Source organism: Pollicipes pollicipes, unplaced genomic scaffold (assembly GCF_011947565.3).
Source record: "Pollicipes pollicipes isolate AB1234 unplaced genomic scaffold, Ppol_2.1 Scaffold_6138;HRSCAF=7277_pilon_pilon_pilon, whole genome shotgun sequence".
NCBI lineage: Eukaryota > Metazoa > Arthropoda > Thecostraca > Pollicipedomorpha > Pollicipedidae > Pollicipes > Pollicipes pollicipes.
This window is the reverse complement of record NW_023596818.1, coordinates 1,986,841-2,052,385: the sequence shown is the minus strand read 5'-3', so window position 1 is coordinate 2,052,385 and position 65,545 is coordinate 1,986,841. Positions and strand designations below refer to the sequence as shown.

Here is a 65,545-nt window from a genome sequence, read left to right as displayed (position 1 = left end):
ACATACCGGAATTGGTATGTCTGCTATGGAAGGGCTGACATACCGGAGTTTGCTGCGATGGAAGGTTGTTGACATACCGGAATTGTCTGCTATGGAAGGGCGCTGACATACCAGAATTGTCTGCGATGGGAGGGCGCTGACATACCGGAGTTGTCTGCGATGGGAGAGCGCTGACATACCGGAATTGTCTGCAATGGGAGGGCGCTGACATACCGGAATTGTCGGCGATGGGAGGGCGCTGACATACCGGAGTTGTCTGCGATGGGAGGGCGCTAACACGCGTTTGACAGAGGTAGGAAGGTATGGCACTAGGCACTCATTTTCAAGCTGTGACATACCGTGCTCGGTGTGCACTGGCTACTCTTCTGATCTTTCTTTAGATCTTAAGCTGGCTGCTCTTGTGAACCGTCTGGATATCAGCATCTATCTGTTCCACCTGCATTTGTCGACTTGCCCGCGATGAGACCGCTCGAGTTGGGGTTACTTAAGATGAAGATGCCTCCTGTAAGCGAACAGGAATATTATCCATGATCTGTCATCCGCACGTGCCAGCTTACGGCATCTAGCGCAAAAAAGTCGTTTCAAGTTGGGGGCGACGCTTGATGAGCGAGAAACGGGACCTATCTGTGTGGATCATATCGCGTCATTTAAGTTAGATATTCTGTTGTGCATTACAGCCCATTTTAAGCTTCTCCTAAATTGCGGTTTCAAGGCGGCTTTCAATGACGTCAGTTTCCTCCTCTACCAAGTGATTTTATACCGAGAAAATGCACATTTGTATCGAAGGCGCTGGTTAGAGTGATCAAAATCCAACGAAAATCAAGTTTTGGGATAGGTTTGGTACAGATCAGATGACCTTACCCGGTCTATTTTGGGTTGGGTAGGCTTTTGGCCGCCCCGTGGTGGTTGAGGCGTCGGTCTCGGCATTCAACGTGTGGCAAACGCAGTGGTTCGAATGCCACAGAAGGCGTTAGATATCTCTTCCAAGGGGAAGGCATCTGCTGACCATCGACGTCGAGGCACTGCATAGCGTTTGCTATCCTCAGCAGGTGATTGTATAGGCTTGACAGAGTATCGCATTGGTTTGTGACATTTTAATAGCGGAATCACAGGCTACGCAAAAACCTGTACGCTTGTCGAGTACTTTGATCTGATCGCTGCTCCAGAGACGACCGCTGACCATGACATGAAAATGGGTGGACAATTTTGAATGAAAATCCTGCTCGTAGCTCCTGTATTTTCAATTCAAAAGCTTATTAGTGGGATGGGTGACTTTGCGCTCATGTGCCATTTCTGGCATAGCCTGGAATGACGACGTAGTTTGACGTTCATTCATGAGCTCTGCTTATGAGCATATCATGACGTACATTACCTTATTGCTCCACGGCTCCCATGAAAAGCAAGGGAGAAAATATTTGGCTTGCGTTATCTTCCGTACTCCTCCCGTATTCCTAAAGCAATTCAGTTCCTCATCAGTAGAGACCCTGGACATTCGTATGTAGCGTAGCGCTTATGAACGGTTCTCTTGCCTCGCAGTCCCCAAATATCGCTCCTAATGAAAGCAGCTACGAGGTACTCCTGCCTCACTCGGAGCGGGGTCGAATTATGCATGGGGACCTCACGATGAGCCGAGATCATGAGCTCATTCGTCGACATTGATCCGACCCGAGCCATGAGCGGCGCTGCAGCAAGTCGAGCCCAATCACAACGGCGCCGCCGGGCCTGGTATTGACCTGCGAGTGGGGCAGGCCCTGCCACCGGGGCCCGTCGTGCCGCCGGCCGTCACGACCGGCGTTCACGGGTCACGACTCACGGATCCAGGTCACGGACGAGGCTCCGTCAGGGGACACCGCGGCCGGGCTCCGGACTGCCGATGGGATGTGGGGACCAGCTGGCTCGCGTCGGGTGGGCGCCAGAGCTGGGGCCTGCTGGCTGGCAGTACGCTACAGATGACCGCCAGCGCTGGCATGGGTGAAACGTGTGCCGTATGCACATTTTGTCAGCGGGCAGCGGCCCGAAATTGTATCAAAACGGATTATGTTCCGACATTTTGGCGTCAAGAGATGCTATTTTCACTAGCCTCACCATACGAAACCTTCTCCGCATGTCTCGACTTGGCTCTCATGGCACGGACTCTGGCTGGGAGTGGGGGAGGGGGGGGGGGGGGGTCACTGCTCTCTGGCACGTGACTGGTACGGACTCACCCGTCTACGGCTTAGTCGCCGCATTAAGGACGTAACGATCCCATGTTGGTCCATTACAGCCGCTGGAAACAGGAAATGTAAGGTCATTCGAAGCCACTGTTATCCTTCCTGAGTCAACGACACTTAAAGCGGTGCTCTCCTGCCACTCAGAGCTTTTGGGAGACTTGGTGAAGCTTTTGCCAGACCCTTCGGAGATTATAATTCTCCGCTTGCCTCGCCCACTCGTGGAAAGAGCCAGTAAAGGCTGCCTTACTCACTCCAAAACCAAATGCAAGAGGTCATCTTGTTCCGCATAGTGGCACGAGGCCTAGCTCTGGTGCCGAGTTAGCTTGACATTGGTAACAGCTTACTACCTTGCTTTTGTAATAAGGTAGTATAAGCAGAAGCGCAGGCTAAAACGAGGCTAGTAATGTTCGCACAAGGATAGCAGAACTTCTAGGCCTTAGTGGGAATGTCTCAGATATTCCTGCGATGCACAATTTGATTATATGAGCTGCAACCTCCATTTATAAACGTGGATATTTTGTGTTATGCAACTTACTCGATGACGTTTGAAACAAACTGAGATACGAAGCGTTCATGGTATTTGACTTTACCGTCATTTAACTGTCACCAGTTAGTTCCACAATATTAAATAATGATTGTACACCCCACCGACCGCCAGGGGCATTTTGAGACGGTCGCCTATGTAAGGTATCACGTGGGTTGCTAAAGTGACGCGGAAGGGACTCAGACACAAAATTGAAAGGTCCAGAGGCGAGCGCGCTAACTACTAATACCCTTTCTCCAACCTCCCCCCCCCCCCCCAAGTTCCAAAAACAGCAGCTCAACAGCCTACAATCATGCTCTGCAGTCTTGCCCCGAGTGCAGCCAACACGCGTAACTTCCGAGGCATTTCAAATGTGCCGTTTTCCGCCCCGGGTGACGACGGCAGCTGCGTTCACCCAAGTCTTGTTCTTACCACTGAAGCAGTCTATCCAAAAGAGCATGCCAGTACTCCTTACCCGAGGTGCAGCCACCCGACACATTTGAATGGACAGATGAGTTGGTTCATTACGTGTCTAGTAGAACCTCCCGCCCTGCTCCGAATCCGAGTGACTTATGTTACCCGTGATGCATACCGCAATGCCAAGTTTGCAATCCGTCCTCTGTCGCTGGCGGCTCGATATGAAATTACGTGACCCAGCTGCCAGCCAGCCAGCAGGCCCAATTATTCCAAGACTGGGCGAAGGGGTTTGTTTTCACGCCTTTTGCGAGTAGTCGGTGCGTGTCACTACTGAAACGCCTCATACCTCCCGCTAACACCCACACACCTCCCGCCATAGCTCATCATGATACCTGCCCTGCCCGGTGCCGGCAGGGTTCGTGGTGGTCGCCTCCTGCGTGATGACGTTCGAGGCACGCGACTCGGCCGCCAAGATCGTACCGGCCCGGTTCCGTCCGGTCCCGCCGGAGGGCCGGGTCGCCACGCCCTCGCACCAGAGCGCCGGCTCGCAGACGCAACCCTGGTACCTGCTGCCGCCGCGGCCGGCGGCGCTGCTGGCGCGCACCGCCTCGGCGCCGTGTGTGGCCCGCGCCCCTCCGGCGGCGTCGCGCCACTACCGCCCCCTGCCGGCCAGCCCGCGGCCCTCGCGGCGGCGCCCCAGCAGTCTGTGCTGGCTCCGCTCGCCCCGCGGGCCGCGCGGCCGCCGGCGCCGCTCCATCCTGGACGCCCTAAGGGCCAACAGTGACGTGTTGCGCTCGGTGGCGGCCGAGCTGCGGCTACCCGGCCTGTCATCTGGCGGCGAGGCGGCAAACTGCGGCCGCGCGCCGGAGACGGCAGACGGCGACACGGCAAACACGCCGTCGGAAGGGTGCGAGCGCAGTTGCGATGTCGTAGTGTGCATCGAGCAGCAGGCGGACTGCGCCCTGTCGCCCTGTGACGTCACCGACTCACCCAGTGACGTCAGCGAGCGAGAGGAGGCAGGCTGCCCGGACCCGGATTCGGGCGTCACCCGTGGTGGCGCCGCGCCGCCTGCGGACAGGGCGCAGAGCCGGGCCGGAGCGCCGAACGATGGCTCGGTCGGCCCTCTCACTGCCTGTGCCCGAGACGCGAGCCCATCTCCCGACTCTGCACCGACAGAGACTCTGGACAGGAGAGTGGAGCCAGCCGACACCCCCGACTGCATCGTGGTGATCTCCGGCCGGCCGGCTGCCTCCGAGCAGTCGCGCGCGGCGCCGGGCGGGACGCCGGCGCCTCCCGCAGCGGCGGCGGCGGCGGCGGCGGCGGTGGCGGCGGACGAGCTGGACCCGTGCGAGCTGTGCCAGGTGCGGGTGGTGGTGACGCCGGTGACGCCGGAGTGCACGGCTGACTGGCAAACGCCGCCCGCCGCTCGGGCCATCTTCAGCGGCGAGGAGCGCAGCAAGACGGCCGCCACGTGAGGCCAGGCCCGTTGCTGGAGCCGCGCGGCCAGCCGAGCTGCCATCATGCCGGTGCCGCCGCCGGACCCGGAACGCTCCGCCTGTGATAGCAGAGTGTTCGCGTGATATGCCAGTAGATGCTTGTTGCTCGCTGCGTGTTGGATGACCTCCGTAGTTGTCGGTGACATGATGGCAAACTGCATGTGCACTCCATGCCGTTTTTCATTTTTTGGAATTCTGTATTTATTCATGGTTATTCTATTTCATGCAAGGGTGAAGCTTTCTTATTTATTCATACGCCGTCATTCATAGCTATTCCTCTTTCATTCCTAGCTAGGTTGAAGTATTAGACTGATATCACAAACGGATGCAAGACAATCAGGGTTCAGCCGTTTCATAAGCGGATCATGCGGTCTTCTATGATCCATTCTGTTGTTTTATGATTAACGCGTTTCTCTGACTCGACGTTTGACAGTGGGACAATCAAGTTCATCGACGAAAAGTTGTCAGAGCTGGGCCAAAGACACATTGAACTTATCGTAACCTGGCAGTAGTTATACCCGTGACCATGGGCTCAGTCACTGGGAGCGTGAGTCCTTGACAAGCTTGCAGCGCTAAGCATTATGCCTATGGTCATGGCATGGAAAAACCGGTATTAGCCTGCGCCCATATCCTTGCCTCCAGCTTCACACCCGTGGTGAGAGCCGTACCACCATAGAGAGCCGTACCATAGAGAGCCATAGAGAGCCGTACCACCACCGCTGTCTGTCCAGTCACGACTCTTTCAACAATGTGGTGATACTGCCTACCTTGATATCTGATGTCCAAGGCACATCACACGAGCTTTGGTTCACTCACCAGCTCGATTCGGTGCCAGGAGCGAGCGTGATCCCCTAGTGCCCTGTACGACAGCTAATTTGAGAATCCAACGCGTGACTGTGGCACGTGTTGGCTTCACGCCTGTGCGCATGTACCCTTCTTGACATTGTTGTGCCCATGTGATGATAACGCGCACTTTTGCCTCGAAGCTTAGTTGATGTTTCAGGGCAAACCAAATCTCTGTTGGCTGACCGTCAGCATCAGGGCAATTTCTATCTTGTGGTTGATGATAAGCTACATAAGCTGTGACTAACGACGCTGACAACTATGTGTCGGAAAGTATTGTGCGTCATTACAGTCATTTGTAATTAAATGTTTGTATCCCAGGTTGAAGCAATACAGCTGCTTGCATCATTCGCGATACCATGATTGCGCACACTTGGCACGTCTTCTGGCATTTAATCGATTTCGTTGTGCACCGCGACCACGCGTCAAGCAGGATCAGACGGGACTTCTTTGTTAAGGTAGGATGAAAGTTCTTCACCGATTGGGACAGATTGTGACAGCTGGTTTTCCCTGGTTCGACTCGAATTAAGGTGGACTTAAAATTTTCTCGACGCGGCTTCATGTGTCATTTCATGACTGCTGCATTTGCTGCTTTCCTAACTGAGCTGAAATACGATGGATTGCTAAGAATTATTTTATCTGAAATGTTTTATACAGTACGAGGTGGTAAGGAATAGACTGAAGTCAGTGAAGTTAGCGATTCATTCAACTACTAAGTGACGAAATGTGATTTCCATGAAAACACCGTATGTGGTAAATCTTGGGAGAAATGCACGAACTTGATATCCTTATCTTAACACGCGCCCGGGTGGCTGGCTAGATGCCCTTCGCTCGGGTGGGGGGGGGGGGGCAATTTGACCCCCCCTCCCCTAAGATCTCGGGAACTTAGAAAGCTGGAGACACCAAATTTGCAGGGTGTGTTAAACTGTACGTGAAATCACTTGGGTCAAAGTTTGAGGCCACTAGGTCATGACCTTGGGGTCAAATGAGGTAAAAAATATCAAATTTCAGGTTGTTGTGCAATGTGCTCCCAGAACCTAGAAAACTGTTTATAAGCAAAAAGTTACAAGCTCATTTAAGGTCAGTGACCTTGCTTGACCATTTGAAGATCATGGTGACCAAAATCATACAAGACTGCCCTGAGTTTTGTATTTGAAAAGAGAACAAAGATAACGCCTGGCAGTATGTTCTTTAATAAAATGTCGACCTGGGTCATCTTAGATCATTGACCTATTATGACCTCTAATAAGTCAGCCGAAGATGCTTGATGCGGTTCCTGCTATCAATCAATTCAAAATGAGCACTGGAAAATACCCCATACAGCAAGCTCTAGAGCAATAAAACAGGTTAGTTTTGACCTTGGTCTGACATTCATACCTGACCTTAGGTCAACTTGATTTGTTCATTCAATGCTTGTGTTGCCTAATAAAGCATCTCAAAGAGGTGAAACTTCGTCAAACACTCCGTTGTTGCATCAGATTGAACGATTCCCTTGAAATTGACTTTGCTGAAACCATGGCCTGACTTTGACCTGCCATAGGCCAGTGACCTTACAAGGTACATCTAAATTTCTTGGCCAAACGATCCGCTATTCAATTTCAAACATCTATGCAAAATTGGGCGCGGCTATGACGCGCCGTTCAGAAACCATTCTGGAAAAACCTTCGGGGGGGGGGGCAATTTGGCCCCCGCCCCATCCGAGCGCGTGTTAATAATGAATGGCATTCAACGCCAAATTTAAGGTCGAATGACAACAAATTCTAGAACGGTAACTTTGCCGTCCATCGTTACCAAAACATTTACATGCGATTACCATCGTCAAGAACAGCCCGGTGGAAGAACGAGAACAACTTTCGGATTCCAGCCTGGTGGTGGTTAACTTTACGGTACAAGTCGAGGTGAAGGGAATAAGAGCTGTAATGTTCTTCTCATTTTGGAAAAGCAGATATCAAGCATTGACGGTGTTGCAATGTTTGCGATTCTCCTGGCAGCCTGGACCAACCTTACGCTATTCCCAGCACATGATTTGGTCCTTTTTAAAATGACCGGCGAAGTGCAGATATTTTCATTGCGTTTTTAAACAGCATTGCATAACTATTACTTGTGAGTTTAAGGTTACCCGTTGGTAAGGCTGCTACCCGTTTGAAACGACCGGGACATTCTACAGAAAAAAGTGAGTAGCGATTGAAACATGATTTGTTGTTGAGTGTTTATGCACCGAAAAACCTGTATAGGTGAAGCGGCGCGCGGAAAATGCTTTTTCCCGCTAATTGGTTACAGCCATGCACGCAAGTGTATGCACGCTGCACAGGTAGTTTATCTTACCAATAACATTCATTAGCTATCTGTTGGAACTGTTATGCAGCAATGATGCGCAAAAATGACGACCAGGCCAGGCTTTTCAACGTATGATGGGTCCTTTCGCAAGGTCCAAATGACTAAAAATCCTCGTGCTTTCACCTTGAGTTTAACCTTGAATGTCAACCGTTACGGGGCCAGAATCTGAGCTGGCATCTAAATCTCTTGACACTGGCTATTTGTTGTGTACTGTTTTTGTCAATGTTTGGAGGTTTAAAGTTGGGAAGTCCGGAATTCCCGCCGTTTTACCTGGAATTACACTCAACTGCATTGGGCCGTTTGGGGCCAGTTTTCGCGATCTTCGACGGCAAAGTTATCTGTTCTTGCGTCCGACGACATTTGTTGTGTGATTTCTGCGATTTGGTATTGTTACCCTGGCTTCAAGCGTACATTGTTCCAAGGGAGACAACGAGCGTCAAAAAAAAAGATCGTCCTGCATAGGCCATAAATGACCACATCGAACACTTTAAGCGTCTTTCTCTTGAGATCATCAAACCTGGGATGACGTGTTCGGATGTTTCAAAAACCGACCAAAGCCTCGTACAGCTTCTGTTACCAGCTCGGCCCCCAGAGCACAGACACCGAAACAAGTCCGGGTCTTTCGTTCCGCTCAGGATATCCGCAGAGTGCGTAGACACGCGCGCATGCACCACCGAGTATCTAAGGCTTGCAGGTAATCTAAGGAGGCGGAGGGGGGGGGGGGGGGGGAGGGGCGGTTGCCCCGATCTTGATAACAATGCTATTGAGCTCACAATCTTTTGCGGGGGCTGATTCTACCAATCATTTTGTATCACTTCCACGGGCCCCATGTTTCCCATATCGATTGGCTCCATCTGAAAAACTGCGCATTGCCGGTATCGAAGCATGTCTCGCACAAGGAGAAGTAATAGCGCATTTTTATCACCGTTGGGCTCACATGCAGGAGCCCGGTGCCCAAAGTAACCCTCCCATTCATGAATTCAACAACGGAAATTCTGGACGCTCGGCAGCGTTCGGCGGCCAAGGTCAGCGAAAAGCTGATACTGGCTGGGGTAGCGCAGCCGTCGAATGATGTGGATTATGACGTCACGGGGTCCGTACAATTTTTGGGCTCTTGTGTAGTGAGGAGTAATGATATGGGAAGAGCAGTAATAAAATGCGGCCACATACGGGTGTTTCCATCTAAATTTACTGTTTTAACGTTCAAACTAAAAATGCCGTGATATCCCACTGGGGCCCAAATCTGTACACGATCTAAGATGTCTAACAATAAGGATGCGTAAACGGAATCTTTGAATTTAACGGAATCAACACAGCGAGAGGACATCAACGTGAGGCTATTTTAAACCCTAGCAAAGCTAGATTGGTGGGTCTCGTTTTACCGCGACAGAGTATAAAAAGCAATTGAAGAAGCCTTTCACTAAAACCGCTAGCAAAAATATATAAATACATATACATATATATATATATATATATATATATATATATATATATATATATATATATATATATATATCACATACAGGTCCCCATGCCTCCTGTTTCTCCACCCCTATCCTAGAGGGAACCTGATGGTTAGTGATGTTATGGAACATACCTGGTTGTTGCCCGAAAACACCCAGCACCGGATCACTGTTTCGCGTTCTTGGGTCATCGCATGCTCTCGTGCGCACACCATTGCTATCATCAGGGGGATGACGGGACGCTCATTAAGATGCTGCATACCTACGTGTGATGTCTGTAGTCATCCAAATATGGTATCATTTTTCAGCGCGGTATGATAAATCCGTTAAACCCATCTATTGTCAAGAAATGGGAAGATATAATACCCATGTTATGTCAGGTATAATAAGGCAAAAATACAAGGGCCTTGTTCCGGTGACACCGAAGGCTTCAGTTCCTATGAAGAAACATGACGCGCTGATAAAAATGCATCTCTTTAACTCTCCGCTCCGCCCCCCCCCAAAAAAAAACAGCTCCATAGGTTGGGGTGCGGTGGTGGCGAGGACCATTACTGGTGGGAAAGGAGCCACTAGTCGCACAGCAACATAGCTTTTACTGTAGTCATCCGTTGTGGATGATCTGTAGACATCAGATTAATTTAAAGTTCCTTCACATTTGCTATGCATGCCAGCCAAAAAACGTTGCATTCGTGTTACTTATGGATTAGGACCAAGTACGCTATGTTGCGAATATAAGTGCATATCTCTTTGCACAGGCTTGAGCGTGCCGTGCCTTGGGCACTGTATTGACCGAACTAGACTGATGCACTGATACATGAACCCGCCCTGATGCGCTGGAGCATTCGATATGATGAACAACCGGCACTGATGCACTGATGCATCCGACATAATGAACAGCCGACACTGATGAAGGAAATTATGATCCAGTATAATATTCATCGCTCAGTGTAGCAGCATGTACAATATGCCTTTCATTACTTGATAATTAAGTCATTAATTGGTGTGCCGCGTATTAAGATGGAATGCTTTCAGCGCCCAGCGATGACGGTCTAGGACTAGTCAGCAACCTAGCTTACATGCAAGCAGCAATAAGCACCATGATGGTAATCTCATTTAGTGCATCTTGGATGGACACCAGCCCCCCTGCTTCTGAACTTATAGCTCAACCTCTGCCCCCCCCCCCCCCCCGCTCCCCAACTAGGCAGTCATTACCCCAAACACCGTGCTCAATAAAAACAAAGCAATTTTAGTAGGCAAGTATGTAAAATCACGGCAATTCTTACCCACTGCATATACAGGATACAAATGCTCGGCAAATGCACTAATTCAAGGGACCGATGTGTAATTCGTATGCTGTTCTTGAAGCTCCCCAGACGAAACTCCGAAACATCTCCCACATGAGTTCCGATAATCCGAGGGGTGTTCAGCCGTCTCCATCCAGGCAGTCGCCGAGCCTAATTGACGAGAAGCTCATCATCGAGGAGGAAGAAATCTATATCTTCATCGAGCTGATTAACGAGTGCGACCAACTCCTCTCGCGGGAAACGTTGCATTCGTTTTCGCTTAGAAACCTCATGAGAAGTGCGTCAACGCTGCCTGTCGAATCAGCATGGCCATGCCCAAATCTGACCGCGTTGTGGCTATACCTCAAGTTCCCGAAATTCCTCGGTAGTAAAAGGAACATGAGGGTGTTGGTGCTCCTCGCCATAAGGGTTGTTTAAGAACGGACGCACAGTCTTACACACGTAAACTGGCGGTAGTGAGTCTGCGGTGGCTTTAATTATAAACACGCATGTGTAGGTTATGTTGTAGCTGCCAGTCACTTTCGAAGGAGAAACCGGAGGGAAAAACATCTGATATCGTCGGCACAGGTTTGTACCTTCTGCAGAGTTCCAGTGTCTGAGCTATCTTTAACTAACACACCGAAGGATGGTATATGATTTCATTTGTCCACGCAATGGCTGTTCTCACTCGAGTGGTGGTGCGGAACTTTGACTATGTTGAGCTGGAGCGCGGACATTAAAAGTACAAATTTTCCTGGGTGCAAATGATCATTTGTGACATAGTCGTGCACACAGTGATGACAGTATATCAGCTGGTGCGTCGTCATCGGCGCTAGTGCCATTTGTGAGCCGTAGTTTGTCGTCAATGTATTTGCTTGCCGTCTGCTGTTAAAAAGTCGTAAACAACCTATTTGGAAACAAACCATTCCAGCCGGAAGCTTTCAAATGAGACTGCACCGTCTTACACTATCAATCTGATGGAACCAGACGAGAACCTCGCAGCAGAAGTTATTGCCGAATGGAAAGATAACGCATCAAGCTGGGTGTATCTTCCTTTTTGATCCACGTCCGGGGAGTGCGCGCAATGGGTTTACCTGGATGCTGGAAGTAAAATTCACTTCCGGCTTAAAGGCATGGAGGAAAATCTACCCTTACGCAGAGGGCATATCAAAGGGGCTACCCTCCCCGTGGTGGTTAACGCCAAGAGTGACTGCTGGCGCCAGTGTACATAGAATGAGGAATCCTCCATGACGGGTATAGCGTAGATAGGGTTAATACCTGAGAGAAGGGTACTGGGTTCCTGGTGCAAGGTTAACTGTACCCATGGCTTGAGGCAAAAAAAGGTCCGTGAATTACTCCTTCCAGACCGTACAGGTTGACGGGTTTATCCGCAAGCGTCGGGTTAAATCTGCTTTTAGTGCGGTGGACGAGTTTTTACAGAAGAAGTAATGCTGTGTATAAGTAAAGATTGCATAAGTGTTGCAATCGATGTCACATTGTGTGCAAGATTTTGAAGTGTAAATTTGGTCGTGTAGCACTCACGTCGTGACAAGCATTTGCAGTAGAGCTAATACCTCGCATAAGTAATGTCTATACGAATTTTTGCAGTAGAAGTAATGTCACGTGTAACTGATGTGGCATTGCTTTTGTTAGGAGTTTTTGCCGTAGCACTAACATCGTGACACCAGTACACTAGGTATGTGCTCAACTGCATGACTATAAATATTATCGTCATAATGTACTAGTTATTGGCATGATCACACCGGCCCAAGTGGAAAGTCATTCTTGAGCACAGAAACTATTTTGGAGCGGACAAATTTTTGTTTTAATTTGCTTTTGTCATTAGGAACCCAAATCGACGTGACCAAAATCCAAAACAAATCAGGATTCGGGAGCAGATTTTGTCAACTTAATTGGCCCCGCCCCCCCCCCCCCCCCCCCAAGGTTTCTCTAGAGTGATTTCGAACAGCGCGACGTTCAAGTAATTGAATAGGACCTTGGTACAAAAAATCAGATGCACCTTGTAAGGTCGCCCGTCTATAGCAGGTCAATGTCAGGCCTGTGGATGTCAGCAAAGGTCATTTCCTTCAATTTGATTTTTGTCGTCCGCGTAACTCGGAGCAAGGGTTTTTCATTTTTTTACGCAATACTCGACGGATTCTTCATCGACACAAAACGGCAAACACGATAGTCCGAAATCCCAACATGTACAAAAGCAACAAGCGCCGTGACTGACTCAATAATTTAGATCAAGTTCCTGCATGGTTTTTACAGTAACGAACTCGCACATGGCGTTGTGTAATGCATAATGTTTTGAATGCGTTTACAAATACTAATCAGCGATGTAACATGATCATTTCGTCGGAATAATGACGTCTTTGAAATATATTATTATATTTGTTTGGTTAGCTGCGCGAATAATCAACCTAACAAACGAAAGGTTCCTTGGGAGTAATACGTCTATTGGCAATTACAATATTTGCTTGCATTGATCATACCTGTTATTGTCAATGGCGGCTGTTGGCTAATTAGCCCACGTATTTATTCGCAGGTAATTATCGTGGGGGTAATCCCCTGCCAGAAGCTGACTGACTGGGAGGGACTGTAAGTGGTGGCGAAGACATCGGCCCACCGACAAATCATCACCTTTTACACAACACATGCATTCGTCCTAACATGGGCAGCAAACGTGCCTTTACCGCCGCAAGCATTCATACATTTACAACGTCTCATGCATGCCTGTCACTGGTCATATTAAACGGAGGCCTATAGTGTGGTCACTACGCACAGTCTGTGCAGGTTATGTGTAACGATCGGACCCCTTCAATTACGTGCAGAACCGTAGGTCGTACACCATGTGTACATCGGATTGTATCCACAGTTAAAAGTGGCCACCTGGTGTAAAGCTCACTGCGGTATAAGCACGTAGCCCCCATCCACGCGCTATTACTACTCTTGATTAGTGGCCAGCGGCGTGCAAAAATGTGTCCCACCTGATCTGTGAGCCGCGGAAAGATCGACCAACAACCAACTCCCTTATTTCAGTAGGGAGTGGGGTCATCGAACCCAAGGCTAGACAGCTGTCCACGTGCCGTGTAGGACGTTCTCCGTCTCTCCCCGCGGGGGTCAACGCAAAGCATCTGCCACGCATTCAGCCGTCGTGACCAAAATCATGCGATCGCGCCAGTGACAAATTCACAGTCGTCCCAGCCTGCACGCAATATATGGACTTTGCAAGATAGAGATAATAACGTCAAGAACTTGGACCTGACTACGACGCGACCCGCCTCATAACGCAATATTCAGACCGTATATTATTCAGTGATTTGCTGTTTTCCTAGACTGTTCATTGGAACGCATATGGTAACACCAGGCAGGGGTCAGCACTCCATTTAATAACACACATTAACGGCATATTTGTATATTAGGTCCATTCATATTTAGTATATTTATATTGTTATGTTTCAGGTAAAATATGTATATTAGGCATATCTGTATCTTAGGTATGCTGATTACTATATGACGCAAGCACGAAAGGAGTGTACGACGTATAACGCACCAGAAATGATGCGTGAGTACATTTCCTCAACAGTTCTGCAAAACGTTTTGTTTATGCGTGCATTGATACAAAACAAGGCTATTGAACATAGAAAAGGCCGGAGAACTCAGGGAACCTTCGAAGTGATGGCGACTCCTCCGCCGGGCTTACACTTTGTAGTGGCGAGGGCGCCAGGAGCCCGGTCGTTGGCGCGTCAGACTATGACTGCTGTCATGGCACGCACGCACGCACGCACGCACGCACGCACACACGCACGCACGCACACACGCACGCACGCACGCACGCACGCACGCACGCACGCACGCACGCACACACGCACGTACGCGCGCACACACGCACGCACGCACGCGCGCACACACACACTCACACACACACACACACACACACACACACACACACACACACACACACACACACACACACACACACACACACACACACACACACACACACACACACACACACACACACACACACACACACACACACACACACACACACACACGCGCGCGCGCGCGCGCGCGCGCGCAGGTACCAAAGACTTACATGTAATATAAGGAAGCGGAGAGGGGCGGGGAGCATTTGCCTCGATCTCGGTGGCAATGTAGTTGAGTATATTATCTTTTAAGGGGCGGATTCTACCAATCATTCTGAATCACTTCCACGGCCCCATGTTTCCCACGTCGACAGGTTCCACTTGAACACCCGCCCATTGCAGGTAGCGAAGCATGTCTCGCACGAGGAGGCATAATAGTGCACTTTCATAGCCGTTGGGCCTCCGGGTGTCGATTTGTATTCTTTTGGGTGGGTCACTGCCCTCCCCCCTCCCCACTGTCCGATTTGCCCCGGTGCCAGTGAGTTTACCCCCCCCCCCCCCCCCTAGCCTTCTCGAGCCAAAATATAAGCGGGGCGTTGCAAATAGAGACTCACAATTGTATCAATTCTAAAGAAGGCTTCTTCTGTTTCGTTAGCAAAAGGAACTAAGAAAATGAAATGTGCGATGTCATGTTGAGATCAGTGCAGCTTACTGAGGTAGCAACGCTGTAAAAGCTCCTTATTCGTGCCATGTTTACTAGAGTATTCCTGTTTTTTTCTTGTATGATGCATCCTTTTATCTACACGATTATTGTCTAGGTCGGCTCTCATATAATTTTATGCTATCATATGAGTATTTTGGTATTATTCAGTGATGTTCAAAGACCGACAGATGCAGCAAGCTGCGTATTTTGCCACGATACGATCCGATCCGATGTCTTGTCGGAAATTGAAAACAAACGGGTGTTGGCACTCAAAAATGTGAACAACTGTTTACCCGGCAATGCTCGAAAGAACCGTTGAAATATGTCAATTCAAATTCGACGTGAATATTCGATGTATCTGTTAGAAAAACTTGTTGATCGACACCAGCTGACTAAACCGATAGCGACAGTCATCTGACGATGACCACCAGCACGGCACTAGCCGTGTCAAATATGCCTAAGTTGTAAGTCAAGCATGAGTGCTGCGTTGTAGCCCACAGCCCGCCTTACGGCTACCAGGCTGGGGTTTTCGAGTCAGCCTTTAATAATCGCGCACGCCAACTTACTTTCTTCACTCCCAAAGCTGTTCACGTCCAACAACGTCTGGGGCCATATAACGTCGACCCTGCGTCGATTGCGGAAACATGATTTCGACGATCGATGCCAAGCAAAATTATAGTGATGCACAACGGGAACATCTTCTGCCGAAGTAGAGCGAGGCAACGTATTAGAGCAGTGCTGTAGGTCCCTATTCAATTGGGTAGAAATCCAACTCCACCGTGTTGAGTATATTGTGGATCAAATCCGGGAAGAAAATAATTTTTGCACATTTAGGGCTAGAGTGTCTGTTCAGCCCCGTAGCCTTTTTTGCGAAAATACACCCCTGTGGTAGAAGCGTAACGACCGTGACCTTTGACGAGCTTGCAAGCAGATTACTCGATCGTCAGGTCTGTAATTCAGGGCGCATTTCCCAAGCAGGGGCAAAGCCAGGGCCCGCGATTTACATCGCTCGGAGCCCCTGTACCGATCTGGAGACCACAGTGCATACCAAGGGTCATGTATGGCAGGGGATCCAGAATCGGCCTGGGGCAGTGCCCGAGGGGGACCGCAGAGATTTCGATTAAGTGCCTCATTGGAAGGTACAAGGAGCTGACTGTAGGTCACATTAAGGTCTCCTGTCTGCAGGGCCGGGCCCTGAAATGTCAGTCGGAGAGTCTCTCGCAACGTTTGGGGATAGACTAGGACGGCGTGAGTCTCTATTTCGGTCAGAGACCAATAACGACGGACAGTCTGCTCCATGTCGGTCTAAACCCTGGGCAACCCCGTTCTCAAGTAAGGAAAAGACTGGGACCCACGTGTTGCATTGGCCTGGAGCGGGACCCGGAAACAATGGGGCCTCTGTGTCAGCCAGGAGCCCCCAGGGTCTGACAGAGGGCCCTGAATCACTGACTGACTAACTTAACATTATGCTGACTGACATTAATATTGTCATTCCATTAGCTACGCGGCAATCAAGGCCAAGAAAAATGTCATTGTCGAGTTGTTCATATCTGGCGTTCGTGAGCACGATTTTCAGATATAGTGTCTGTCAGCTGGCTCAATCAGTGTTGTGCAAGGCACGATGACGTCATCAAACAATGACGTATTGAGGGGCCTATTCACTATGCGGAGAAATTGCGTTGTCTAGAGCAAATTTTTCACTGAAAAATATGCAAACAAGTACAAGTGAGCTTATTTCCTCATATCTCATGCTTGGTTCGATGCTCTAAAATTTTGAACATTCTAAGGGCGGGGATGTGAACTGCACCAAATGATTTTCAAAATGGCTATTTCAGTTCAAAGCCCTGTACAAATGTGGAACACTCCCTTGAAGCCCCTTCAATGCTCTGCTGAACCCATCGTCCCTAATGCAATTTTTTTGTTGCAAATATACTAAATTCCGTCACCGGTTCGCACTGCTGAGAACGCTAATCCGTTCCTACTAGAAATATTTAAATTGCACATATGAAACATGCTCCTGAATTACCATCTGAACATTGGAATTGATATTTCAAAGCGTTCAAAAGTACTTCAGTCAGAAACGTTGCTATTTTCATTCACTCACCGGCCACCGCCTAACATCGACAAGGGGGTCGACGAGGAGCGGCGTACGGAGACTGCAACGCCGGCCATCGGAGTTCCGCTCTAAGGCTTGAGAGGCCGCGGGGTCAAAGCTATGCTATGCAATTATTTTGCTTCTCAGTTATGAACAAAGGTTGAAGATTCCCAGACGAACGTGGTCACTGAGGAGCCAGCTCACTTAGCGACGCTTTTACATTCAACATGCGTTGCGCGTGACATTGACATTATGGTCGTTTCATTTGCCATACATTCGAGCTGAAGCGGGTTCGAGTCCTCAGCGGCACAACAGCTTCGAACAGTTTCTCCCTGAATGGAGAGCATGTGCCAAAACGTTTTGGGAAAAGGTTAAAAACTATTTTCTGAAATGACGCGCGGAGCAGTGCTGATGTTTTGTTCAACATTAACTGAAATACACATGGTTCATCAATGTTGAAAAGCTTCATGTAAACGGATGCAATGCCAGGCACAGGTATTATGGACAAAATTCTCTTGAATGCATAAATGCATACACCAAAAAATAAAAGACGTTGAGATTGGTGAACTGGACGCAAATTTCACTTCTACGTTCAGAAGAGAAAAGGTGTAACTGCACCCCTTCAGCTTCACAAAACAAGTGCGTTTACACGAAACTGATGCAAACTGCCAGGGCTCCATATGTGATTGCTGTGGCTACGAGCATGAGGCTTGGAAATGTGGCAAGAGTAGTTTTAAATGTATATATATATATATATATATATATATATATATTCATAATGGATAACCAGAAACCAAACACATGCGTGGATTACATTCGAGAGGTTTCCGTACCTATCCCCTTAGGACGACTTCTAAGACTCTGCCCCCCCCAATCATTTCGAAAAATGGACGCCCATGGTTGGGTCCACATCTAGGTGTCCTACGTCCGAAGTAACTTTCCCATTCATGAATTAAACAACGGAAATTCTGCACGCTCGGCTGCGTTCAGCGAACAAAATCAGAATCCAATATCGACCCCCAGTTAACCCTTTCAAAGAACATGACTTTGACGCCTGCTCGGGTGGAGGTCAACTTGACCGCCTCCCGCTCCAAGACTTTTCTAGAACGATTTCGAACAGCGCAACGTAGCCGCACAAAAACATTGTACAGCTGTAGGCAATTGAATAGCGGATCGTTGGCATCAAAATCGGATGCACCTGGTAAGGCCGCTGATCTACAGCAGGTCAATGTCAGGCCGTGGCTGTCAGTAAAGGCCATGTTCTTCAAATTGATTTTCGTCGTCCGCGTAACTTGAAACAACGGCTTCTCATTTTCACGCAATACTTGACGGATTCTCCACCCACACAAAACAGCAACCACGATGTACCGGAAGCCCAACATGTACATAAGCAACAAGCGCCGTGACTGACTCAATAGTTTAGATGAAGTTCTTGCTTGGTTTTTGAAGTAAGGTTGTTGTTGTTGTTGAGGTACTCGCACATGACGTGTAATGCATAATATTTTGAATGCGATTACAAATACTAATCAGCGATGCAACATGATCACTTCGTAAGAATACTGACGTCTTTGAACTATATTATCATAGTTGTTTATGTTAGCCGTGCGATGGTTAACCTAACCAAAAGAAAAGGTCTCTCGGGAGTATTACGCCTACCGGCCATTACCATATTTCCCTGGATTGATTACAAATGTTATTGTTAATGGCGGCTGTTGGCTAATTAGCCCGCCGTATCATTTCGCAGGTATTATCATGAGGGCAATTCCCTGTCAGAAGCCGACTGACTGGAAGCGACTGTAAGTGGTGGCGACAACATCGGCCAACCGACAATCTATCACCTTCTACAAAACATTTGCTTTCGTCCTAACATGGGCAGCAAACGTCACTTGACTGGGATTCCGCAACAAGCATTTTTACATTCACGTCTCTCTCTCTCTCTCTCTCTGCCTGTCATCGGTCATATTAAACGGAGGCCTATAGTGTGGTCACTACACACAGTCTGTGCAGGTTATGTGTAACGATCAGACCCCTTCAATTATGTGGAGAACCGCACAGCCATAAACCATGTGTATATCGGAATTTATCCCCAGTCGATATCGGCCGCCTGGTGTGAGGCTCACCGCAGCATCACCACGTAGCCCCCACCCTCTGTCGTCACTGAATAATGCCGGAATCCCTCATCGGCACGCTGGAATCCCTCAACGGCTCATAGTATTTGGCCGCCGGAATCCTTCATCGGCTCATCAGTGCGAAACTCGCCTCCTAGACTTGCTGGAATGATTCTAACAACGACACCCACAGAGACCGAATTCACTGCCGGTGCTAGGAGTCAGCAACTCATAGCCATCTTAGCAAACCCCGTTCTGTGGCCGCGTGCCAATTCACCAACGGAAAAAAATCAGCCAACTTTTCTGACACCCCAACGTCTCTCTCCGACTTCCGCCTTCTGGGAGACGTAAGAAGGCAGCTGAAAGGCAGCTCTCACGTTCTGCAAGTCGCGAATCCGTTAACGGTACCTTACACGTGCTACTGCCGCTCTCACTAGCGACCAGCGACGTGCAAAAACGCATCCCACCTCATCTGGGATTCCGTGTCCCAGATGTCCGTCCACCCGCGGTGGCTCAGTTGGTTGGAGCGGCTGCCCTCCGATCCAGCCGCCGCGGCGGGGTGGGTTCGGGTCGCTTTAGAGCGCTCGTTATTTGCCCTTGACGGTATGACCTGTGGCCGGTGGAGGCGATCGCTCTAAACGTCGGTTGACGTCAGAGGGCAGGACAGATCGTGCCGAGCATTGCGGCACGTTAAGCTTTAGCCGCTAAATTCTGCCGTTGCCTGGAATTGCGCGATCGGATGGTGGCGGTCAGGACTCACACAACAAGCACTGATCCCAGAAACCATCCATTCAAAGAGTTCGGATCAATTTTTTTTTTAAAGTCTATGAGTCTCGGAGAGATCGACCAACAGTCAACTCCCCAATTTCTGTAGGGAGTGGAACCTTTCAACTCATAGCTTGACAACTGCCTACGTACGGCGTAGGACGTTCTCCGTCGCTCCCTAGGACGTTCTCCGTCGCTGCGTAGGACGTTCTCCGTCGCTCCCTAGGACGTTCTCCGTCGCTGCGTAGGACGTTCTCCGTCGATCACCGCGGGGAGCCACACACAACCTAAAGCATCTGTGACGCATTTAGCCCGTCGTGACGAAAATCATCCGGATAAACTCCTGGAAAATTCACAGTCGTCTCAAGCTTTTCGTAATATATGAGCTATGCAAGATAAAGATATTAACGTCAAAAACTTGGGCCTAATTACGACGCGTCCTCTCTCATGCCACAATATTGAGACCGCACATGATCATGCATCATTGATCTGCGATTTTCCTACAGACTGTCCATTGAAACACATCGACCAACACCAGGCAAGGGTCAGTACGCCATCTAAGAACATACGTTAACGACATATTTGCATATTAGATATTCTGATTACTATAATATGGTGCAAGCAGGAGTGGAGTGTGCGACATATAAAATGAGGTGCGTGTACGTTAACTTAACATCCCTACAAAACTTTTGTGTTGAAGGTGCATCAATGCAACATCATGTTATTACACATAGAAAAGGGCCAGGGATTCCAGTGAGCCTCCAAAGTGTCGGCGATTTCGCTGCCGGGCTTATATTTTGCAGAGATGTAGGCGGCGAGCGCCCGGCCGTCGGCGCGCCAGGCCGACAGAGCTCCCAGCACCGTTGGCTCCACGATCGTGGCTCTCTCCGTCGGCGCGGCAGGCCGACAGAGAGAGCTTTGTCGCAGAGAGCTCTGTAGAGCTCCCAGCACCGTGGGCCCCACGATCGTAGCTGCCACTGTACTGTGCTGTACTCTCCGTGTACTCTTCTGCACTGTTGCTCCCTTTTGCCTCCGACGGGCTCGGCGTTTTTAAAGGGCCGCCCCTTGTCGATCGTCCTGGCGCGTATGGCCGGAACGAGCGGCCGGGCCAAACGTAACAAACAAAAACCGTACTCACGCATTGGAAAAAGCAGCGAGTGGCCCGCAGCGGATGGATACGACGCGCGCTACAAAAACAACTGAATTTCGAACCACAACAAATTCCATTGATCATTCATTTCGTCATTTTATTATGTCATGACCTTTTGTTCATCCACTCATTTATTGACACTGTTCCATCGCTATAAAGGTCAGACCGAGTTCAAAACTAATCTACTTTTTTACTCAACAGCTTGCTTCACAGAGTAATTTCCGGCACTCATTCAGAATTTATTAATTACGGGGAGCACAACAGAAATGCTCCATGGACTTCTGAATGGTCAAAGTAGGCCACTGGCGTAAAATGACTCAGGTCAATATTTTGTTCAGGGACATACCCTCCAGCGTAATCCCTGACGCTTATTCAAATTACAAAATAGAAACAATCTCCTTGGTTTTTGGAAACCCTGACCTTCTAAAGGTAAGAATGGTCACTGACCTTAGATGAAAAGCAATGGCCTTTTGCTTAAATCATGTATCTAGGTTGAAGACGGTTGCATGCGGAAATCTGGGGGCATTTTGGACAAACTTCTGGACTTTGGCCTTGTATGACCGTATTTGAACCTCAGGTAATGGCCAAGCAGCCTCAAATTTTGATACAGCTGAGCTAACATGCAGATCAAGCCGTGCTCGGAATTTGTTGTCTCTTGATTTTTGAGATCTCAGGGGGTCAAATTACTCCCCCCCCCCTCACTCAAATGGAGGGTATTCAACCGGCCACCCGAGCGCGTGTTAAATCCAAGAGTCCGCCCTACCCACGTGACATGAGTCTGAGCCCTGTTTCTAGGATGGTGAGCGGACTTAGGTCTTTCACTTGCATTGCACGAATCCATGCCAAGCGCCCATAGAAACTTGAGTTTGAACCCAAGTCGAATTTCGAAGATCGCTACATCAGTGCAGGATATGATCTTGATGTTTATCATCGGAACTTGACTGATCATAATCGTGATTAGACGAGTTTCGACTACGACTGCTAACGTGGGCTGCCTCCTACGTTCTTTCTATTTCCCCTTACCCTCCACTGTCTACACCCAAAGATGGCAAAGCCGAGAGTTTTACTCCTTTTACTTTGCTTTTCGCAGAACAATCAGGCGGCAAGGTGACCCATGGTAATATGCATGTATATATATACATATATATATATATATATATATATATATATATATATATATATATATATATATCACTGTTGTTCTCATGTTGTGCTGCAGTCCATCATTGCCGTCTTAGGCTGTACAGACTGTGTATAGTGTGCCAGACATAAAGATTATAAGAGACACAGTTTTTGAGACAAAGGTTATAACTGGCCGTAAGCTAGCCTGACGTGGTCAAACACATACAATGTTTACAGCCACCCTCTTTTCCCGCTATTGTATTTCCCCCGCGACATGCTTATCCCGTAGAATATTTGTCCTGCTGGGTATGTCGTGTTGTTGAAAATTAATATCAAATGTTGTGAAATCATAGGATTAACGACCGCAAACACTAATATTGTCAACGTGCAATCTTCGACCAAATGACCCGCCCGTTGTTATTGCATATTTGCGACATGTGATTTCAAATCTGAACGTTCATGTATGGTTACGACATTTACGTTGTGCGATCTCCATCTTGTAACATGCTGTTCATTCGGCCTGCATCGTCCCATGTCACATTCCTGGATGATCTTGCTGATATTCCTTACGTGCCCCCGGGGGCTGTCATATACGTACGCCTCCGCCCGCACCTGCTCAGCTCTAACCCCATCATATTTTACAGAGAATTAACCGCATCAAATTTATAGTTTTTCGTATGAACACAAAAACAAAGTGAATTCAATTTAAAGTGAATCCATATTTGGTCAAATATTGGTATTTTCCTCACTTGGATTTCGTTTTATGGAAATCCTTGATTCGTGGTATTTCCATCCGAGACCGAGCCCCAGATTTTCAGAAATTTTTGGCGAGAGTTGGGTAACCAGTTATTTGACATTCGGGGCAAGTCTCAACCCGAGACCATCACTGTTTTGTATTGATAACTCCAGATTGAGGTAGGTATTGTCTTGGTACACAGCAAAACTTGGTACCCAGCCCGATTCACCAGTAAAACGAACTGTTTCACCGATATCTGGAACCCAACAGGTCATGAGTGGCACTGATTCCTAGCACTGGTCGTACTGTACATTCAGCTAGTGGCTACTCAGGTCTAGGACTCAATTATGTGCCGCAAGCAATGACACATTTTCTAAAAATCGTGCGTTTCCCTGCACTTGGCTTTTTAAATTTTTATCTAAAAAAGATAGAAATCCTTTATGGGCAGTGATGCTGCTCAATGCTACCAAATCCCATCGTCGTGGGCAGTGACGATATCTGTGTTGTGATGATGGTGGGTTGAGGGTGTAGCCGTACCATAAAAGGGCGAGGCGCAATTGGTTGTTGGAAAGGTTGACGTTGTCACTCTGCTCTCTGAGGAAGGAGGAGAAGCTGGACATGACGGCCTCTTCAGATTCTTTTTTGGTCATCGAGCCTGCGCAATTGCGGTTTAAAGGTAAGACTGCGCCAGGTTTGCCTGTTGCTCATGTGCCGGACAGTTGCCGGTTTTTTTTTGCCTGCATTTATGAAGAATAAGCGTAGCTAGGTGTGTTTGCCTCCAAAAAGCTTAAGGCTACTGAAATCCATATGGAAAGAAACAAGTCTTCACTTTCAGTATGCTCTACTTCAAGCCTGAAAGACATAATGAATGAAAATAGCTCTTGCCGTGCCTAGGCATCCACAATGAAAGACTGCGAGAAATCATCATATTTAAGGGGACACTGGCATCAGTTGTGCACACTGCAGCAAGTATATCTGAAATTTGTCACTTTCAAATTGTTTAAGATCTGAACATGCCTGGTTGGCTCTTCTCCTGACAACTTAGCACTAAATTCTCAACATCAAGTGTGGTGGAATAGGAAATAAAATGGAGTGAATATGGCTCCTATTTTGGAAGACAATGCAGCTAAATCTGCATGTTTGGAACTGTTGACAACTGCAGTATAAAAGTATACCAGTGAGAAGTGTAAGTAATGGCAAGCATGATAAAGTGCAGACCTACACTTACCCTTTTAGGAAGTACATGTAACAATAAGATAGGCTGGGGAGAGGGTTTTTTAGTATAAAAAATTTCTTCACAAGTTCACCATGCATCAGGTGGCCTGAAAAGTGCTTCCAGAAACCAGACTGCAGAAATGCATGTTACTCTGAACATCATTAGCATGGAGGCAACACTTCAACAACAGTTTCAGTGCATGCTTATGAAAGATCTAAGTGTCCCTAGTTCATGTACATTTGCCACACATTTTAGCACATAGAGAACCAGTGTTTCCAGGAATTGTATTATATTGCTAAATTCCAACATGTAACACACACAATTGAATCAAGCAAAGATTATGTGAAATTTCACTGGAATTCAAATTTCAATAAAGGAAAGAGAAAAATCTCTGATGGATGCCAAGGTAGGCTTAATGTCTTTTTGAATGTTAACAACTCAGTCTATCTGTTCTTGCAAGAGCAATTGCAATGAAACATTTTCTTGTGGAAGATAGATTACAGTCCTGACTGTGATCATTTTTGCAATTTTTTATGATTGGATAAGAAGTTTGATTAAAGCAGCAAGTCAGCACATGTTATGTGCTAAATTTCACAGATCCCACATCATCATGTAACATTTTGGAAAAGCCATGTGATTGGATGCTTCAGGGTTTCTTTCCCAATGCCCAGCCATGGGCAGCACCACCACCTGCCAGGGTGCCATCAACTGGTGTATGGAAATGGTCTCCAAAAGCTACTGGTTGAATGTGAGATTGCCTTGGCTTGTAGGATTACACACAAGGCCACAAAAATTGAAGAAAAAAATTTGGTATGGGAAACCAGAGCCAGTTGGTAAGAGAACAGAATCATCCCGTAAAGTCAGTCACTGGTAAGAATAATGTTAGAACTAACTTCCTCACATCTCATACCATTAGACTACCATTACCATTACCATTACATACCATTAGACCATGCCTTTAGGGTATATAAGCTCCCAGATGATCAGACCATAGGACTGGTAAATTGACTATATGCTGCAAGGAAGAAAACAGCAGAAAATAGCTCAATAAACAATCCCCAAACTAGATTTCAGTCTGGATTATAATATCATGATTACGGCTATGCCTCATCCAATATATAATCCAAGTCTAAAGTTCAGCTGTATTGTGTGTCCATGCATGACCATCAGGGAATTATTGTGATTGGCATTATGTTGTCCCACAGCCAAGACAGCAGACTTAAGCTTTCCCACTAGACAAACATTTTGCTTTCATTCTTGCCTTTGTAGTGTGTTTGTTGTGAAAGTCCCTTTGTTTGCTCCCATGTGGGCCCCACTTGCCTCTGGGATCATATACTGAGTCCTGTCTGCCAACTGCATAGCTTTCTAGTTCTGTGGCAAATCAGCCACACCAGCTGTTTGCCACTCAGGCCCAATCTCCCCTGTTGCATCCCATCATATCCAGATCATTGTTTTGTCATGATCATGGGTTGTTGAATGGACATTGTTTGCCCCTGAGGAGGCATGGCTATTGGAGGTTGGCGAGACCTCTGTCACATAAGTTTGTTGTATTGAGCAGTTGATGAGTTCTGGCGTTTCAGGACCCTTCAAAGATGAAGTATCAAGCAGCAGTCTGAAAATTACAAACCACTCTGACAAAGCGATAACATTCAAGATAAAGACCACGGCACCGAAGCGATACTGCGTGAGGCCCAACCAAGGGATTCTGAACCCAGGAGCCTCCACCAATATTGCAGGTGAGGCGGAGCGTGACTCGTCACTGGGCTTCCACCGCGTGCGACGCTATTCGAAGTGTGTGCTGGGACCGATTGGCGCAGTTGCGGGTACGGGGCGTGTGTTTCGAGTACTGGTGTAAAGTGCGTTTTCGAATGTTCCGCGAGCGGTCAGCGGTGACTGGTGCCGGTGGCCCAGCTGTACCGTTCGCAGCGCAAGTCCACAGTTCGCGCGGAGTCCCACAAGCGGGGTTCGAATAGTCCGCGTGATGATCCAGCCGTCGGCCCATCGCCCGGATTTGGCAGTCGCGTCTCGAATCGCTAGCCTTGCCATGTGTTTGCGGGTCTTATGATACTGCGATATGTTTGGGATGCAAGTTGCAAGTATAAGTGCTCAAAATGTTTGATAAACTTTTAATTTTGGTGAATGGTTAACTAGAAGAGCGTTACTATTCGTGCACAAGCTCCAGATAGCCTTGTGGGCCAGCCAACTGTTGCCAGCCAACTGTATGTCAGCCCACCGTTAACCCTGGTAGCCAGTTATGTTATCTATGATTTAAGACGTCCTTTAGAAGGTCACGTATGACTTACTAGTGCTGAATCGTCACTCCCGCGAAGTTGCCATGATCTAGAAGGTCACATATGAATTATGGTGCTGAATCGCCACTCCCGCGAAGTTGCCACGATCGCTTCCGCCCCAGATAACCGAACTGAACGTCGGGGTGTCGCCGTTGCGCGCGTCACTCATTGCATGGTGTGGTTCGTCTCGGTCATGTGGGTGCCGTGACTGGTCTAGTCTGCTGTCTGAATTCCGTGGCAGCACTCGCTGTGGTCTTGTGCTGTTCGGCGACCGCGCGCCGCGTCAGTATGCGGGCCAGTCGTGCTGCTGGGCAGGTTTTCTGGTGTTTTTGTTTCACTGACGCACAGTGGAACGGAACGGGTTCGATTTCACCCGTCACGCAAGCGCTGTTTTCGCGATGCAGTGAGTGACAGTGGCGCCGTATGTCCGCAGTGATGCAGTGACAGTGGCGCTGTATGTCCGCAGTGATGCAGTGACAGTGGCGCTGTATGTCCGCAGTGATGCAGCGACAGCGGCGCCGTATGTCCGCGGTGATGCAGTGAGTGACAGTGGCGCTGTATGTCCGCAGTGATGCAGTGACAGTGGCGCCGTATGTCCGCAGTGATGCAGTGACAGCGGCGCCGTATGTCCGCAGTGATGCAGTGGGTGACAGGGCCGCCGTATGTGCGCAGTGATGCAGTGACAGCGGCGCCGTACATCCGCAGTGATGCAGCGAGTGACAGCGGCGCCGTATGTCCGCAGTGATGCAGTGGCAGTGGCGCCGTACGTCCGCAGTGATGCAGTGAGTGACAGGGCCGCCGTATGCCCGCAGTGATGCTGCAGCCGTTCACCTACGACCCAGCCGAGAAGAACAAGCACAAGTTCATGGTGCAGACCATGTTCCTGCCCGAGGGGGAGCACTCCGACCTGGAGACGCTGGTGAGGCCGGAGTCACGCTGGCGGCGGCTCGGTCGCGCCCTCACCCCACCCGCACCGTCCGTTGAGTCCCTTAATTGGAGCACTTAGCCTCCGTTCGGCGTCGCGTGACGCAGGGGATCGGTAACACTAGACGTGCCGCACGTTCTCAGCCGCTCCGGCACCGGGAGAGTGCGAGACGGCACGGCAGGGAGTTCGCGATGCGGCGCTCCGTAGCGGGCGGGCGGCCTTTTCCCATGTGGAGCAGTTCTCACACGGTAACGCAGCGAGTTGCGCAGGGACGTTGCTGAACAGATATGGCTTGGTGTCGAGTGGAAAACGGATCGCGCGGTCCGTCGGGATACGCGAGGTTGTATCATTCGACAGGAGCTGGCTGGTCGTGGTGGTAGCGACACTGACAAGGACTTCCCATCATCGCGAAGGTCCTCCATGCCGGCACCGCGTGTTGTCTCCGCGCCTGCGCGTAACGCTGTCGTAATTGCAGGCGTCCGCACCGCGACAACGACGCCGCCAGCGTCGTGGTCGCGGGTGGACGGTCACTGGCTTGTGAGGGCGGCTTCACCGTCCGCCGACGCCCCCGCCCGACCTCCGCACGGAGCGGCGACGACCCGGCCCGGCCCGCTCCCATCGCTGATTGATCGCGATTGATTGGGTCTCGTGGTGGCGATCGACGACCACGCCCTGCCGGCGTCAGGGTCGCACCCGTTCCCCGGTGCCCCCACAACGCGCCCGCATGCTGTAGGCCAGTATGGCGTGGCGTGGTCCTGTACCCTCCGCCCCGGTCCGGTACCCTTCGTACCTTGCACTTCATTTCTTTGTACCTGCGTTCACGTACACCGTTTTAAAGCCTCACCCGTTTGGAAACCGCGGCCTGAGCGTGTGTCTTACCCGCGTCTCGTTGCAGTGGAAGAATGCCAGTCCCGAACAAGTGATGACGTCCAACAAGATGCGCTGTGTTTTTGAGCAGCCGGCGGATGTTCCCGAGGAGTCCCCTCTCAGGGTAAGCGGCCAGACTGGTGGTGGTCCCCGCTCAGGGTAGGTGGTTAGACCGGTGGTGGTCCCCTCTCAGGGTAGGTGGACAGACCGGTGGTGGTCCCCTGTTAGGGTAGGTGGACAGACCGGTGGTGGTCCCCTGTTAGGGTAGGTGGCCAGACCAGTGGTGGTCCCCTTTCAGGGTAGGTGGACAGACCGGTGATGGTCCCCTCTCGGGGTAGCTGGTCAGTGACACAGTCACCTCGATTGTCGATGTATCCTCGGCGTCTAGTTGTCGCGCTATTGATTACAGTTTGGGGCTCGTGGATCACTGGCGGCTGTGGTGCGGCTGGCCGCCTGCCAGTGCGGCGTGACCGGCCCGTCCCCTCCCCTTCTGCCCGCCCTGCCCCGCTGTGGTCCAACCGCGGGTCTCCCAGCCCCGTATGTCCGGGGATCTGTCGCTGACCACCGCTGCCGGCGTTTCAGCCTCCTGAACCAGGCGACATCAAGAAGGTGACCGAGGAGGTCAAACACCTGCGTGAAGAGATCAGCAGCGTGATGTCGGAGAATCAGCAGCTCATGGTAACCACTGTGCCAGGGCTGCTAGTGCAGCATGCTGGTGACATCAGGACCGCACTGCCGGTGGCTCGAGCGTGCCCGTTTTATGGGGAGGGGTTTTGTGCTCCACCCTCACCTTGGGCCGTGGAAATGTGATGATGCGGCGCGGAGTGTGTGACCCATCATTTGAGCTGCAGTCCAGCTTGTACGACTTCATACGTTGTGGAGAGTTCGATGCCTCGGTCTGCCGCCGACCCCACCAGTTCACTCCATTAAATGAGAGCTGCACTTCCCTTTGGCCAGTGCCGATGGCCGCCCGGCCTGCGCGCTCCACCAGTCCGTGTGAGACCCACCCTACTCGTCCCCCTGCGGACTGTCGCATGCCATGACGCGTCTGCTGCGGGCAGCTGCCACGTCTGTGGGAGCTGCCAGCGCGCTGGATGTACCGTGTGGGGGGGGGGGGGGGGGGCGGTCGGTCGGTCGGTCGGTCGGTTGGTTGGCCTGGTGCTTTTAGTCACGCACGACCTGTACTGTGACCTTGATGTTGACGAGGCTTTGAGAACAACCCAATTGTGGATTGACCCGATTACGTGTGATACTGCGTGGGGCGGCCGGGCGGCTCTGACCGGGCGCCGTCGCTCCGTCCGGCAGGAGGAGGCCACGCGGTTGCGGCGCCAGCTGGCGAGCGGGGACGTGGCGAGCGTGGCGCCGCTGCCGCCGACCACCGCGCCGGCCGACCCCATGATGTACTACGTGCTGGCGCTGGTGCTGCTCTGCTGCGGTGTGCTGATCGGCCGCGTGGTCATGTAGCCGCCGGCCGAGGCGGTCCGGTCCCAGCACCGGCCCCAGCAGCGGCCGAGGTCGGACGCCCGCCGTGAAAGGCGCGCGCTCCGGCCCGGCAGCGGGGTTTCAGTTCGGTCCGCCGCCCGGCCCGGCGGCGGACGCTGTCGGCGGCGCGCGCTTGCTCGACGTGCGCCCCACCGGGCGCCCCGCCGGTGGGGCGCCGAGCGCGGACGCTAGTCTGGCCCAGAGGCGCTGGCCCGGCGCGCTGGCCGCTCCCTGTCCGCCCCCAGCGCCGCCCCTTCTCTCCCTCCAAGTCTGCCCCGAGTGCGGCGCCGCCCGGCGCGCTGTACATACCGTTTGAGTTGCGAGCGGAGTGCCGTGTGTGCCGTCTCAGACGCCCGGCGTGGCGTCGGCGGCCGACGCGCCGGCGTGTGCCGGCGGAGTTGGCGGTAATACACGGCAGGCTCGGGCGGTGGCGTGTATTGGGGCGGCGGCGCTACTCAGCGACAGCAAGCGGGGGTTATCACAGTCTGAAGGTGCCGCTGGACGAGGTGATGCCGTTGTAGATGAAGGTGTTGTCGATGGGCGCGTACTGGCCGGTCACCAGCTTGATCACCTCGTGCGCCGCGCAGCCGCCTGCGGCGACGGCGGCGTCACGTCAGACAGGCTGATCGAGCCTAGGAGCAAGCCGCCCCGACCCTAGACACAGACAGAGATTGCGATCTTTGATGCTTCACTGCAGCCGAGCCCGCAAACTCAGATGTCATGGTCCGCAGTCAGCGACCCCAGTGACTGAGGCCGTAAACAGGTGCGTAAGTGGAAGTCACAGACAGGTTTCCGGAAGTCGGAGACCGGCCTTCGCGCCCAGTGGGCGCTGAGTACAGACTCGGCCGGCCAACGATGCCGTGGCGGCCGCCGCCCGCCCGTCCGGTGACTCCGTGACGACCCTGTGACCTACCGATGAAGGCGGCCACAGTGTGCAGCTCCGAACCGCCGTACCGGCAGAACTCCTGCACGTAGTCGTCCTTGACCGTGTTCTGGCAGCCCCAGTCGGCCAGGAGCCGGCTCAGGCACGCCTGCGGCAGCGGTCAGAAGGGCCGTGTGCGGCCGACACGGACGAGCCGACCATGGCACACCGACCGTCCGAACGGCCGCCGGGCCGCGCACAGGCAGGGGGAGGGGGGGGGGACGCCGGGCAGCGGCGCTGGCCACCGCACCGAGCTCGACGAGGCGGCTCGGGGCCGGCGCCACACCCGATCCTCGCCGGTCGGTGTCCGCCCGCCGTCGTCGCCACCGCTCGGGTCACTGCCGACTCGACCGTGCCGTGCTGCGCGTACGACACCGCGGCTGAGACGGACACACAGGGACGGACCGGCGGAGCGGCCTGGTGAAACCACCTGCCACAGAACAGGCCCACCAACGCGCTCGGCGCTCGACACAAGCCACGGCACGAGGTCGTGCCCACAGCGGCGCCGAGCTGGCCCCTGCCGCCTCCCGGCCGCGCCGCCGACTGACCTTGAGCTTGACCACGTCAGCCTCCACCTGGCCGTCCTCGGAGCCGGGCGCCGTGCTGTACTCGGCCCAGAAGCGGTCGGCCGCGCGCAGCATGGCGTACAGTGCCAGCTGGCCGTCCGGGTTCTGCAGGTGCAGCGCTGCCGGCGACCGGGTCACCCGTCTAGCGACGTCGCACGCGTCCGCCGGCGTCACACAGACGACGCCGCTGCGGCGGTGCTGGCATGACGTATGTGATGCATGGCATGGCATATGTGATGAGTGCACGTGTAGAAAATGACCTCGTGTGAGTACGCCAAAGAGGATCTACTCTGGAATGGAATGGAATGGAATAGAATGAAAATTGATGGAATGGGCCGACCAAGAGTGGTTGCATTTTATTGATCTGCAAACGGGCAGACAACACTGACCCGGAAAGTGGCCTTTCAACATAAACAAAGCCCAAATAACTGAAACACTACAACGCTTGCGAGATCTTTTCGGAAGTAGCACGACATAATAAAGGCACCACTACCATGTGCTCGCCTCCAAAGTCGTCCAACTGAGGCCGCGGCCTTGCAGAATGTTTGCGGAGCAACGCCGAATCACGTCACGCACCGGAAGATACCAAGTTTTTTTTAAAGTAGCATGCTACATCTTTTTTACGTCATCTTTTACGCCTTGAAACCGCTTTGTTTTCGGTGAGCATAGTCTATAAGCCATCTGGCATAATTCAACAATTACAGTTTCGGGGACGCTTAGACGCATCCCAGCTACAACGCCGCAATGCTTTGTTCTTTGCTTATATCTGGATATCAATCACCGCATCGGTTATCGCCCACACGAGCTATACTAAGTTTTGGACTAGGGAGCGCATACGATCCGGAAGGGTTATTTTCCGTTAATTTTCTTGGAAGGGAAAACCAACTGAGACGGCTGGGTGGGACGGACATTGGGCGGCGCGTCCGTACTGAGAGACTTGTTCGAAACGGCCCGAACGTTTGCGGCAAGGTCGACAGCCATACTTGGTCATGCACGAAACATCTGGGCTTCACTCATTTAAGCGCAAACAAGACGAAAAAGGCCGCAACAATATCGCGTCGGGGGACGAACTTGAATCCTGGTACGTCATGCGACGAATGGTGGCCGTCCGAAAAATAGTGATGCTATTTAGGCCTATTAAGCATTTTCGCGCCTACATGGGCATTCACGTGCTATGTGTACGATCAAGTATGATTCCGCTCAAAGAAGGGTTAGAGCTCATTCCAGGTCCCGACTGGAGGTACCCGGTGGTTGCCGCTGGAGGTACCAAACCAGACAGAGCTCACAGACTTCGAGCTCAGAGGCGCGGAGGCGGGGGCGTACATGGCATCGTTATAATATCAATATCGGCTCTCTGTTCTCTGTCCTGCTTCCATTTGGAGGCAGGGGTGCCACTTTCTTAAGTCGATTGAAGGGGGGATGTACTGAACCCACACGGTTGACCTAACCAACTCCCAAATCCCGATTTCTCCTCGGATTGCGTCCCTGATATGAATTACAAGTAATTTGGTCGACTCCGACATTGCACCGATGTTGATGAATGACATCTCATTTGAAGCCGATAGACTGTGATAACGATAATATTGGTAGTGATGTGCTCAGGTACCTAGCGTAGCACCAGTTCATACACCTCCTGCATTTCATTCGCCTATTACTTCTTTTTTGGTCATTGTGCATGGGGGAGGGGGCAGGTCAGCATTGGGAAAGGGGGCTCAGGCCACCCCAAAAGTATACAAAGGGGTCTCTGCTGCTCTCAGGTCTCTGTGCCAGAGCTCCGACCGTATTAAATGTCTGCGAACGCCACCATGCGGTCATGTCAAACGGCTGGGTCCAGCTACAACGTGGTCTGACTGCTGTGTGACAGCAGCCAGGGTGGTGGCACGTCTCCCATCGCCGGCACCCTGCTCCGCCACGTACCCGTCTCGTTGGCCGGAATCCGCATCTGGCGGAGCTCCTCCTGCACGGAGGTGCCCTGGAAGACGCGCAGGGCGTGCGTGTTGCGGCAGAACTGGCGCACTTGCTCCTCGCTGATGACGTCAGAGGGTCTGCCGAGGCTCTCGAGCAGGAGCTGCACGCGCCGGTACACGAGCTCGGCGCCGCGCCGCGCCTCCTCCCTGTATCTGGAGCACGGCCACATTCCCTCTGTTGTCGGCTGGTAGGCTTTGCAGTCAGCGTGGCCCCGCCCGCGGTCCGCCAACGCCAAGGCCCGGCGGTTCACACTGGCTGTCATGGTGTGCGCTGACTCCACCGAGCCGTGGCCCAGACCCGCCCCTGGGGCACCCACTCACACCTGCTCAACTCCGAGGCGTCCACAGCGGTTTTTGCGGCTCCCATACGGCCGCCGTAAGCGTTAATGGTCGTCGTCCATGCCACGAGACGGTAGCGACCCTAGCGGTGATCATCAGTACTTCACATGTTTACGTAAGGGAACGCTGGCAGTCAAAGACAAAGTTCCGGGGACGCAGAGCATGACGACAGAACAACCAACCCCAGGTCGTCCCAATCGCCGGGGTCATATATTGACAGGCAAAACTAAATGTACGAGCGATCCAAAGACTGCCATGGATAAACATCCGGTTCAACAGAGAGCAAGTGTTAAGCTGTACACAGCGCTGCTATAATGAGCTCAGATGTCCTGCAACGCACACCGCGCCGTCGCTTCACCCCGGTGCCGTGGCTCACATGTTCTGCAGCTGGATGTAGCGGTCCGAGTCGGAGAACATGTCCGGGATGGGCCCGCGCACCGGCAGCTGTCCGTCACCCTCGCTCTGCACATACTCCTGCAGGGCGCGCGCCAGCACCCAGAAGTCGTCACTCTGTCGGCCGGCGGAGAGGCGTTACCCCCTCACGGTCCGACCACCCAGCAGAACGCCGTGGGAAATCCGCCGCCCAAGAAGGGCGAGGGCGACGCCGTCTTCGTGGGGACGGATGGCAACAGCATGAGTGCCCAGGCAATGTCACCGTTCACTCCCGCAGCTCATCAGCGACACCGCAATGTATCGTGGCACGACTGATTACGGTATAGATCACCCTGGCAGTCACGCCACACCGCCTTTCCGGCCCTGAGCAGCGCTCCGCGACCTCGGTGCCCCTCCCCCTCCCCCCCCGCTCCGTGCCCGGCCGGCCAGCTAACGTCACCATCCACTCCGCCTGCCCCTACGGCCGCTTGATGTTGCTGTCTACCCCGTCCCGCCGCCGCCCTTCCCCAGCCGACCGGCCAGCTGACGTCGCCGTCTACCTTGGCCGTCAGACTGTTGCACTGAGCGCTGCTGAAGAGGGCGGTCACGCTGTCTGGCACGCCCGGCTCCACCAGCGCCGTGTTCACGGCCCGCTCCGCCTCGTCAAAGTTCTCCTCCAGCTCCGGCGTGCCCTCCGGCGTCCGCAGCCGCACTGGAACGATACACCGGCTCACACCGACGGCAGGCTGAGCCCACCATAATCACCTGGCGAGGAGCGAGGGCGATCGGTTCTTCCATAGGGAGCACCGTGAATGTCGCACGAGGTAGGCAGCTCTGCCAAGCCAGAAATCTATCCTGACGCTCCCCGCCCGCTGGATTGTGAGCTGGTTCAGCAGAGTACAGGTTCTCCCAAATGGAGCACAGCCTCCCCCTCCCCCATTCGACACCCATTCCCGCGATGTTCATCCTCCCCGGCTGGCAGCGCCACCTACGCTCGTTGAGGGTGTCGCGGAAGGCCTTCTTCTCGCGGTACGTGCGCGGTGGCGCGCCGTCGTGCGCCGCCCGCCAGCGCTGCAGCGCCGCGTGCAGCAGCACCAGGTAGGGCGTGTGGCCGTGCGCGCGCCGCTCCATTGTGGTCAGGTCCTGCGCCTCGAGGAAGGCGGCCAGCGCCGGGAAGGGCCGCAGCAGGCGCAGGTCTGGCACCTCGTTGTCCGGGTGTGACTCGACCACCAGGTGCTCGCGCACCTGCGCAGCGGGCCGGGCCGGACCCGACCGGGCGCACGCGGTCAGGCAGCGACGGGTACAGCGCAGCGGAACAGCCGCCCGTGCTGAGGCACGATCCATGGCTGAACGTAACGTGATCAGTACACCACTGGAAGACTGCTGATCTACCTTTGCCGGCGAAATATTTCCGCATGATGCAACCTTTTTCAACAGGTATGCCGATTACATGTAAATATAATACAACTGATACTACAACTTATATGCATGATTTCGCGATGAAATGTGCATACCTAGCATGCTAAAACCATTTCAACCGAAGTGCAGACCTGAACCTTTTGCTAGCAGTTTACCCATAGCACGCCACTGGGACGGACAATGGCGGAGCGGCGTCCCGCCACGCGCATGTTCCGTTTCTCACCCGCCAGATGTGGGGCGCGCCGCGCGCTCACCTGCAGCCGCATGCAGCCGACCAGACCGTAGCTTTGGCACACCAGCAGCGGAGTATTGTGAGACCAGAGCAGGCCGGACAGGCGGGACAGCAACCTGCAGATCAGCACCGAGGTGAGCTCTCGAGATCGCCGCGTAGGTGGCGGCACGCTGGCCGGCCAGGTGCCAGCACAAGTGGGCGCGTGTCACGTGTTAGCTGTAGAAGGGACCAAGGGCCTTCAAAACTCAGCTACAGAGACGAGACGAGTTCGATCTGTTTCTAACAGTTCTGCAGTGGCATTTAAACAAATCGGAATAGTCCAGCGTATGGTGAACTTAATTTGATTACTTGTATCTAGATGTGGTCGTTCCAGCAGCTTTTCCACACGGAATATCACCGGCATTTCGAAACCGTGCCACATAGTCACAAGCAACGTGATCTCCCACGCTGACCACAGCGGTACTTCCAAACCCGCTGGGTATCAGGTTCAAAGTCTCCGACCTTTCCATCCACGAGCCCAGCAACGTACAGCCGGGGTCTGGTCCCGCACTGACTTACGACCCAAGCCTCACCCACTGAGCCACCCCAAGAAATCAAATGGCAATCATAGATAAATCAAATCACAACTCACAGATGCACGCCAATGAAGAACGCCATTTACGCCAAATACGGGCGCAAGTAGGACCAGCTGATGCAACCGCGTGTAGACATAGCGCGCAGGCATGGCGTACTTGGATGTTATTCAGATGAATAGCTATTGGCAAGTTCTGTGGCTGACTACACGATTGTCGATCATACCGTCCACGTGAGATCGAGACCTGCCTATTTGCCGGAGATATAACACCAAAAACACACCAAATGTTGCTGGGCGTTGCTAAGTCACCAGCGACGACTGAATGTAAGCAAACACTCTTACTTCGCCACCCGACCGAGCAGGGAATGGGCTTGGTTCGTAACGTCTCGGGTAAGGAATGGGCTTGCCTCGAAGCACGAAATAGGCTCCCACTGGGCAATGAAGAACGGAGCTCGGGCAGCCGTGCGCCAAGCTGCTGCTGCCCGAGAGGTCGTGACCACGCCTCAGCAGACAATCACGCCCCAGCCAAAATGAAGGCAACACACATCCCTCGGCCACCTCGGTGAGAGCACCCACACCTCTGCCAGGTGGGAGGTAGCAGTCATGCCTCAAGCCGCAACCACGTCGGCGGCAGCACTCAAACACCCAGCCACGTGGGTGACCACACCCAGGGCTCACCCACGCCTCTGCGGGACCCGGGCCGACGCTCTCGCCTCCGCCGGGCCAGCGGCCGCACTCACGCCTCGGTCAGACCGGTGGCGATGACCACCCCGAAGCCCAGCAGCCGGTCGGGCTCGGTGTCCAGCAGCTGGTGCAGCGGCTGCGGCAGGTGCTGCCCGCGCACGTCCGGGTTCAGCTCGAGCAGCAGCCGACAGGCGGCGCGGCCGCGACACTCGCCCGCGCAGCCCGATGGCAGGAAGAAACTGCCAGCCACAGGCTTGCTGGCTCAGCTTTGCATGGAGGATATGGCATACATGCACAAGGCTTGAATGTGTTTGATCAAGATCAAAACATGGTAATGTTCATTTGTTTGACAATAATAATGCAACGATTGCATAAGCAAATTATTGAGTTTCATGCAAACATATGGTTTGGTGTGTGGGCATGCTTTCAAAGAACAGACAATGATTTGCTGTGATTTTTGTCACACTTAGAGGATGTATATAGGATGATAAGAACCTGCAGCACGAATATATGCTGTACAACACCATGGTCCTGAGCTTGCAATTTCAAACTGCATGTAATAGCAGGCTGACAGTCAGCATCACCCACTTGTTGCCAATGTCCTCAGGTGTAGTAATCTTGTCATCTATAATGGTGAAGGAGCCGAGACCCGCTAACACCAGTGATTTGAGTGCCTCTGTGCCAGTGGCTGTGGCATTTATCAGACACACAGATGCTGCCTCTAGAGATGCCTGGCCATGATCGCCCCACAACCTGAAACAACACAAAGAGTGAAGTTTTAAAATGATGCAAGATTTGAGCATTACAGGATCAGATACTAATCAGACAGGCATGAGGCAGGACTGGCAGGCATCAGACCACTAGATCTGCAACAAGTTGGGACCATTGCAATCAGAGTGTGAAAATTGGTTGTTGGTCTTGGGGAGGACAATGCATAAAATATTAATGCTGTAATGATAGACAGTCCAGCCAAAAGGATTGCATGCGTACAAACTGTCCTACAAGACCATTCTTTAACAGGATAAAAATAACATGGGCTATCATTCTTGCAGAACAGCATTATTTTCACTAGTCAAAAGAGCATTAGTAGCAGGCACTTGCTGTGAGTTCAGTGCTCACTGAAGAAACATTATCTTCAACTATTTGCATGGTTCAAAACTGGTAGAGCATAAAGAAAATAAAACTTGGTGTTCTTCACAAAATCTTTGCGGTTGTTTCAATATCACAGGACTGAAAAAATATCGAGAAACTTCCAGGTTCAAATGATGAGATATGATTATCATCTCAGAGGATAAGTTCACTGACTAAGCTAACTGCAAAAAACAAGCAGAGGAGTAACCAAAAACTTGGCATGAAAATAAAAATTAGGTGCACCTCAGTGTTAAATACACCAATATACAGGAAACTCAAAGCTATTTAATGGTAGGGTGATGAGTTATTACATAGCTAAAATCAATGCAACACCCAGTCAAGAAATTCCAAACAATGAACAAAATGATATAATTATAAACATTGAAAATAAATATGACCTCACAATTGAGCACATCTGCAAAACGCAAGACAAAGGCAGCCACAAGTGATGGCATGACAGCGGCAAAAATGATCCTCATGCTTCCTGGATTTATAAGTGCCAACCCAAAACTATTAAGACGTTAAGGAAAACAAGCCCTGAAGTGTTACCTCAGCTGACGATCATACTTCTTGTTCTTCTCTGATATGTCAGGCGATTTGGGATTCGACGCAGGCGATGCAGACATTTCTTCTCAGTAATAGGGGAATAAACCTTATTTTAGGCTCCGTAGACACTACCCAATGTCTGATGAACCTCTCTCTCACACCCTTATCGTGGTTTGATTAGGCTAAGGCTTCGACTTCGGGTTCTCAGCCAACCGGCGCGCGAAAGTCACAAAAGCGCAGGCTTACGTTAAATATGGCAGGTTTTTATCCCTATGGTCACGGTAAAGGCAAAAATGTCGCACCTCCCGCGTCAATGCGCGGGGAGGACGAATGCAAGGCAATGCAATTCAATGCAATGCAAGGCAAAGAGCAGCGGCGGTGTATCCGGGGGGAGGGGGGGGGGGCAGTGTAGACAAGCTGCCCCATCTTTGAGGCGGGGGTAAAGGTATCTGTTTGCGCCCCCCCCCCCCTAATTTCGGGTGGCCCAGAAGGAGCCCTCAGATATGTGGTGGTGCTTGCTCACTGTGTTACCAAAAAAGCAGAGTTGTCATGTCTGACCCGGAAAGGCCTATCTTAAGCTCAGAAGAGAATCATTTCATGTCTGTGAAGGGCCCATCGTAAGCTGGAAATGGCCCAACCCAAGACGCGAACGCACTCATGTCACTTCCAGACGCAGTACAGGCACTTTGCGGTCTAGAAAGGGGTTAACGTAAACTAAAAAGGGGCTTACGTTTCAGGTCGGGAAAAGGGCGATCATAGACCCAGAGAGGGCTCTCTCACGCTGGAAATGGTCGATCATAAATTCAAAAAACGGCTGATATCACGTCAGATAAGGACTCAGAATAGGCTGAGGAACGGAGAACTTTAGGCTCGGGAGCTCGGAAAAGGCCCCTGCCACTTTTTGGGCCTGGAAAGGGCCCATCTATGGTCTTGGGTGGCCCATCATAGTCTGAGAAGACTAGTGGCGGTAACGCCCTTATAGCAGCGCTAGGCGCGGGAAGGGCCCTTTTCTGGTCTGGAAAGGCCCCAATGTAAACTCAAAAGCGCCCGTCTCTGATCAGGAAAGGCCTATCGCAAACTCGGCCGGGGTCCTCCTCAGGTCTGGATGGGGTCCATCGTGAGCATAAAAAGGGTCCTCTCAGGTCTGGAAAGGGAAAAAAGCTCGTGGACTCAAGAGGGACCTTTTTTAATGATGAAATCACGCGTTTTATGCTTAGAAAGTGGGTATCTCAGGTCAGAAAAGGGCCCATATAAACACTTAAGGCCGAGAAGGGCCTTTCGCAGATCACAAAAGCTCCATCTCATACCAGGGGAGAGACCACCGTGTAGGTAGGAAGGTGTGGGGCGGCACACAGCTTGATAAAAGGCTCCTGGTGAAAAAGCACCGCGGAAAATCACCAGATTTAACCCATTCTTTTTCTCGGGGCCGCAGCTTTCTTCATTTGTCAGCATCCTGCCGACGAATGCGTTCGTTGAGGGGCCCAATGGGTTGAACACTAGGGAGACTCCATACCTTTTACGGACAGGGAGCCCCAAAAGAAGAACACTAGGGGGTCATTGCCCTTCCCTGCCACGGGTTTTCTGGGGATTTCTGTTTCAACCCGTCGCCCAGGGTGCTTGCCGGCTTCTATTCTGGAGACACGGTGGCCGTAGCCTCCTGGTGGATCTGGATTTGCCCAAGATAGATGCATCATGCATCGTTCCCCACCCTGCCCCGGAAGGCCCGCAGACCGAAGCAGTGGATCTCGGTTCGACGCAGGAAGGCTCATTGACACCAAAGTATCGATTACCGACACAAAGGGTTCAACAACTGGCAGATGACCCCAGCTCGGTTTATCCGGCCCCTGGCTGAAATGGGGTGGAAGTCCGGGGCCACGTTCGGTACTGGGCCCGTGTGTCACACAGGGGCATTTCAGTCTCACTATGAACAATTTCACTGTCATTCGTCCCATTCTTTTCATTATCAGCGGGCTCGGTCAATTTAAGAGGCTCTCTGACATTTCGGGTCACGTCCCTATTCGGAAAACGGAACCGTTGCTGACTCGAGGCCCTTCCTGACACAGGGTCTCTGTTCGGCGCACTGTGGCTCCCCTTGATTACACAGCGGTCCCTCATTGCCTCAGGGATCCCAATCAATGCAAAGGGTCCTCTGACTGCCAATGGCTGACCCCACGACGGTCCTGACTTCGGAAATGGGCCTTAGGCTGCCACGGGGCAGCTGTTGGAAATTCGCTGTCACGGATCGACTGACAGGCGCTCATTGTCACAAAAAGGCCCCTACCCAACGCAAGAGACCCTGTGATGAACATTTGCGGACCGGGATCACTCGATAGCAGCTTTGGCCAAGTCTTCGGGCCCCTCGTCGGGCCCTTGATCGCCGGTCCCAAGGACCCCTTAGGGCCCGTCTGGACCATAGGGGAGATGTGTGTCTCCAGTGCCACACACACACACACCTCATCTTTTGGGCCCGGGATGGGCCCATGTTCTGTTAAACTTCGAAATGGCACGCGTTAGGTCTGGGGAGTGTCATTTTTCATGCCCAGAAAAGGCACAGGTCAAGACCGAAAGGGGTCAAGTCTTGCTTCTTAGCCCCGAGAACATCCTCTCCCACGCCTGCAAAGACCTGGAAGGATATGATCCTATCTTAGGCCCAGAATGGGGATGGGGATGGGCCCCATCTAAGGCCCGGAATGAGCCATCATTAGTCGGGAGGGGACCCGTGTTGACACACCCACATGCACAACACATCTTTGGCATGGCCGGATTTCCACCAATATTTTGAAGACTTGGTAACATTTGGAAGCTCTGGAATCGGCTTGTGCTTCCGCTACTGGACCAGTAGCGCAGGTAGAGGGGACACGGGGGGCGCGTACCTCCCCCTCCCCTCTAGGTTCCTCGGGACCTACGATTAAGGGGCCAAAAGTTTGGCCGAAGGTCGTATTCAGGGGTCCCGTCCCACAGGGCCGGGCACTTCAGTGCCAATGAAAAGGCCCTGTGCGCTTATATAGGCCGCTGAGTCGATAAGGACCTATATGTCGGTCAGACACCACCAGTAACGCTCGGTCAGCTCCGTGGCGGCATGGGCCTGAGAGGGCCCATTTCCCAAGCAGGTTCAAAGCCGGAACCAGCGATTGACATTGGCTGGGGCCCCACAGCACCTAATGGGGCCCTGTGCTGGCAAAGGGCCCAAGTCAGCTAGAGACAGTGTTCGAGGGGGCCCAAAGAGCCTGGAGGACCCACCGGTTCCGATGATCAAGGGCTCGATTGCAGGATCCAAGGGCACGAAAGGGTGGTCGGAGTCTTATTCAGGGGCCTCGACCTGCTGGGACGGACCCTCACATGACAGTCAAAGAGCCCTTTGCACCGATCAGGGACACCCCGAGTCGATATGGGTCTACATGTCGGTCAGGCACCATCAGTGCCGCATAGTCTCCTCCGTATCGGCATGGGCCTGAGGGCCAATTTCCCAATCAGCTACAAAGCCAGGGCCAGTCATTTACACCGGTCGGTGCCCCTGTGTCTGTCAGAGGAGGCCCACAGCGCCTATTAGAGGGTCCTGTGCCCGCAAGGGGCCCCGAAGAGACAGAGGGCAGTGTTCGACGAGACCCGAAGAGGCGCCCGGGAGGCCTAACAGAACAAACAATCAAAGGCTCGGTTGGAGGGCATGAAGGCCCGAAGGATTGGCTGTTCGTCACATAAAGAGTCGCAGCCCGTAAGATCCCAACCTGAAATATCAGTGAGATGTCTTCTTATACCATTTGAGGACACCTGAGATAATGAGGGTGTCTAAGTCGGTTAGAGGCCACAAACACCGAACAGTCGGGTCCATGTCGTGAGTCGGAGCGGTGTTTAAGGAGGCCCGAAAGGGGGCCGAAGGGTCTCTTGAGACGAAAGATCAAGAGCCTAATTGGAAGACTAAACAGCCAAAGGGCTGGCTATAGGTCACATTAAGGACCTCCCGCTCGTAAGGCCGTGATCTCGAAAGTCAGTTAGAGGGCCTTTTGCACCAATTGGAGACCCCTGGGAGAGCGCATTCCTGTATTTGGGTCAGGTATCACTAACACCGACCAGTCGGCTCCGTGTCGGTCTGAGCTCTGGGGCTCATTTCGTAAGCAGAGGCACGGCCGGGCTTGCGATTTATATTGGTCGGGGCCCCTGCAACAAAGCGGGGCTCCTGTACCGTTCAGGGGTCCGCAGTGCCGAACGAGGTATTGTGTCAACAAGGGGCCTCCAGCCGGTCAGAGAAAGATGTGCTCAACAGGGACGGAGGCGCGACCCCGAATGACAGAGGCCTCTTGCGTTGGTCCTCGCCCTCTGACAATGAAAGGGAGCATGATAGCTTATCATGATTGTCCACACTGAGGCAACGGAAGGGTTCTGTGCCAGGTAGGGCCCCCAGTACCAAACGGTGGGCCCTCGGACCCAGCTCCAGCATGGAGCCCTTTGCGCTGGAGCCCTGTGGGCCCGTTAAGCCAAACTGGGATTTATGTGCCAATTTTTGGACCCCTGCGGCGGTCGGGAATGTTGTTGCGTCAATGAGGGCTACTGCGTCGATCCGCGGTCAGCTGCGGTCTGCGTGGGTCAGAGACCTCCCGAGTCAGGGAGGGGACCAATGTGATGTGATGTATCCCTCTGAGGGCCTCCGGATCGGCCAGGGAATCCCGTCCCGTGTCGGCAGGATGGTGGTTCAAAGACACCGCGCGGTGAGACGGAATAGCCCCTCAGCATTGACCGAGAACAATAATGTGCCCCTAGTGTTCTTCTCGAGGAGGGACTATTCCCGGAAATAGATAAGGGGTCTCATTGGTGTTGAAAATAGTGGGTTAAAGTTTGTTCAAAAGCTAACTAGGCAATCCAGGCTTGACCGAAAACGTTCATTTATCGCAAAATCGACCAGTGAAACAAATTATCAAAAGGTTTGAGCCTGTGCGCCTGCGATCTCGGAAGCAAGAACAGCGATAGCATGGGTTGCAGTTTCCGTAAAACCGAACGGCGTTGGCAACCGCAAGTAACGCCAGGCGCCAGGTTCCGTGTGCGCGAGGACGACTGTCGTGGCATGGTGCTTCCGAATATCTCAGAAAACTAATTCGTGCCGTTCAAGGGTTAGGCTGGGCGTATCTTTTTTACAACCTTGACGTTCTCCTCTGGTTAGATGAACAGCTACAGCTACACGAAAACAGACATTCTGCTTTTACTCCGCCAGTTTCATCACCACATTCCAGCACCACTTCGCGGTGCTGGGAACGCCAATTCATCAGTTCAAAAAATCGCATAGATAAAATATGCGTCCGGCTACCTTGTAAAAGTACGGTTTGAAGTCCTAAAGCGTTCAAAGGCCCTTCTGTAAAATGTGTCACCATTTTCGTCCAACCGTCGGCTACGACTTAATGTTATCCGCGTGGTTGACGCTGGCGGCCTATGGAGACTGCAACGCCTGTTGTTGGGGCTTTTTGTTAAGATTTGCGAGCGTACATGCTCAAAACTTCGTTATATAATTTGCTTCACTGATCAATTATGACTGAATGTTGAACATTTCCAGACAAACACGGCTTGGCCATTATTCAAGTCTACGTGTTGTCTGCCCAGACCAGACACGAGCGCTGCTAAACGGCAACTGTATTATCCCGCGAAGCGAGCGGGCGGCGCCGACTCCGGCGGGTGGCGCCCCAGGCAGTACACCGCCATTCGGGGCCGCGGCGTACCAAAGTGCAGCAGCACTGGCGGCGCGAGCAGGGGCGGCCTCAGGGGTACGCCAGTAACATCATGATACATCTCCCCCCCTTGAGGAAATGCAAATAAATGTATAATGTATAAAAAACGCTTGCGAAACGAAATTATTGGCGACAGACTGCTGCTTCCCTGCTGCTTCCCTGCTGCTGCTATGCTGCTTCTGAGGCTGCTGCTTCCCTTCTGCTTTTCAGACTGCTTCTCTGCTGCTTTCCTGCTGCTTCCCATCTGCTTTCCTGCTGCTTCTCTGCTGCTTCTCTTTGATGCCTCTCAGAAAACGCGGCCACTGCGTGTTTTACGCGGACTAAAACTAAGCAGTGGCGTTGGGTCTTGTGTCTGGGGCACTTGCGCGTTGCAGGGCTGGGCCGCAGCTTCTGTCAGCGGCGGCAGCGACGGCGGCGGCCGCCGCTTTCGACGCGGGCGACGGCACAGCTGGTGGTGGCCGTGGCACTACCGATCGTGGTGCAGGCGCCGGTTCGCGCGGCTGCGGTTGCAGCAGCGCCGGTGGCGCCACCTCAGCATGGCGGCCAGAGAGGAGGTCTGGAGCGGGCACCCTGTGTGCAGAACAGTCAGCACGCCGCGCGGAACCGTGCTGTGTCAACACCTGAAACGGAGGGATCTGCATCAGATGACGTCGGTTGCGACGATAGCGAGCACCCTTGAGCTCCACAAGGTAGCTGCGTCTAGAGAGCTTCTCTATGACGGTGGCGGGCTCGGACCAGCTTGCTTCCTTCTCCGTCTTGATCCGAACATGATCCCCGGGCTGTAGCTGCTGAAGATCGCGGGCACCGTGTCTCCGGTTGAAGCATGTCTCCAGCTTCTTCTTCCTCTGCCGATCTCGGAGTTTGGCATGCTGCCATGTCGCTTCTCCGGTTGGCTGAGCGATGGGGAGACGAGATTGAAGTTCGCGTCCCATCAGGAGACGGGCTGGGGAGTATCCGGTTGCTTCCACAGGCGTCGTGCGGTAGTTGAGGAGGGCGAGGTGGGGGTCCCTCTGGCGAAGTATCCACTTGGCGGTTCTCACGGCCCGTTCAGCTGCTCCGTTGGAAGACGGCGTGTGCGGGTCTGTGATGCGGTTTGTAAAGCCGTAGGACGCTGTGAAGTTGGCGAACGAGCTTGAAGTGAACTGCGTTCCTCCGTCTGTTGTCACGAGGTCTGGTATCCCCAAGCGGGAAAACAGGCGCTTCAGACGCTCGATGACTGCGCTGCTGGTGAGACTCGGGAGGCGTTGTATCTCCAGATACCTGCTGAAGATGTCCACCGTGACGAGCCAGTTGCAGTTGTTGAAGTGGAAGACGTCTGCTGCAACGTGCGTCCACGGTCTTGATGGCGTTGGGGTTGTCACCAGTCTCTCAGTGTCAGTCAGGCTCAGCGTGCTGGGCTGGCGCGTTCACCTGACAGAACGAGCAGCTCTCGAGATGACGCTTCAGGTGGATGCTGAGTTGAGGCCACCAGATCGATTCTGCTGCCCTCTGGCGACACTTGTTCAGACCGAAGTGTCCGTCATCATGTAGTCGGGTGAGCATTTCATCTCGAAGACTCGGAGGGATGACGATGCGTCGCCCGTGCATCAGCAGTGTACCACACGTTAGGTACAGAACGCTCATCTCTCCCCGAGCACGCTCATCCTGTCGGCTGCGCCATATTCAAGTCTACGTGTTGTCTGCCCAGAGCAGACACGAGCGCTGCTAAACGGCAACTGTATTATCCCGCGAAGCGAGCGGGCGGCGCCGACTCCGGCGGGTGGCGCCCCAGGCAGTTCACCGCCATTCGGGGCCGCGGCGTACCAAAGTGCAGCAGCACTGGCGGCGCGAGCAGGGGCGGCCTCAGGGGTACGCCAGTAACATCATGATACAGCCATGTCAATGCGAATTGTTGTCCTATTCCAATTTACGTTCGGGGTCCTTAATATCTCTGTACAGCTCAGATAATATTCTGGCAAAGCTTTTGAGTCACATGGGGTTAGAAAAAGTGCATTGGACCATTGTAAAACGGGCGGTGTCGGTGATTTGTTTATGCAGTCGTTTAACACATGACTTCCTCAGTTGATTGAGTGTAAAATTCGAGCAGAGTTGATCTCGCGGTAGCTTCTGGCTTTTATTCCAGTTACAGGGGGTAAAAATGACAAAAATTAAAATCTGCCCTCAATGGCAAACGGGCCATATTCGGAGAATTTTGGTTTGGGGAATTTTACCATCAGGGGGCCCTTTGCTTTGCCAGGGGACCCTTCGCCTCTCCTTTGCCAAGGCCCTGGCCGAGCGTCAGTACTGAAATACAGGACCCCTCGGTGTAGGGGGCCCTTCGTAAAATCTTTGCCCTCCCCATCCCAAATTTGGGTACGCTGCCCCTGCACATGAGACCAACCATATCAAGCGATCTGACGTCACATGCTTTGGGCTAACGACTAATCCCGACTTTTGATGAAGCGCAAATAGCGTGTGCCTCATAGTCACGTAAGTAACTAAAGGGCAGGCCAGGCCTGATTCCTCCACGAACCCTAGCCCAATCGGTGAGGAAATATTTCGCTTAATTAGCTGGCTGCGCTGACGAAAGGCACAAACACGCAAAACCCACCTTTAAGCGTACTGCACGTGGTGTTTTTCTTGTTGCCATGACAACCAAGTTCTGCGGTCCATCGGTGGTCAGACTCGCCGTGACGGTACCAGGGACAGTGGATCCAGACTTGCGAGCACCGGAGTGAAAGATGCGGTGGTGTGACAGGGTCGACCATGATGCTGGGCCGGTGGCGGCTCGGCGCCATCAGCAGATCTTTGTTGTAGGACAGCCAGCTCACTCGCAGGCGTTCGACCGGTGGCTGATCGGGAAGCCTCGACTCCAGCGACCGTCAGTGGCAGTCCGATGCAGTAGAAACCGAGCTGAGCTGTCGAGAATTGCTCGTGCCTCAGTTAACGTGACTTTAACATCGCTTCTCTCCATGCGACGCGTGGGCCGCTGGATTTTTACGACGGGGACAAGTTACCCTATGCCTCCACCCTCCTCCACCCGTTCGCTGTTTACGCCTCCTGGACCGTCACGCGACCCACGTACGACGCATATACGCCAGTGGCGCTTACCTACCATTTACGAACGGCCTCGACACGCACACTTAATTGCCCTCGAGCGACCTGCTTCGGCAGCTTTTCGTTGTCAACGGCGCGCTAGGCACCCGCAACATTGCCGGGCTGATTAATGTCCATTGATGCGCTGATCCCCCAGGCATTGGTCCACTACACTGCGGCACTGCACGCCACTGCTCGGCCCGCGCCGGAGCGAGCCGCACGTGATGCTGCCGCTTTGGCTGCTCGGAGCCCTGCTTGGGGCGGCGGGGGGCGCCGCACTGGTCGACTCCTGGCGCGGCGCGGCGCTGCCGGCCGGCGCGTTCTCGTTCGAGCCGCCGCTGGGGGTGCCCGGCGTGATGCCGCCGGCCGGCCAGCCCGACATGGACGGCGTCGGTGAGTGTCTCTGCCGCGTGCGCTGTCTGTCCGACCCCGAGTGTCGGGGGTACGGCTACCGGGACGACGCGGCCACCTGCCGCCTGACCCGCCTGCTGCCGACACCGGAGCGGATGCAAGCGAGCGCCGACGTCTGGCGCTGGCACGCGCGCACCGGCGTCCGCCGGCTGGGCGAGCCGTGCGCGAGTGAGAGCGACTGCTCGCTGCTGGTGGCTGGTGCAGTCTGCCAGGACGGCGCCTGCACCTGCCGGCCGCCGCTGGAGCAGGAGTTCGACCACTGCCGCAAGACAGGCAACTTCAGCGCGGTGGGCACCGGTCGACTGACTTCCGACATCCTGTCGGAGGCGCCTGGGGAGACCACCGACGACTGCGCGGCGCTGTGCGCCGACAACCTCGCCTGCGTCGCCTTCGACTTCGCGGCGGCCGAGCGGCGCTGCACGTTCTACTCAGAGGGCATCACCAGCGAGACTGGCTCGGGCCGCGACGTCCGGTCGTTCGTCTGGCACTTCCCGCGGCCAGACGGCACCCCGCCGCCCGGCTACCGGCCGATGGGCGCCGTGCAGCTGGCGCGGCGTCCCAAGCCGGCCGACCCCCGCCTCAGGAAGCCGGCCCCGACCTGCTACCCGGACGGCGCGATCCTGGCGCTGCCGCCGTTGCCGGCGGCGGCGGATCTGAGCGCGGCCGGACTGATGGAGGAGAACGAATTCCTGTTCGTCGGTCTCGACGATACGCAAACCAGCGGGACGTTCGTCACCAGCGACGGTGCCGCGGCGCCGGCCGAGCTCTGGCCCGACGGAGCGCCAGACGCGGAAGGGCACTGCGTCGTCCTTGGGTCTGCCGGCATAAAGATCTCCAGGTGCGCGAAACACGACACGAGCCCCGCACTGTGTCAGTTTGTCGGCGAGAACCTGGCCGCCGGGAAGCTCAGCTGGATGAACACGCACGAGCCGATTTACCCGCCGAGCCACGGCAACGACGGCGACGTTCTGACCACGGTTCACAGTCCGATGAGCGGGTCGACGCTGCCGGCCTACAACTGGACCGTCGACCTGGGTCGGGTGCTGCAGGTCACCAGCGTACTGTACGTTTCCCGCAACGACAGAGCAGCTGATCCCAGACGCAACCGCAACACGGAGATCCGCGTGGGCAGCCGACCGGAGCTGTTCGACGAACGCCACTCGGCTCGCTGCGCGCTGCGGGTGCCACCGTTCGCGGTGCGCAACTTTTCCCGGCTGCTGCGCTGCTCCACGCCGCTGACTGGCCGCTACGTCCGCCTCATCCGCCGCAACGAGGCCGTGGACTTCGCCGAGCTGGCCGTCTTCGGCAACCGCCTGCAGCAGGCCTAGCGGTCGGGTGGATAACCTCTGGTCTATGGACCCGGACCGGTCGCCGGTCCGCAAACCCGGGTAGACCCGGACCAGCTGATCGCGGGTCGCGGGTAGACCCGGACCAGGTGCGCGGCTGCAGACCGGGCTCGACCGAGGTCTGTGCCCGGACCAGGTGCGCGTCGTCTGCAGACCCGGACCGGTCGCAGGTCTAGCGAGCGAGCGTGAGTCGGCCTGTCAGAGTGTGCAGTCGGGGCCGAGCGAAGCATCTAAGCTGAGCTCCAGAGCAACGCCACAAAAAACACAACAAACACAAAAAACATCATTTATAAGTGTATAAGTGTTGTAAGTTTCGCACAATTTGCGTGCTGTCCGTGCTCCACACTAGCGGCCAGACGCCCAGGGGTGTCACTTTCTAAAAATCGGTTTGGGGCTGAGCCGGTGCAGCTGACCTGACCTTCTTCCGAATCCTGAGCTCCACCTGGATTTTAGCCACTGAGTTGCGTCCCTTATGCCAAAATGAAAACATCAAAATGAAAAACAAAACTTTGGTCGGTTTCGAACTCGTTTTGGTGTTGGGGAATGACCTGTTATCTGAAGCTGACTTAATAGTGATAATGATAATACATTATGATTATATTGATAGTGATGCGTTGGAGTGCACCAGCAATCATGACACTTGCTGCATTTCATTGGCTCAATATTCCCTTTTTTGCTCATGTGCACTATGCGGGGGGGGGGCTCAGAAAAGTATTTAGGGGCTCAAGGCAATATGGGGGGGGGGGGATCAGGCTCACCGGAAGCACTCAAAGTGACACTCCTGCCAGTAGCAGTCATTGCTGTTGTGTTGGTTGATGGTGTCTCTGCGCGGGCCTTCGAGCCCGATCCCAGTGCGGCCGCGCGCACGTGCCGTCGACAGCCGCTGATGCTGACGCCCGTCATCCCACGCTCAGCATTGGCGAAAGGTACAGCCCAGGATCCCCTTAGTCGGGCAGGCACGGCCACGGGCACCGTCCGTGCGTGCGGGCTCGGTTGGGCCCGGGCTTCATTAAGCTGCAGGACATGCCGTTGAATGTTACAGCGCCAGACGTCGCCGGTGTTGCGTGTTCAAGCACCCTCTCTGCATTCCGTGCCCTATTGACCACTAATATCGTCAACGGTAACAGAAGTTCGTGGCCTTGTTCACGGCCACCAGCCTCCGAGCGTTGTATTAGCCTTGGCTACCGGGGAGCTGCACGGGAATGTTAATTTAAGACACCGGCGATCTTCTTTGTAATCCAGCATGCACGCACATAAGGAACAAATTCGCGAAGCGGCCCATGGCGGCTGCTGCATCAGCGGACGGTGCGGTCGACACAATGGTCGTATTTTCCCGAAAGACCAGCCTCGCGAAACATGAGATCAGAGCATCCACCTAAATGTTGACGTGAGAGACCGATGCTGTTGATACGCAGTTATTCTCTTACCCTGTTTGACAATGTGAATCCGGTCAATACAGTGACCATTCAGCAGCTGGCTACATAACTGATCCTAGTTCCAACCGTATGGCTATTAAATTTGGACCTGTTCCTTAATATGCAGACAGTCAGCTCTATTAAGGACGAAAAAATTAGAGATGCTTAGACGTGGCCAACAGACGTTAATTTATCAGAAATTGATCACTAGGGTGAACGGAGCGACCAATACCGGATACCAAAAACTATGAAAAATACACACAGGTCACGCAGTCTCCAGATAGTTGACAACATTGAAAGGGAAGAACGGAAGGCTACAACGGCTGAAACTGTTTGCTCACAGCTCGGTGCTGCTTGACAAAATGTTTGTTTGAATGGCGCTCAACATTGAAGAAAGCACTAGGACCTTCAATACCTCCCGGTGCCAAAGTGCTGCCTCAAAAAATCTCATTCAGCAAAGCTGGCCCAACGTAAATTTGCCATGGACTATTTTACTTCGGATAATTTTAATGTTCAGTTGGAGTCGCTAGCTACACACCCGTAATACGGGGGCCTCCACACTTGGACTGGATCGCCTCTCCCGGCTCTCATGCAGCGCTGTCCAACAGTGGTACTCACGGCACCACTCTCTGATCTGTCCACCTGTGGTACTCATGGTGCCACTCTCTGATTACCCCAACAGTGGTACTCACGGCGCCACTCTCTGATCTGTCCACCAGTGGCACTCACAGCGCCTCTCTCTGATCACCCCACCAGTGGTACTCACGGCGCCAATTTCGTATCATCTCATCAGTGGTACTCACGGTTGGCAGGTGGCCAGTTCTCCAGACGGTGATTTTTCTCTCTGTCCTGCGCCTGGCTGCATCCTACTGCGGGGCGCCTGGTAATGAAGCACCTGACACCGGCTGGCTGAGGCGATACGTGCCTCGCCCCCGCCCCCCCCCCTCCTCCCCCCCCCGCCCTCCTTCGCGGGCGCCGGCGGCGGCTCAGCCGGCCACGTGCCGGGCGCTCGGAGCTCCTCGTCATAGCGCGCGGAACCGGAGCCGGAGCCGAGAGACGGAGGCGGCGCGCGTCCAGCGGCGGCTAGCGGCGGCGTGCTGGCGGCGCACAGGAGGCTACGAGGCGTGCCTTCCGCAGCTGCGCTGCCGGGGGCCGCCGGGCGGGCCCTCGCTACGGATTGGATCAGTTGGGGCGGGCTCGGCGGGGGCCGCTGTGCGGGGCTGGTCCCCCGCTGCACACCGACGATAACTCAGGCTTGCCCGCCGCCGACTCCGCCCGTCTGGCAGCACCTGAAGCAGATGCGACTGCCGGTGTTTACGTGATGGCAAGCTACGACCGAATCCCGGCTTTTCTGATGCGGCTAGATCCTGAAGGGACAGCCAGAAGCGGCTTAAGCAGCCTCACTGGGATTCGTCCTTCATCGAACTCGTTGCATCATGGGACTAGGGGATTGTGATACGGACTAGGACCAGCTCAAAGTCGGTACGAAAAGAACACTGATTCCTAGCGGGATCTGAAATGGATCTTCATTGATGCTCCTCTACTTTTTCCTCTGTTTTTCCCTCTCAACGTGAAGCATCGCCAATTGTGCATGGTTGTGACATCGTCGTTACGCACCGACGTGTTGCGTTTTTTTGGTGCGGAAAGTGGCGACTGTATGTAAGATTTCGAGCCGATGCATGGTCCGAAGATTGAATTGAAGAATGATTGAAGACCACCACCCTCCCCCCCCCCCCCTTCTGGAGCCCTTTGAGAACTGGAGGACCGGGCCCTTGCCCTCCCGCTGTAGCGCAATCCAGATATTTAAAGCATTCATAGATCTTTGATCATTTGTCTAGACAGGCAGCGGTTATCTATGGTCTCCAATAGTGCTACATTTATTGCGCAGGTACTGCGCATCATGTATCAAGTTGTTACGGCCCAAATCCACCTAAAATTACGCGTCCTGTATATCACACAAGCAATGCCAGGATTGTCGCAGCGATGCAACGAATGATAAGAATCAGATAAGGATGTAGAATATAATGCGCGTCGAGGTAACTTGTCCGAGAGGAATCAATTTAGCGTCAGCTTCATGTCTTAAGCCTGCAAGGAAAGAATCGGCTAAAGTCTATTTAAGAGAAGCTTGATGTTATCGGCAAACAGGCCATGAGCGTCGTGCTTCATGCTATAGCCATCTACTGAAGGCCGGCAGGATGGTGGCGAGTCTCTTCTGCATGCCTGGAGACGAAAAATAAACTTGCTTTCGCGACATGAGCTGTTCCAAACTGCTATGAACTGTTCCAAACGTTACAGTACAGACATTGGTTACATGTGTAGCAGGCTGTTGGTAGTGGGTTCCCGCGCCGGCATTCCGCCGGCCCGGTCAGCGTTCGACCTGCGCGGCCGGCTGTGGCCATGCCCCCGGGCCATTGACCCCGTGACCTGGCCGAGGTCGCGTGTGCGGGTCAGAGTGACCGGGGACGGCCAGGGACGGCCAGGTGCGGGAGCTAAGTTGGTGCAGGATGCTCACTGTAAATAGAAGTGACCGAAGTGGGCTAGGGTCTACATTTGGTGGCAGCGAAGAGTGAACAACGCCCTGAAGTTCGGACATTTGCCTCTTCTCCCTCGCCTGCACCGGCTACGCACTTGTACAGCGCACCTGTGTCGATTCCGCGCTTGGACAGCGCGTCTTTATTGACCAGGCGCTCGGACAGCGCGCCTTGATCTGCTGCGCGCTTGAACAGCGCGCCTGCATCGGCTGCGCCCTTGGGCAGTGCGCCCTGATGGTGAACAGCTGCGTTCATGACATCTCTTCAGTTTCCTGGTTTGGAAACGAGTTTCACTTTTAGTCAACACCTATGCCTGTTTTCATGCTGTCTTTTTGTGTGCTGTTTTGACTCGCTGGGTTTGTAGAATTACTGTTGTACGACGTCAGATATGAATGTGAACAAACCAGTGACGTTGACGCCGGCGCAACTCCGAGCCACGTAAGCGTCGGGTTGCCGCGGTTTTCTGGGGAGGGGTGTGTTCGGCGTTTCCTGGACGACTTTGACAGATATGCCCGACTGGAGACGTGGAGGGATATCCGAAAAGTTGACATCCTTCCCTTGTGCCTTTCGGCCAATGGCAGAGATGCATATGATGCATCACCTAGGGACCAAGAGCAGGCTTTTCAGACAGTAGGTGAGGGTCTCCGGGGTTCGTTCTTTCAGCGTAGAACAGCATATTATCACTTGGCTTTAAAGTGCCTTAGGTATTACCTGCCGAGTCTCTGGACAACTTTGTTAGATTTCGCAAACTTGTTGCCCATGCTTTTCTCAACCAGCAAGCTAGTGGTTAGAGTAAGTTGCTGTTCAACCACTCTATCTCTCAGCAATGCCGGATGAATATCGTTCGGCTGTGATCGCTGACGGCATTTCTTCTTTCGATGCTGCGGTGGCAAAGGTTAGACATAAGCGTAGCTTCGTTAGGTGCAGCTCTGGCGCCTTTGTGCGCACGCCAGCTGCAGTTAACAGGGACAGTACGACTGTCGCTCAGCTGGGGCGCAGGATCATTGACCTTGAGGTAAGGCTGGATAAGTACTCCGCCAGAACACGGCCAGTCGGGTCCCGTCAGCCGCGTGAGTGTTGTGCCCGCTGGGAGCCAGGTCATATGATTTGGCGATGTGCCAAAATGGATCATCGTTGTCAGCGCTGCAGCACAGCGGGGCGCGTGGAGGCGGTACGTGGCAAGTATTCCCCGGTGGGAAAGGAGCAAGGGGCTGGCCCGAGGCCCAGGGTGGGGCCCGTCTGGGGGTGGACCAACAGAAAATGTAATCGACTTAAACCCAGATACGACGTTCAGCGCCACGGTTTCTGGAGCCAGCTGCACCTGCCTTGCTTGACAGGGGCGGTAGCATTAGCATTACTAACCAGACTGTGTTTGAAGCCCTCCCAAACAGGCCGCCGCCGTGAAAAACATCAGTGCGCGCTTAAGCGGCCTCCCGGAATAATCAGCCCTCGTTGAGCTGAGCTGCTCTGCGCCTTGATTTCGGTAAGATTCCGGTGATGACGCCCGTGTTCGTGTCAAAGTCCACTGACGTACCGTGTCTCCTGGGACTTAGTTTTCTTAAAGTGTGCCCCGTGTGACGGACATTGAATGGAGCCGCCTTGTCCTGACGCTAACATCTGCTGTTTGTTCCACCTCACCCGAAGCTGTATCGGTTGGGAGCGTGATGATGGTGGTGGTGGTGGGGGGGAGGGAGGGGGTCATGCTGTGGTCTGTCCAGCGGAGGAAATTGTCATACGTGCCCTTGTACTCAATCGTGACTATCGTGGGCCTGTAGTGACTCAACTAAAATTTGATATCGAGGGCCTCGAGTTCATACGCGTCCTTGTTGAGGTGTCCGGTTCGTCTGTGCCATGTGTCACACGCAACAAAACGACGGAACTCATATCAATTCCCAAACGTAGTGAATTGGGCAGCTGGAAGTAGGTGAGTCTGGCAAATCGAAATATCACAGCTAAGTGACGGATTCGACTTGGACAAATGCTGCTTGTCAGAGGCGCGGCGGAGTAAGGTGCAGGCGGTGCTTAGTGAACATGACACCATGTTTGACAGCCACATAGGATTCACCACCTTCGCGAGCCATTCCATTGACAATGGTGAGAGTCCGGCTGTGTGCAAGCTACCAAGACATGTTCCGCCTTATCTGGCTGGTGAAGTCAAGGCACAGCTCGAGGAGCTAGTGAGCAAGGGAGGTTTGGAGGAGTCTCGTGGAAGTCGGGCGTCGCCCGTTTGTCTAGTTCGACGCAAAAACGGCAACATACGCATCTGTGTCGATCTTAGGCGCTTGGACTTCGTTACAAGGCCCTCATCGGGCGATCTGGGTGCGTGATTCACCAGCGCTGCCTGACGAGAGTGCTGTGCTGTCCGTCGCTGACTGGGGCGCTGGTGCTGATGCCGCCGCCGCCTCTGTCCGCGTGAAGCGGTACGGCCAGCAGTGAACCGGTCACTGCAGATGTTTCCACCTCCACTGGTACTGCTTGTGAGGCCGACGATGACAGTCCAGATACGGAGCAGTCGGAGGCCAGTCCGACTGTTCAGCGAAGTGCTGGGGATGACGATGTCGGGTCGCCAGCCGTAGAGCAGGCAGCGTGTGTTGCCCCTAGTGATGCTATTTGTGACGGTGCCTCGTATCTCCTGTCATTGGACCTTGACATTGATGCGGTTGCTGTGACATCGGGCGAGACCCTCCCTGTTGCGCAACGGCGTTCAACGAGAGAGTGCAAGCCCCCGGACCATAGGCCCCCGGACCGATATTCGCCATAGGTGACCGGGCGAAATGTTACTGTTTTTCACCAGTAGCGCAGGCAGGGGGCACGGGGGCACGTGCTCCCCCTTCCGAGAGGTCTCGGAACCTACGATTAGGGGCCCGAAAAGCCAGGCAGAGGTCTCACTCAGGGGCCCAATCCCGCAGGTCCGGGTACTCAAATGCCAGGCAGAGGGCCCTGCGCGCTGATCAGGGGCCAACTGGGTCGATAAGGGCCTATATTTCGGTCAGACTGCACCAACAACCCACAGCCGGCTGCGTGGCGGCACGAGCCAAGGGCCCATTTCCCAAGCAGGGACAAAGCTGGAACCAGCGGTTAACATTGATCGGGGCTCCACAGAGCCTAACAGGGGCCTTTGTTGTCAACGGGCCCCGTGACCACCAAGGGCAGTGTTTGAGGAGGCCCGAGGAGCCTAGAGGACCCACCGGGCCCGACGATCAAGATCCCGATTGGAGGGTCTAAGGGCTCCAAGAGCTGGCTGGTGTTTTATTCAGGGGCCCAGATCTGCAAAGACGGACCCTCAAACAACGGCCTGAGGGCCCTTTACACCAATCGGGGACCCCCTGAGCCGATATAGGCCTATGTGTTGGTCAGGTACCACCCGTACCACACAGTCGTATCCGTTTCTGTATGGCCCTGAGGACCCACCTCCGAATTAATTACAAAGCCGGGGCCAGCCAGCCACTGGCCGGAGGGCCTGTATCTGTCAGGGGCCCACAGCGCCTAACAGGGGTTCCTGTGCTCGAACGGGCCCCGAGCCGACCAAGCGAAGTATTCGATGAGGCCCGAAGAGGGTTCCAGGCGGTGCACTGGACCCGACGATCAAAGGCCCGTTTGGAGGGCATAAGGGCCCGAAGGACTGACTGTAGATCACGTAGAGAATCGCGGCCCGTAGGATCGTGACCTGAAAGATCAGCCAGAGGTTCTCCTGCACCGTTTTACGAACCCCTGAGACAATGTAGGTGCACAAGTCGGCCAGAGGCCGCGGACACCGAACAGTCGGGACGATGTCCGTGTGGGCTCTTGAGACCCATTTCTCAAGCTGAGACGAGACCGGGTCAGCAATCTGTAATGCTCTGGATCCCTGACACAATGAGGGGCTCCTGTGTCGGTTAGGGGTCACCAAAGCAGTGCCGAACAGGGGTCCTGTGGCGGCAAGTGGCCCCGAGTCGGGGCGGTGTTTGAGGGGGCTCGAAGAGGGGCAGAAGGGTCTCTGGAGGCCAAAAATCAAGGACCCGATGGGATGGCTGAATGAACCAAAGGGCTCGGTGTAGGCCATATTAAAGACCCCGCCCATACTGGGTCGAATTTTTCCCCCGCCCAAATTGGGTCATATTCTCCGTAAAACCGAACGGAGTTGGCCACTGCAAGCAACGCCAGGAAGCGGGAGCCGAGCACGCAATAATGACCGTAGTAAAATAATGTTTCTGAATTTCTTTCAAAATTAATTTGTACAAATCAAAGATTGCGCAGGACGAATATTCTTTTACAAACTAAAGGTGGTCATCTTGACAGATTGACCGTTACAGCAACACGACAATTAGATATTTTACCTTTACTACTCCAGTTCCACAGCCCGACTCCAGTAGCACTTCGCGACGCTGTAAGTACCAACACGTTATTGTCATCAATCTAAAAACCGCACAGGTGCAACGTACGCCCGGAATATCTCTAAATGCACGATTTGATGTGCAAAAGCGCTAAAGGTACTTTTTTAGATGCGTCACTATTTTCGTCCACCTATTAGTCACGACCTGGTATAAGCCGCAGGAGACGGCCTAGGGAGACTGCAACGCGTGACGTCCAGTTTTTTGTTTCTGAAATATGCGAGCGCTCACGCTCAACTTCTACGCTACTACTACAAACTACGTTATACAACTTGTGCCACTTATCAATTCTGACTGAATGTTGAAGATATCCAGACAAACATGACCTAGCCATGTTAATGCAAATTGTTATCCATGTGATCTTCACTCTGCATTCACGGAATCCTTGCTATTTCTGCAGAACCCAGATGAACATTATGACAAGGCTTCTGATTCCTTTCGGTTTGAAAAGATTCCACTGGATCACTGAATAATCAAGAGCGTTGACGGTGTATTTCATGCAGCCATTTAACGCGTGATTTTTGTCAGTTTATTTGCTATAAGCTTAAGGCACAATTGATCTCACGGTGGCGTGTGCCCTATATTCCGGATACAGAAGTTAAATATATATGTAAACATGCATATATATATATATATATATATATATATATATATATATATATATATATATATATCATGGGCGTAGGAACAGGGGGCCAAGGGGCCATGGCCCCGCTTTTCAAGGTGGAGGGGGGGGCCAGCAATGTTAACCGCCCCCCCCCCTACACTTTTCAGATTTAGGCTGCATTTGGCTTACTTTTGCACTGCATTAAACATGTATGCCGATTTACCTAGTTCACCAGCCATCTCCCTTAAGATGCGTCATGTTTTTCGTTTGCTCATTGTCCATCACTTAGTATTACAGCCGCAAGGCCGACGCCGCACGGCCTGGAGACTGCAACGCCGGGCGTCCAGGCTGTTATTGCTGGGACTTGCGAGCACGCATGCTCAGCACCATATTACGTAGCTTTCTTATCAGTAATCAGCTCTGATACGATGTTGAGCATTATAAGACGAACATGGGCTAGCCATGTTTATACAAACCTCATTTCATCTGCAATCCACAGTCAGGGAGAACTCAATATCTCTGAAGAACACAGAAAAACATGGAGCTGTGAACTATGTGAAAACTATCGGACTGCCTGCGGTGATCAGGGATGTTGTTGCGTCAGTGAGGGTCCTTGTGCTGATCCGGGGCTAACTGCGCGGACCAGAAGGCCTCCCGTGTCAGGGATGGGAACAATGTGATATGATGTATCCTTCTAATGACCTCCGGATCGATCAGGAGATCCCGGCCCGTGCCACCAGAATGATAGCCAGAAGAAACTTCGCGATGGGACGGAATGGCCCTTCAGCCCTTGACCGGGAGCGGTAATGTACCCCTGGTGTTTTACTCAAGAGGCCCCTTGCCCGGAGGGGAATAATGGGTCTCATTACCGTTGAGTAGAGTGGGGCTCTCATTATTGCTGAAAAACACGGGTCGAAATGATTTTTTTTTTAAAAACGAGCAAGGTCATGCCATGTTTGCCTGAGAACGTAAATTTGTTCAGTGTATTATTGAAACAAATTATATCGAAAGGCTGGAACATGCCCGCCCGCAACCTCGACACCAAGGACAAGGATGGTCTGGGTTGCAACTTCCGTAAAACCGATAAGTTTCGGCCACTGCAAGTGCCACCAGACGGCGGGCGCCGTGTTAATCTGTCTTCTGGACAGATAAATAGCTGCGGAAACACGAAAAATAGAGATTTATATTCACTCTTCCAGATCAACCACCAGATTCCAGCCCCATTTCGCGGTGCTTTAGGGGCCAATGCGCTCTTTTCACCAATCTAAAAATTGCACGCGTGAAATATATCCTCAGACTGTCTCTCAAATACAAGATCTGATGTCATGAAGCGTCCAAGGATACTTTTTCAGAAGCGTCGTCATTTTCGTCCACCCGTTGGCCACAACTTAATATTAGCTGCTAGGCCGACGCTGCGCGGCCTACGGAGACTGCAACGCCTGGGGGCGAGGCTTGTGTTTTAAGATGTTCGAGCGCGCTTGCTCAAAATTACGCCACATAACTTGTATAACTAGTTGATTAAAGTGCATAAAGGTTATTATTTCAGAAGCGTCATCATTTTCGCCCACCGGTGGGCCACAGCTAAATGTTAGCTACTGGGCTAACGCTCCGAGAACATTGGAGACTGCAACGCCTGGTGTCGAGGTTTTTGTTGCTAAGATTTGCGAACGGGCATGTTAAAAAACACGTTACGTGGATTGTATCACTAATCGATTCTGACTGAATGGTGAACATTTCCAGGCAAGCATGGCTTGAGCATGTTAATGCACATTGTTGACCACTCGATTTGCAATCAAATTTTAGTCTTCAAATTTTGATAAAACATATCGATCTACAGCCTACCTTCGCGATGTCCTCAATGTCTGTAGAACCCAGATAAAAAATTGACAAAGCTTCTGAATTCTATCGGCTTAGAAAGAGTCGGCTAAGCATTGTAAATTAAGAGCGCGCGTGATTTCTTCCATGCAATCGTTCAAAGCCTGATTTCTGCAGCTTGTTGACCTCAAAATACAAACAGAATTGAGCTCACGGTAGCTCCTGGTTTCTGTTCTGGTTACAAGATAAAAATAACAATAAAACGAAGAAAACCGTGTAACTCGTTAAGAAGTAAGCCATATCGGGGGATTTTGGGGATCATCATGAGATAGACTTTTGTCAACCCTGTGTTCTCCCTTGGCAAGGCTCTGGCTATGCTCCTGCCTACACACAAAAGCAGATCAAGTCGCGTACGTTGCATGATAGGGCAGTGAAGCGTCCGTTGGCCAATCCATACCGAAGGCAGACAGCTTCTCGGAGGCTATTTTTCTGCGATGGTGTTGTATAAGGGAAGATAATTCGGGGGAAAGACTGTTCCAGGCATCCAACACATGTTTCATACGCCATGTAAAAGTAACGCTGATCCAAAAGTATGTAACAAAATAGCCACACGATCAGTTCGCAGTCAGTCATGCGGGAGACATCCAGGCCAGGGCAGTGACCACCGACGGCAAACAGGGGCAGGGCCCAGATAAGGAACATATGACAGGTGGGCCTTATCATGTGGCTTGCTTCTTAACAGAGCATCTCCAGTTTTATGTATTTTGTCACGTTGCTTCTAGCGGTTTCAAGCTCCCGAATTTGTTTCCGCTTAAAATGCTGCGACAGGTCTTATTTCTTGAAAAGCAGAAACCTGGCGCACTGTGTGCCATCGATCCACTTTCGAAATTCTCACCAGCCTATATCCATGCCGTATTTTGGCATCTACACTGTGGGGGCAAATTCTTCCTTAATGACTCAAAATACCTACCCGTTCGTGGAATTTCGCCTCCCTAGGAAAGACAATGTTAAAATGGACGAATAATCCAGGGTAGCTGGTAGCCATATTTGACAAATGACAGATGAGTCGAATAGGCAATATCGTGCACCAGTGATAAACAGCTCTAGATGTATAGCTAGCAGCATAGTAGCCATGACATTTGAATAGAGAGCGATAACAATTTCCATCCCTAACCCCCCCCCCCCCCCCCCGGTCATCGGGCTCGCTTTCCAGAAAAAATCCCTGAAGTACACCCTCAGCTTGACCCCCGCACTTCTTGAAGCGTCCATACGCCTATGAAATATATATATATATATATATATATATATATATATATATATATATACACATATATATATATATATATATACATAGATATAGATATAGATATAGATAGATAAATCATAGGATGCAAGAAAAACATGTCCTCAACAACAAATGGTTCACTGCGGCGATGTTTTTTTGGGAGGGGCTTTTCCTATCAGGGGGCCCCTTTTGTCAAGCCTGTCACCCTTGCCAAAGCTCTGGCTGCGTCCCTGTTTTTCACTTATGCATATTTCAAATGATATTCTCCAACTGCAGTGGCCTGGTTACACGATAATGGTGCATCTGAGTGTCTGGGTAGGACCGTGATGGGCGGCCGTGTCGGGAACTGACCGTCTGGCTGACTGTCGTCGGTAGTCTGCGCGCGGCCAGGCGTCTCGCCCTGATGTCCGCGCGGCGACTGCCGTCTGGCACTGGCGCTCGCGCGGTGCCCGTCCACCAAAGCCTTCCAGCGGAGGGCTTTGGTGGCTGTGTGAGCGGGATACTATCGGCTGTCTCCGGCTATGGCGGTCCGACCGAGTGCGTGCGCTATCGTGTGTTGTAACGCTTGTTTGTTCTCGTGAATGTTCTGATTGTGTTCGTCGCCTCATTATGAGAGGGAAGAGTGCAGTGGGCTGTTGACAATGGGTTCCCGCGCCGGCATTCCGCCGGCCCGGTCAGCATTCAACCGGCGCGGCCGGCTGTTTTCATGCCTCCGGGCCATTGACCCCGTGACCTGGCCGAGGTCGCGTGTGCGGCCCGAGGGCCTGGGACGGCTAGGTGCGGCCGAGAGTTAAGTTGGTCCAGGATGCTGACCAAATGCGAGTTACCGATGTGAACCAGGGTCTACACATTGACCGTACTTGACGTTCCAAGCTGGGTATATGAAATATAAGCCTTATCAATTCAGGCCAGGTCAAACGGGGTCGTCAGGAGGTCTCAGAAATGGGCCAATCCCGAAATCGACCCCTGGCCATCTCCCACAGTCGGAATCGAAATCGACTCAACGTTGTCTTGTTCCGTTTGGAATTGGATTCAAAATCAGTTTTGTACACAGGAGTCAGATTCCGAATGAACTCCACTGTTCAAATGTGGTGCGATTGTGCGGGGTGCGCGCCCTCGCCCTCGCTGTTTTCTGAGCTCTGTATCTGACTGGGTGCCGGGGGGCGTCACTTGACCGCGGGTCTCCCGATTCGCCGGGGGTCAAGGGTCGGTTGCTGAGGCGGCGGCAGGGACCCGACTCTCGCAGGCGCCGGTCGGTTTTTGGATGGGTCCAGGCGAGTACACACCACGTTCTCTTACATCAAATGGAGTTCAAAGAACACGTCTAGTAGTAGGTATTTCGCCAGCCACGTCCGCCGAGGGTTTTCAAAATAATACCAACAATATCTCATAGTCTGTTCGTCGCAGCGCACATTTTTCAGTGACAGTCGATAGGACTTCGCATTTTCATCCAGAGAAAAGCACTCGCGAATTGAGGCGAGGGTGGATCTGAATAGTGAAAAATGACTCCACATGCCTCATTATAGGCAGCAAACGGGTTTCTCACCGGGTTAAACATTTAAGCTCATAGATCATAAGCCTTGAAAATCATAAGGGCCCAAGTTGGGGGAGTGCTGAAGCCCAATCCCACACCCAACTGAGTAGGAAACTTGATCCCTGGTTCGATTCGTTGTTTGCGACAGCAGAAATCACGGTGCAAGAATTTAATAATGACGTAATGCCTAAGCGGCAGCACAACTTCACTTCGAACTTACCGCTTTCATCGGCATGTGGGCATCGAATTTCCTATTGATTTCCCTCGTTTTCCCCGTGAAATTCCCCCGTGACAACTGCAAAACATTTGTTGGACTAATTTGATGTAATTCGCAAAGTGCAGTGAGTCGGCCGCAGGATAAATTTCGAGAAAGCTAAAGCTTGTTCCCTCCCCCCCCCCCTCCCCTCTTGCGGTGTCCATGTCAATGACCCTGGCGCTGGTCTCCTCGGTCCTCCGGTCCTCTCTGGGAGTCCGCGTGGTTAGTGGTGTGACCTTTTTTCAAAGTTTGGACCTCCGTAGGTGAAACATTTTCTGGTCACGTGAGTGACAGATTGACAGCAAACTGACATGGTTCGATATGTTCATGGATGCTCGATGCGGAGAAGCTGGTCACAAAGCAGCACGCAAAGCAATTTTTAGTGGTCCAATTTCAACCCTAAAAGCAAATTTCCAGTCTTGAAGCTGACGCAGGTTTTTTGCACACAATGTTGGCGAGAAGTTTTAAAGCTATACTTCAATGTGCTTAGAAGCGTATTGTTTACTCTTAAGCATGTCACCAGTGCGAGCATGAGGAAACGCGTGTCGATGGTTATATCAAAGTTTATTATGTATATTATATATATATATATATATATATATATATACATGATGCAATGTTATTATTATGTATATATATATATATATATATATATATATATATATATATATATATAATGCAAAGTAAAAGGAACAACAGGCTCAGGGACTGAGTATCAGGCCATCCACGGTTTGTGGGGTTTTCTCTCATTCAAACACATTTCCGAACTCACGCAGCTCAACACTCGCTTCGACATTATATGCTGCTCCTTTTGAGAGATAGCACTGCCAGGTCAGACGCCTCCAAGCAATTTTCAAAAATAGTCAGGGTTACAGCTATGCTAATTAAGGTGCATTCACGTGGTGATTGTTCCGCGCCTAATCGTACAAGGAAAAAGATCCCACACACAGTGCAGTGACACATACGCATAGACACACAGTTTCAGTCGATGAGTCAGCGATTTAAAACAGTCAAGACCGCCCGAAACAGCCCGAGTTTGGCGTTGGGAAGACTCGGCGCGCGTTACGTATAGAGTAGGCAGTGAACTGGGAGATTCGGGGACGTGCAGTGCCCGGTAAACATTCAGGCAGTCCCGGGAGTGCACAAAATTTGCGACGCTACGCCAGCCGAGCGCATCCAAAATCCGCGACGCTACGCCAGCCGAGCGCATCCAAAATGGTGAAATGTGATCGCTGCGGCGGACACCACTCACTAGCCTGGCTGCGAAGTGCATCACCCTTTGCACCCTGCCTATGTGACCCTGGGCCGCTCCACCCCAGATGGACAGGCAGTAGAGGATGTGGGGAAAGACGTGGATTTCGACAGGAAGCTTCAAAACCTCTGGAGTGAAGTGGTGTCGTATTTTGAACAGGGATACAAGGATCGCATTACAGCGCCGAACGAGAGAGGAGATGTGGGATTGTTCCCAGGTGAGGTTGTGGTCGAGGAGTTACCCAGTACCTTCACTGAAGATGATGAATGAATGCTCGTGCCGGAGATGGTAATGTGAAAGTTGCCGGTCTTTGTGATAGAGGGTTTTGTGTCGATCAACATGTGGTCTGTGTTTTGGGGGTTTATTTTAAGTCAATGTGACTGAAACCAGTTTTGAAGGCACTGAAGGGACTCCCCAACACGGGCTTTCAGGTTGGACAGGCCGGCGACATCGGAGGTAGCGGAGTCAAGGAGTTGGGTGTCATCGGCGTAGGATAGTAGGCGACTGTGAGGCAGGAAGCTGGATAGATCGTTGATGAGGATGAGGAACAGGATCGGGCCGGCAAGGGATCCCTGGGCCACCACGTGGGATAGAGATAAGGTAACCGAGCCACCCCTGACCACCTGCTTCCGACCGCTCAGGTAGTCCCGGAACCATTCCGAGGACACCCTGTACCATTCCAGTTTGTTGAGGAGGACGCCATGATCGGCGCTATCAAAGGCTTTGCTGAGGTCAATCGTCGTTATCGACGCGACATGGCCGTTGTCGACAGCCCTTGCCACCCACCCAACAGCGCCGATCAGTGGACGATTGAAGTAAACAGTAAGCATATTGCGATGGCGTCAGTATGTGGATGTCAAGAATGCAAGAAGTGAACTGGGAGCAGACGAACCTTTCGGTAATTTTCGACGGTAAAGAGAGAAAAAATGGGCCAGAAGTTGTTCAGGTCCGATCGATCACCCTACTTGAACACCGGGGTGACGGGAGCGATATTCCAGACGGACGGAACGGTGCGCGATATGATAGAAAAGTTGATCAGGTAGAAGATGGTAGAAGGTAGATGGTAGAAAGGTAGAAGATGTGCACCGATTACGGGGAAACACTGCATGGAGTGGTACGCCGTCGGCACCGAAAGCCCTCGACGCGCTCATCTTCCTGATGGCTGCAGGAAGCTCCGGTAGAGTGGCTGGATGCAGGGCGAACCCGGAGGCACAGCCAGGGTACGGGCGCGGTCCAGCCGGGGGTGCACCCTCATTACTACGCACCGCCGTCGCCTCC

At 52.7% G+C, this 65,545-nt stretch overlaps 2 protein-coding genes across 2 annotated transcripts; one reads left to right on the top strand and one right to left on the bottom strand.

Moving 5' to 3' along the window:
* Positions 1–23,613: 23,613 nt before the first annotated feature.
* Positions 23,614–29,974, top strand: LOC119106256 (vesicle-associated membrane protein/synaptobrevin-binding protein). The gene is made up of 6 exons (XM_037229864.1): positions 23,614–23,802; positions 25,923–26,078; positions 27,446–27,552; positions 28,454–28,549; positions 29,008–29,103; positions 29,731–29,974. The coding sequence occupies exons 1-6, from the start codon at positions 23,745–23,747 to the stop codon at positions 29,887–29,889; spliced, it is 672 nt and encodes a 223-aa protein (XP_037085759.1). The 5' UTR covers positions 23,614–23,744; the 3' UTR covers positions 29,890–29,974.
* A 111-nt stretch (positions 29,975–30,085) lies between these two features.
* Positions 30,086–38,832, bottom strand: APP-BP1 (Nedd8-activating enzyme E1 regulatory subunit APP-BP1). The gene is made up of 11 exons (XM_037229862.1): positions 38,663–38,832; positions 37,571–37,735; positions 37,039–37,221; positions 35,747–35,840; positions 35,066–35,318; positions 34,634–34,785; positions 34,078–34,211; positions 33,313–33,515; positions 31,378–31,514; positions 30,821–30,938; positions 30,086–30,498 (listed from the first exon to the last, which is right to left on the bottom strand). The coding sequence occupies exons 1-11, from the start codon at positions 38,737–38,739 to the stop codon at positions 30,386–30,388; spliced, it is 1,629 nt and encodes a 542-aa protein (XP_037085757.1). The 5' UTR covers positions 38,740–38,832; the 3' UTR covers positions 30,086–30,385.
* Positions 38,833–65,545: the final 26,713 nt, after the last annotated feature.

What these genes read in the sequence shown, in the direction of transcription:
- LOC119106256 (XM_037229864.1), top strand. Translation starts at nt 23,745, where the DNA reads ATGACGGCCTCTTCAGATTCTTTTTTGGTCATCGAGCCTGCGCAATTG. An exon ending in AGCCTCCACCAATATTGCAG is followed by an intron (nt 26,079 to 27,445) that starts GTGAGGCGGAGC and finishes GTATGCCCGCAG; the next exon opens with TGATGCTGCAGCCGTTCACC. An exon ending in CCGAGGAGTCCCCTCTCAGG is followed by an intron (nt 28,550 to 29,007) that starts GTAAGCGGCCAG and finishes CCGGCGTTTCAG; the next exon opens with CCTCCTGAACCAGGCGACAT.
- APP-BP1 (XM_037229862.1), bottom strand. Translation starts at nt 38,739, where the DNA reads ATGTCTGCATCGCCTGCGTCGAATCCCAAATCGCCTGACATATCAGAG. An exon ending in AAGTATGATCGTCAGCTGAG is followed by an intron (nt 37,736 to 38,662) that starts GTAACACTTCAG and finishes GTGTTGTTTCAG; the next exon opens with GTTGTGGGGCGATCATGGCC. An exon ending in GCCACCGGTCTGACCGAGGC is followed by an intron (nt 35,841 to 37,038) that starts GTGAGTGCGGCC and finishes GCTGATCTGCAG; the next exon opens with GTTGCTGTCCCGCCTGTCCG.